Below are 72,089 nucleotides of genomic sequence, written 5' to 3'. Positions count from 1 at the left end.
AATAAATAAGAACGGAACAAAAAAACTTCTTTTTCCAGCACATGTTCAGACCAGTGTCTCAAATATGATTGTCTCTGGCTCTCTTCCCTTTCCACAGCTAAAGGAGATTTATGCTTTACTTCTTACAAGCTAATCACTTAATTAATATCTAGCTCTTCCTGACAAATTTGCTATTCATCAAAGCTATAAATTTTGGTTTCTTTATTTCTTTCATCTGTTTTAGACATACAAGGTCTATGGGGAATATCTGTTTCTCATCAAGGAACATCTCCATCAATTCTATAGATTCAGATAACTCAGCTCCTACATTCAGGTTTCAATTCCATGAAAACTTCTAACATTAGTAATATATAAAACTGTCAAATACACTCATTTTTGGCATACACTTATTTTTCTAAATGCCATTAGTAAACCCTAAAACTCCATACTGCCTTTATTATGCTGGGTTTAGTGTACCTGACAAAAGATTATGAGTTGAGTAGTAAAAAAAAAATCCCACATTCATTCTTTCAGTGATTAGATTTTCAATAGAAATGGTACCCTTGGGGCCCCTGGCTGGCTCAGTCAGTAGGGTGTGAGACTCTTGATCTCAAGTTTGTAAGTTTGAGCTCCACATTTGGGTGTAGAGATAAGGAAGGAAGGAAGGAAGGGAGGAAGGGAGGGAGGGAGGGAGGAAGGGAGGGAGGGATGGAGAGAGGGAGGTAACCACACTCTTGCACCCTGTTTCAAGTATGTGTCCTAACGGCCTTGGTTGGTAATAGGCACAGGCCTCCAATATCTGATTGAGTCTGGTTGTATTATTTGTGGTTTTTTCTATAGTGCCCTCTTTAATAACTTGATCTAAAGAATATGCAGCCGTAGCTCACAATATTTCCCATCTTTTCTAATTCTTATACCAACTTTCTAGACTTGGTCTTTCTGTCCTTCTCTGGAGAGAACAGAAATAATTTATTTTATATTTGGAGCAATTAATAAGCACTTACAGAAACACCTTTGAATTGTCCCACAGAAAGAAGGGTAGCACCTGACTAGGTAGTCCGCCAAGTTAATTATTTCTATGGTTTCAAAAATGTTCTCAGCATTTCCAAGACTATCAGTGTAAGTGAACACTCATTCTATCTCCATATCACAAAATGGAAAACTTTCAAAGGAATGCTGTGCTGTTGGACATACAGATTGATAGGTTTATTTTGTTTCTTATCATATTTATGGCACATACTTAAGTCCTTAAGTAGCTTACAAAACAGCAGAGTGCTCTAGCAGTCCTAGTAATCTACTGCTATTGAGCAAATTGCAGAGCTTTCAAAAGTAAAAGAATTTAAACACTGTGGATTCAGATTCAAATCCAGAATTCAAGCCCCCATGGAAGCCAAATTCACTGCTGCTGTGATGAAACTGTGTGCTGGGTGACCATATGGATGAAACAAACCAAGGTCTCTGTCTAAATTTCATGCATTTTGTTACAGATGTGGTTGGTGTACAGATACCCCAAGGCAGGATGCCCCAAGATGGGCCACTCTGACATCAAGATTATTCTGATTATCTGAGCTCTGATTATTTCTGAGCTGAAAACAATTGAGATCCTAGGTTCAAGGATCCTAGGTTCAAGAGACATTTTTGCCTCTCTTTTACTATATAGTAGAATCTAAATTATTTCCAGAATAAGAGTTATTAAGAGATAAATTAATAAACTCAGATGAGAAATTTCATCTGAGTGACCCATCTGTCTGACAAGGCAAACCTCTGATTGCCAGATATTTGCTCTTCTTATTGCCCTGTGAAGTGCATTCCTTTCCTCTGAAGTCCCATACCCCTACTTCTTTCTCCTTAGGTCAGGATGACATATATACCTCATTTTGCCTGGCTGTCTTTGGAATTGCCATGTCTGTGTGGATTCCCCATACGTACCCTATTAAATTTGATTTCCTCCTGTCTTTTGTCAATTTGATTCTTAGTTCAACCAGAAGGACGACAGGGATTCTTACTCCCCAAAACCAGCAAAACACCAGAATTAAGGAGAAGCTTCCAGAGCCAATGAAAGAGCTTGTGAATAAAGAATAAAAGTTTTTGTTTCTAAGGCAAAAAAAAAAAAAAAATCAACTTGAGCCTACACTTATCTCAAGAAAATTTGCAATAAGCTTTAACATATATATTAAGCAAAAACAGCTTAACAGATACTCCAGAATTAGTTTCTCATTAGAGCACATTGAGGGGTGCTCGGTCTCTCCAAAAGTCTCCTCCACAAGGCCTCTGAAGATTTCCCCAATTTATGTCTATTATGATGTTCATTTTCCCATGTTTCTAATAAAATCATGACCATAAACATGAAGGCAATGTTGAAGAGAACAAATTTCCTTTCTTCCCTCCTAGGTTCTTTGTCTGGCCAACTAGTTAAATAGACATAAAAGAGGTTCACAGGAGAAAAAAATTTAATTACATATATCCTGGAGCCCCACAATGATACAAGACTGAACGGCAGTCATGCAGGTGAGGCTTACAAACCATCATGAGCTAAGAAAAAGGGGATATGGACCTAAGACTTCAAACGGAAGGAAGACAAGTAACAGGAATATAGAAGAGCAAATGCTTGGTAAACAAAAGTTTGCCAGGCCATGCATATAAGTCTTTTTGTTGTAAAAAGTTATCTCTGGTTATAGCTTTCTTTCTGGTATGAAAATAAGGAAGAGGTAAAAAGCTTTCCCTGAGTCTGTTGGGTCTTGATCAGCTTCAGCTCAAAATAATCCACAGGCCAAAATGGCACATTTTGAGGTGGCATATTTTTCTCCCCTTCCATAACAACTTTGACTAGAATTCTAATACAATTATAGCATAGGAGGTGTAATTATATATATTACTTTATCGTGACCTGATTGGTCAATGTAAACAACTTGGAAAGCTTAATACTTTACAAATACAGTTTTTGGGGATGACTTCTTTAAAAAGAAATCAAGCCCTGGGGCGCCTGGCTGGCTCAGTCAGCTGAGCATCCAACTTCCGTTCAGTTCATGATCTCACAGTTCATGGGTTCAAGCCCCACCTTAGGCTCTGTGCTGACGGCTCAGAGCCTGAAGCCTGCTGTGAATTCTGTGTCTCTCTGTCCCTCCTCCACTCATGATCTCTGTCTCACTCTCAAAATAAATACATTTTTAAACCATTTAAAATAAATAAATAAAAAGAAATTAAGCCCCAAAGCAAGGGTGACACCTCCATTTACTACTTTTGTTTCCACAAGAAACTAAGATTCAGTTTCATGTACAGGAATGTAAAGAAACTTTTCCCGGGGTCCCTGGGTGGCTCAGTCATTTGAGCATCTGACTCTTGCTTTTGGCTCAGGTCATGACCTAACAGTTTGTGGGACTGAGCGCCATGTTGGGCTTCTGTGTTGGCAGTGCAGAGAGCCTGCTTGGGATTCTATCTCTCCCTCTCTCTGCCCCTCCCCTCTCCCTCTCTTTCTCTCAAAATAAATAAATAAACTTTAGAAAACAAATTTTTTTATTTTTATTGTTTTAAATAGTTTATTGTCAAGTTGGTTTCCATATAATACCCAGTGCTCATCCCCACAAGTGCCCTTCTCCATGCCCATCACCCCCCTTCTGCTCACCCCACCCCATCAGCCCTCAGTTTGTTCTCTGCATTCAAGAGTCTCTCATGGTTTGCATCCCTCCCTCTCCCCCACTATTTTCACCCTTCTCCGCCCCCATGGTCTTCCATTAAGTTCCTCCTAATCCACCTATATGTGCAAAAATATGGTAGCTGTCCTCTGCCTGACTTATTTTGTTCAGCCTAACACCCTCAAGGTCCATCCATGTTGCTACACATGGCCAGATTTCATTGTTTCTCGTTGCCATGTAGTATTCCATCGTATAGATAAACCACATCTTCTTGACCCATTCGTCCGTTGATGGACACTTAGGCTCTTTATGTTTTGGCTATTGTTGAAAGTGGTGCTATGAACATTGGGGTACATGTGCCCTTATGCATCAGCACTCCTGTATCCCTTAGGAAAATTCCTAGCAGTGCTATTGCTGGGTCCTAGGGGAGTTCTATTGTTAATTTTTTGAGGAATCTCCACACTTAGAAAACAAATTTTTGAAAGTAATTAGTTATGAAGTGTTCAGAAGTTCTAACTCTGAGTAAACCGAAGTATATTATGATGAAAACAAAGTAGGCTGTGAGCTCCCAAAATCCAGCTGCATGCAAAGGAGTAAAGTAAGTACGTCTGAAAAGGAAGGAGGTGTTCAGCAGATCTGCTGAAGACAGGAAAAGGCCGAACATACACTAGGTTCAGGAAAAATCATATATAAGCAGCAAATGGGTACTAGGCAGAAGAGTATACACAATATTTTTCTTTTCCTTTATGTTCATTTATTTTTGAGAGAGAGAGAGAGAGAGTCAGAGTATGAGGAGGGTAGTGGCAGAGAGAGGGAGACACAGAATTTGAAGCAGGCTCCAGGCTCCAAGCTGTCACCACAGAGCCCAACACAGGGCTCGAACTCATGAACCATGAGATCATGACCTGAGCCACCCAGGTGCCCCAAGTATACACAATTTTTATTCATAGTAGATCAGGCTACAAACCTACTTCCTTCTCTAGTCATTCCGCAGTCATTCCTTCTTCGCTCTTCTTGCCCCAGCCTGGCTTTTTGCAGCAAGTACTGGCCAAATTCACTGAGAATTCTGTTGTATTACACTGTCCTCTAGTGGTTTCAAACAGTTCTTGTCTTCCTTTACTAAGGGCAGTTTTTATCACAGGGCCACACAAATATATGGTGTTTAAAAAATATCTGTTAAACGGACTGGAATGAATGGCAGAGACCCTACTATGACCATGGCTAGACAACCTAGTTCAGCTTCCATGAGAGAATGGGTACCCAGATATTTTAGGCTCAAGTTCCTTACATTATCTTTGACTTTCCTTGAAAGTGGATAAGCAGTGTAGTTTGCCTTTGCCTCTCATTCAGGGTCAAGGACATCCAGTGTAACCTTTTTGGGTAGTATGGCCTGGGAAAGCAAAATTTCAAAAAATGATAACTTCACATCCTCTACTGATCAGAACAACTACAAACAGTTGAAGTGTTAGAAGGTGGTCTCTGTTCCAGAACATTGTGACCGCAAGGCATTTCAAGTAAGCCTTCCCATCTCAGTCATGTCTGATATGGAAACAGCTCACTTACTAAATAAGGAAACTATGTAAGTTAATGGCTGATTAATCTTTGTTTTGTCTTGGTCTGGTATATTGTGTGTTGGGTTTTGACTTTTTGTTTTTACTTTATGTCGAATTCAACAAGTGTTTATTGTTTCTGCTATATGCAAGGCATGCTGATAATTCTGGGGGTGGGGTAGGGCAGTGGAAGTGTAAATGGGACATACCCTTGCCCTCAAAGTGCTTACAGTGAAGGGACAAACCAGAGTTCACAGATGCTATACAAGTGGTGTTTCAAAGTGCCCCAAGAGAGGGGAGCCTGGCTGGCTCAGTCGATAGAGGACATGACTCTTGATCTTGAGGTTCTGAGTTAAAGCCCCACGTTGGGTATATAGATTACTTAAAAATAAATAAAATCTTGGGGTTTGTGGGTGGCTCCGATGGTTAAGCGTCCAGCTCTTTTTTTTTTAATTTTTAAAAATGTTTATTTATTTTTAAGAGTAAGAGAGAAACAGAGTTTGAGTAGGGGAGGGGCAGAGAAAGAGGAAGAAAGAGAATCTAAAACAGGCTCCAGGCTCTGAGATATCAGCACAGAGCCCAACATGGGGCTTGAACCCAGGAACCATGAGATCATGACCCGAGCCAAAGTCGGACGCTCACCGACTGAGTCACCCAGGTGCCCCATTTTAGGTTTTCCTTAATTGCTTTCAACATGTTTCACAGTTTTCAAAAAACATATTTTATACTCCCTTGGTTAAATTGATTCCTAAGCATTTTATTTTTTTAATGCTATTGTAAGTGGAATTGTTGAATTGTCTTCCTAATTTCATTTTTGGATTATTCATTACAAACGTATACAAATGGGACATGGGTGGCTCAGTCAGTTAAGTGTTTGACTTCAGCTCAGGTCAGGATCTCACTGTTCTTGATATGAAGCCCTGTGCCAGGCTCTGCACCGACATCACAGAGCTTTCTTGGGATTCTCTCTCTCCCTCCTTCTCTGCCCCTCCCCTACTCCTGCGCACACACGTATGCTTTATCTCTCTCTCTCAAAATAAATAAATAAACTTTAAAAAATGCATAGAAATGAAATTTATTTTTGAATATTGATCTTGTATCCTGTAGCCTTACTCAACTTGTTGATTTCTACCAATTTTTTTTGTGGATTCCTCCTATTTTCTGTATGTAAGATCATGTTATCTGTAAATAGAGATATTTTTACTTTTCTTCCCAGTCTGAATACCTGTTTTCCCACACCTCTCATGAGAGTGTACTATGAATTTTTGTAATTAAATGATAAGTAAAATTTGGGGGGCGGGGGAAGATGTGACAAGAACTATGAAGGGACTAAGATTTTACCGTGCTTGCAAACTCACAATTTGCCTGCCACAGTTTCCTGGAAGCCAGCACAAGTCTGACCAAGACTCCTGGATGAGAGACAAAGGACTCTGTTAACCATGCAGGTAACATGAACCTCATGTTTGCCTAGTGCACATCTTGCCTCCCCCACCTTCCAATTCCATTAAAAACTTAGGTTATTGCTAAGCCTGCAGTGAGATTTTAGTAAACTCCAGCCTTTTTTAAAGAGTCTGCTAGCAAACCTCCCTAACCTTTGTCGTAGAGTGCATCTTTTCTTTTTTTATCCTGATCAGCAATAAATCTTCCCTCTGCCCCAAAAGGAGTTATTATCTCTATCTTCCAAGGCTGTTTGCTATACAAACATCCTTGAAAACATAGTCCATAGCAAAGGCTGTCAAAGCCTCTGCTGAAAAGACATGCAGAAACACACAAGACCTATACAGAATTGTCTTTCAGCAAGATTCTTTTCCATTTGTTTTCCCCCAAGGTTGTGCTGCTACCAGCTGAGTTTCTTGTCAGTCTGAGAAGAAGGATAATCCTGTAGTTTCCTCCACTCTGGAATATAACTGGTACTGGCACATAGTAGGCCCTCATTAAATATTTCCTTTTTTACTACTGGGTGGATGAATGGATAAATGGAAGGATGAATTCCTGAAACACATGTGACATAATTACAATGAAACTCCAAGATCCACAATAAAATTCTGGATCTGCTAGTTGAAAATGTGCACATATGAACTATATCTTGCCTTCTCCTCATCTGCATCCTTCTCATCATTCCTGTAGATAGTGTTTTTCATTCTTAACTGCCCACATTTAATGTCTGCTAAAAACATTACACAGAGTCCCCAACTGCTAAGAACTCAAATCCTTAAAACAGTGCACTACTTCCCTGTATAGCTTTGCAATTGTAGTGTGAAGCCCGATATGTCTGACAATTCCAGAGCACTCAGAACCCCAATCTTCTTCCTGCCTGGCCAGGACAGATATGGAATTACTGAACATTGTATTACTTTCCTTTTCTGATATCAAATAGGGGATAAAAATATGTTTGGCATGAGATAAAATCCTTTTGTGAGTTTGGGGAAGCTTTCTCCACTAAGGTACAACATAGTAGGAGTTTATATTTAATGGCGTTGTACTGCTTCTTGGTCTGAAATAAAAAGCACTTAACAAAATCAATGTGCAGCGTCTTGTTAGTCAAGGTTTGGTACCCTCTCATCTGTACTGTTCAGTGTTCTTAACTGCAAACCACCACCTCCACTCTGACTAGTTCGTACAGGAATGTAAGGAATATTGGGTCATTCACAGAACCTTTGGAGGACCAGAGAGCCAGGCTCTGCCACTAGGCAACCAGAAGCAATGTCCAAGCACACCATGGGGGCCACTCTGCCACCAACACCACAGTCACTGGTACTTGGCACCAGTAACCTCTAGGAATGGACACCAGAAGTTCTGCCATCGATATTTTCAAAGTACTAGATGCCTCCTCCAGGGAAGAAAAGAAGTGTCCCCACTGCTGCTTTCTCAGCTAAAGTCAATCACACTTGAATATGTCCGACTGTGAGACCCAGGTCATATACCAGAATCCTAGCTTCAAGGAAGTCTAGGCTATGAGTTTTCTGGTTTCAACCTTGGGACTGTAGAACACAGCCATGTGGAAAATGGCCAAAACATGTGTAACCTTATAGTGGATACTGTCAGTAAGGCTTTTGTCCGTATCCCCTTGGATCTCTTTCCCATTATTACATGTGCGAGGAGCATTCCTAACAACCAGTACCTTCCTCTGTTGTCAGAGAACTGCTCCCAAAATATCCCAATTCCTTTGTGTTATGGTCTGAATGTTTGTGTTCCCCCAAGATTCATATGTTGAAATGCTAACCCCCAAGGTGATGATATTAAGAGCTGGGTCTTAGGGAGGTTATTAGGTCACTAATGCCTTTATTTAAAAAAAAACAAACAAACACATAGATGGGGCACCTGGGTGGCTGTTGGTTGAGTGTCCGATTTGGGCTCAGATGATTCATGGGTGTAAGCACCACATTGGGCTCTCTGCTGTCAACGTGGAGCCCACATCAGATCCTCTGTTCCCCTCTCTCTCTGCACTTCCCCCACTCATGCACGCACTCTCTCTCTCTCAAATAAAAAATAAACATTTCAATAAATAAATGAATAAATAAATAAAAACAAACAGAAAGCTAGCTCACCTCTTCTACCATGTGAGGACACAGCAAAAAAGGTAACACCAGGAAGCAGATCGTCACTAGATATTAACACTACTAGCACCTTGATCTTGGATTTCTCAGCCTCCATACCTGGGAGAAATAAATATGTGTTGTTTATAAACCACCCAGTTTATAGTATTTTTGTTATAGCAGCCCAGATGTACTAAGACAGCTTGCCCCCATTTGAACCCTCTGAGGTGTGATCCTCACAGTGTTCAAGCTCCTCGGGGGAACTTTTCCTGATAGCACATCCTTACTTGCTTTCTTTCCTGTTCTCCTTCCCACTCTCCTGATTTTCTTGGGAACATTTACTAATAAATCACTTTTATTCAAATTCTTACCTCAGAGTTTGCTTCTGGTAAATGCAACAAGTACCTGAAAGTGGACCTAGAATATGGTAAGCACTCAGCCAATGTTCATTGGAAGGAAGCTGGTGTTAAGTTGCCACTGAGGACAATGTCCACCATATTCTTTAATCATCATTCCTGGAAGTGGCTTATGAAACAGGCGCTCCTCATCTGGTTCACTTACTACGTTGGAGTCAGTTGTCACTCATGCAGTCAGGAAGAAAGGAGCAAAACAGCTGACACTGAAGTGCACTTTGCTCATCTAGGAGGTAGTCTTGCCTTGCTAGTTATATAATAATTGACAATTTACTTAACCCTTTTTGAGTTTAACTCTGTAGCATAAAATAATGCCAACCTTGAAAGGACCTAAAAATTGAATGATGGGTATCTGGGTGGTTCAGTCTGTTAAGCCTCTGACTCTTGATTTAGGCTCAGGTCATTATCTCATGGTTTGTGAGTTTGAGCCCTCCATCAGCACTCTCAGGAGAGAGCCACCTTGGGATTCTATCTTTCTCTCTCTCTCTACTCCTCCCCTGCCCATGCTGGTGGATGCTCTCTCTCTTCCCCTCTCTCAAAAGTAAATAAATAAATAAACTTTAAAAAATAATAACAAATAAAAATAAATAAAAATTAAATAGGAGATTTCCTGTGGCACCTGGGTAGCTCAGTCGGTTGAGTGTCCAACTTCAGCTCAGGTCATGGTCTCATGGTTCGTGGGTTCGAGCCCCGCATTGAGCTCTGTGCTGTCAGCTAGCTCAGAGCTTGGAGCCTGCTTCAGATTCTGTATCTCCCTCTATCTCTGACCCTTCCCTGATCATGTTGTCTCTCTCTCTCTCTCTTTCTCAGAAATAAATAAAACATTACCAAAAAAAATTTTTATTAAAAATAAATAAATAAATAAATAGGAGATTTCCTGGTTCTTAGTAGAGCCACTCCAAAAAGTTAGTTCCCTTTCCTGCTCTTTCCAGCTAACTGAAAGTTAAATTGAAAGAAAATGTTTCATCTCCATATTTGTCAATGTGTACAAATGAGTCAAATATAGATTAAAAAATAAAAGCTGAGGGGCGCCTGGGTGGTCAGTCGGTTAAGTGTCTGAATTTGGCTCAGGCCATGATCTCTTGGTTCATGAGTTCAAGTCCCACATCAGGCTCTGGGCTCACAGCTCAGAGCCTGGAGCCTGCTTTGGATTCTGTGTCTCCCTCGGTCTGTCTCTCTGCCCCTCCTGCACTTGTGCTCTAACTCTCTCTCTCTCTCTCTCAAAAATAAATTAAACAAACTAACAAATAAATAAATAAAATCTGGGTGGGAGAAGTTTCAACCATCCCAGGCTACCATGAGTTGGCTGTGCCAAAGATGAGATGGTCTACATGATCAGGAGATTGGTTACATACAAGAAGACTGAGAAAATAAGTCAATATATTGAGGATAATGGGAGCCATATTTCTCATTCTCAGGGAAGAGAGGTAGAAATATAAAGGGAAAGTCTAGGATAAAACATCTATGGTTGGATTGTAATTGGAGGTATCAATCTGAATTCCTGATTGATTCAAGTTTGTTTTAAGAGTAATGGAAAGGGCACCTGGGTGGCTTAGTTGGTGAAGCATCTGACTTCAGCTCAGGTCATGATCTCACAGTTCATGAGTTTGAGCCCTACATCAAGCTCTCTGCTGTTAGCACATAGCCTGCTTTGGATCCTCTGTCCCCTCTCTCTCTGACCCTCCCCTGCCCTCTCTCTCCTCTCTCAAAAATAAACATTAAAAAAAAATTTTTTTAAGAGTAACAGGAAGCTACTGGAAGACTACAGGGTGAAGTCCGAGGTGTAGGCAGTTCATCATAAGATTTGCACTAGGAAAATATTACTATACTGTGGCAAAATGTGCACAACAGATTGGAAAAGGTAAAGAGTGAACTTGCAAAACAAATAAGGGATTACTGTGGCACTTTGGTTAAGCGTTTGCCTTCAGCTCAGGTGACGATCTCACGGTCTGTGAGTTTGAGCCCTACATTGGGCTCTGCACTGACAGCTCAGAGCCTGGCGCCTGCCTCAGATCCAGATTCTGTTGTCTCCCTCTCCTCTCTCTCTCTCCCTCTCCTGTGCGCTCTCTCTCTCTCTCTCTCTCAAAAGTAAATAAACATTTAAAAAAAATTTTTTTATATTGAAAGGGGTTACTAATGTGGCTGAAACAAAAGTTAATGGTAGCCTTGATGAAATACAGCCAGATCAACACTAAACCACCCTACACACCAGAACACTGATTTGAGGATTAACACAACAATTGGCACAACTTGAACCACAAATTTAGCAGGTGTGCACGTAAAGAGGTGAACTGCAGGAGAGAGAAACCGCAGAGGGCAGGAAGCTGTTTTTTCTTGTGGAGAGAGAAGAGACAGGGGGAGACTGTGGGGAAAAGCACCCTTCGCAAAAGCAGCTGGAGAGAAAGTGGAAAAGTAGGAACAGCCACAGGGACTGAACTAAAAAGGGAGAAAGGAGAAAGGAGAGGGTTTAAATTCCATTAAGACTCTATAAACAGGGGGAGTGCAGAGTCTAAAAGTCCGCAGCTCCATACCTGGCAGTGATCTGGTGGGAAGGGTGAATTCCCAGGAGCAGAGTGGGGTCCGGAGCATCCTCGGGCCACATGGAGAGAGGAGGTTCCCCTGATGGGAGGACACTTGGTAGAGGCTGTGCAGGTCCCCACAGGGCAAGGTCTCAGCAGATCCCAAAGAACAACCACCTTTGCAGATGCTGGAACAAGGTCGTTAAGGGTGAAACCTGGTGCCAGACATGTGTTGTGATTTTCCATAATCCCTGAAACGCTGCCGCTATATGATTGCATGAACTTTCTCTGGAGCGGGCGGGCACCCAGTTGCAGTCTCTGGGCATGGGCAGCAGCACTGTCCTGCGAATGGTCCTGGGTGCAGCAGACACCCAGCCATTGCTCGGTGAGACCCTCCCACAGAGGGGCAGAACTGGTCAAAGCCGCATCTGAGATAAAGCTCAGGAGGGAGGCGGCGTCGGGCAAGCTGACAGCTTGGTCGCGGACAGTGTAAAAGCGGGTAGTGGAGCGAAGTCGGAGACAAAGGACAGGTTCGCAATTTCTGATGGGGAGAACAGAGTTCAGGCACTGGAGACTGTGTAGCTGTGCGGCGCCTTTTTCACCGCTCCCGCGCATGCGCATACACACCCACAAGCGCCACAACCGCCCCTCCCAGTAAGTTAAGTAGCGCCATCTTGTGTAGAACAGAGCTATTACACTAAGCCCCTCCCAACTAGGCCAACCTGGCTCTTCAGCAACACAAGTCTCTCCGCCTACTTAGTTTAGGGACTATAAAGTGCTTAATATTTTGACTTCTAGGGGGAAACAATGTAATTTCAATTATATTTCAGTCTGTTCACTGGTCCATTTATTCAATTTTCTTTTTTTCTTTTTCATTTCTTTTCTTTTTCTTGAATACAGAAAGAGAAAAAATTTATTTTTATTTTCAATTTTTATTAAAAACAGTTTTCTTTAATTTTTTCTATTATATTTTTTACTTATTTGTAAATTATTCCAATTCTATTTTACTTACATCATTTCATTTTATTCTTTTTTTTTTAATGTTTTATTTATTTCTAGGAGAGAGAGAGACAGCGTGAGCAGGGGAGGGTCAGAGAGAGAGGGAGTCACAGACTGAAACAGGCTCCAGGCTCTGAGCTGGCAGTCAGCACAGAGCCCGACGCGGGGCTCGAACCCACGAACCGCGAGATCATGACCTAAGCGAAAGTTGGACGCTTAACCGACTAAGCCACCCAGGCGCCCCACATTTTATTCTATTTCATTGTATTCATTTTTTTCAAATTTGCAAACGTTTTTTCCTTTTTGTTTTTCTTTTTCCCTTTTTTCTCTGATCTATCAAGCTCCTTTCAACACCCAGACCAAAACACACCTAGGATCTAGCATTATTTATTTGATTTTGTGTGTGTGTGTGTGTTATTTTTCATTTTAACTTGTTTGACCTTATTAATTCATTTCCTTCCTTCAAAATGATGAAACAAAGGAATTTACCCCAAAAGAAAGAGCAGGAAGAAATGACAGCCAGGGATTTAATCACACAGATACAAGCAAGATGTCTAAACCAGAGTTTAGAATCACAATAATAAGAATGCTAGCTGAGGACAAAAATATATTAGAATCCCTTTCTGCGGAAATAAAAGAAGTAAAAGCTAGTCAGGATGAAATAAAAAATGCTGTAACTGAGCTGCAATCGCAGATGGATGCCATGATGGCAAGGATGGGTAAGGCAGAGCAACAAATCATTGATATGGAGGACAAGTTTATGGAGAATAATGAAGTAGGGAAAAAAGGGGAGAATAGGCAAAAGAGCACAAAATAATTAGAGAACTCAGTGACTCTTTAAAAAGGAATAATATCAGAATCATAGGGGTCCCAGAAGACGAAGGGAGAGAAAAAGAGGTAGAAGAGTTATGTGAGTAAATCATAGCAGAAAACTTTCCAAACCTGGGGAAAGATACAGACATCAAAATCCAGGAAGCACAGAGGACTCCCATTAGATTCAACAAAAACCGACCATCAGCAAGGCATATCATAGTCAAATTCACAAAATACTCAGGCAAGGAAATTATGAAAACAGCAAGGGAAAAAAGTCCTTAACCTACAAGGGAAGACAGATCAGGTTCACAGCAGGCCTATCCACAAAAACTTGGCAGGCCAGAAAGGAGTGGCAGGAGATATTCAATGTGCTGAATCAGAAAAATATGCAGCCAAAAATTCTTTATCCAGCAAGGCTATCATTCAAAATAGGAGAGATTAAAAGTTTCCCAGACAAACAAAAAAGTAAAGGAGTTCATGACCACTAAACCAGCCTTGCAAGAAATTTTAACAGAGACTCTCTGAGGGGAGAAAAGAATACTAATAAATAAATAAATAACCAAGAGCAACGAAGATTAGAAAGGACCAAAGAACACCACCAGAAACTCCACCCTACAAAACACATAATGGCAATAAATTCATATCTTTCAATACTCACTGTAAATGTCAATGGACTAAATGCTCAACCAAAAGACATAGGGTAACAGAAAGGATAAGAAAACAAGATCCATCTATATGTTGTTTGCAAGAGACGCACATTAGACCTAAAGACACCTTCAGATTGAAAGTAAAGGAATGGAGAACCATCTATCATGCTAAGGGTTGACAAAAGAAAGCCGCAGTAGCCATAATTATATCACACAATCTCGACTTTAAAATAAAGACTGGGGGTACCTGGCTGGCTCAGTCAGTTAGGTGTCTGACTTCAGTTCAGGTCATGATCTCACCACTCGTGAGTTCAAGCCCCGCATCAGGCTCTGTACTTGCAGCTCGGAGCCTGGAGCCTGCTTCGGATTCTGTGTCTCCCTCTCTTTCTGCCCTTCACCCACTTGTGCTCTCTCTCAGCCTCAGAAATAAATAAATGTTAAACATTTTTTTAAATAAAATAAAATAAAAACTGTACTGGAGGCAGCCTCATTCTTGGTCTTCTAAAGCACTTTCTTTTGGCTACTATGATTCAGTGTAAGTTATACCTTCTATGATTTGTGCGTTTGCCTCACCTCTTTGACCATGTTTTAATGACCTTTGTATCTCCTTAGCTGCTCAGTAAATATTTGAATGAATCAAAAATAAAATAAAGACTGTAACAAAAGATGAAGAAAGGCATTATATCATAATTAAGGGGTCTATACACCAAGAAGACCCAACAATTGTAAACAATTATGCTCCAAATGTGAAAGAACCCAAATACATAAATCCATTAATCACAAACAAAAAGAAACTCATTGATAATAACAACATAATAGTAGGGGACTTCAAAACCCCACTTACAGCAATGGACAGATCATCTAAACAGAAAATCACCAAGGAAACAGTGGCTTTGAATGACACACTGGACCAGATGGACTTAACAAATATATTCAGAACATTTCATTCTAAAACAATAGAATACACATTCTTCTCCAGTGCACATGGATCATTCTCCAGAAAAGATCACCTACTGGGACACAAATCAGCCCTCAAAAAGTACAAAAAGATGGAGATCATACCGGGCATATTTTCAGACCACAGCGCTATGAAACTCAAAATCAACCACAAGAAAAAATTTGGAAAGGCAACAAATACTTTGAGACTAAAGAACATCCTTCTAAGGAATGAACAGGCTAACCAAGAAGTTAAGAAGGAAATTAAAAAGTACATGGAAGCCAACGAAAATGATAACACCACAGCCTAAAACCTCTGGGATGCAGCAAAGGCAGTCATAAGAAGGAAGTATATAACAATACAGGCCTTCCTAAAGAAGGAAGAAAGGGCTCACATACACAACCTATCCTTACACCTTAAAGAGCTGGAAAAAGAATACAAATAAAACCCCAAACCCAAAGAAGACAGGAAGTGATAAAGATTAGAGCAGAAATCAATGCTATTGAAACCAAAACAAACAAACAATAAGAGTAGAACAGATCAATGAAACAAGGAGCTGGTTCTCTGAAAGAATCAACAAAATTGATAAACTGCTAGCCAGTTTGATCAAAAAGGTAAAGGAAAGGGCCCAAATAAATACAATCAAGAATGAAAGAGGAGAGATCACAACCACAGAGCAGAAACACAAACAATAATAAGAGAATATTATGAGCAATTATATGCCAATAAAATGGGCAATCTGGAAGAAATGGACAAATTCCTAGAAACATATAAACTACCACAACTGAAACAGGAAGAAATAGAAAACTTGAACAAACCCATAACCAATGAAGAAATACAATTAGTAATCAAAAATCTCCCCCAAAACAAGAGTCCAGGGCCAGATGGCTTTCCAGGGGGATTCTACCAAACATTTAAGAAAGAGTTAACACCTATTCTTTGAAGCTCTTCCAAAAAAATAGAAATGGAAGGAAAACTTCCAAATTCATTCTCTGAAGCCATCATTACCTTGATTCCAAAACCAGACAAAGACCCCACGAAAAAGGACAACTACAAACCAACTTCCCTGATGAACATGGATGCAAAAATCCTCAACAAGATATTAGCCAACCAGATCCAACAATACATTAAAAAATTTTATTCACCACAACCAAGTGGGATTTATACTTGGGACTCAGGGCTAGTTCAATATCCACAAAACAATCACTGTGATCTATCACATCAATAAAAGAAAGGACAAGAACCACATGATCCTCTCAATAGATGCAGAGAACCCATTTGACAAAATACTCCTGAAATCATTGCGCACTATATTCTAACTTGGACAGCCTGGAGTTGATGGTGGTGATAGAAATGGAAAATTTTTGACTGATTCAAGAAATATTGAGGAGATAAAAAGTGACATGACTTGGTGATGGATTGACTATAGATCACAAGAAAGAGGAAATGTTCAAAATGATAGCTAAGCTTTTGGTTTGCTAAACTAAGTAAATGATGCCATTCAATGAGGTAGAAAACAGAAGATAATCAGGTTTAAGGAAAATATCATGTGTTGACTTTTAAACGTAAAGAACTTGAGCTTCATTTGTGACAAACATTGTGGGGTTCTGGAAACCAACCAAAGGGAATGTTTCAAGAAGAAGAGAGATCAACTATGTTGACAGCTGTAGAGAGGTGAGGAAATATATAGCTAAAAAAATATCCATGAGAGAGCTCCTTCAGGGTACATATGGGTGGAGAAGCCAGGTTGGAATGGGTTGAGAAGTGATCAGAGGGAAAGAAAATGGAGGCACTTGTCCTTGCCTACACAAAAACACTTGTAGGAAATGTCCTTATGTTGGCCTAAAAGGAAAGTGCCATAATTCTAACCAAATCAGAAATATCAAGTGAATTCAAGCTCACTTGGGATGAAATTAATCTCAGTTTATACCTGTCATGCTACCCAGTTGTCTGAGCTCCAAAAGAATGAAACTTGCTCTAAAAAAGCACAATAGTCACTCATTACTACGATCATTCTGATTGGAAAATAAGAATTCTACAAAAATTGCTACAGAAAAGTCACTTTAGCTTTTTTTAAATGAATTTCTTTTTTTAAGTGTTTATTTTTGAGAGAGAGAGAGAGCACCCACCTACAGGAGGGTTAGAAGGAGAGGGAGGCAGAGGATCTGATGCAATTCGGCCACCCAGGCACCTCTGGAGTCACTTTAGCTTTTAAAGTCATGCATTCCAAGGGGTGCCTGGGTGGCTCAATCAGTTAAGCATCCGACTTTGGCTCAGGTCATGATCTCGCAGTTCTTGATTTTGAGCCCCAAGTTGAGCTCTGTGTTGACAGCTCAGGGCCTGGAGCCTGGTTGGATTCTGTGTCTCCCTCTCTCTGCCCCTCACTTGCTCGGGCTCTCTCTCTCTCTCTCTCTCAAAAATTTAAAAAAAGTTTAAAACCAATATTTTAAAGTCATGCATTCCTCTGTGTTCTCTACACATGGGCTGTGTCATCCCATAATGCTTTCCTCCCATATCCAAAACCTTATCCAAGCTTCATATCAAGTTTTTTTTTTTTTTTTTTTATCAGTGAGTCTTTTCTGGTTATAGTCATATCACATCTTATTTGGGAATCCTTAGCATTTGTGCCTGTAACCTTCACTGTGGTGAATCAGGCCTTGGTCACAAATCGCTAAATATTTTCACAATAGATTATGAAGCCCCAGCAGGCACAGGCAGTGATGTCTCAATCTTTTATATGTTACTAAGACTCTTTTTGTATACTCAAATTAAGTAGAGTATTGTAAACTGCTCCATTTCTATCTCCCAACCCGGTCCACAAATTTCCCTGTAATAAATAACAGCTAATATTCATGGATCACTGTGTACCATTCAAAATGTTCTAGGCATTTTCACATAACATATAATCTTCCCAGAAACTCTATGATATATATATTTCGATCCCTATTTTACAAATAAGAAAATTGAGGTACAGAAAGGCCAAGTGACACAATTAATGAAGTGACACAGTTGCAGTTGAAACAGACACGAAAGCTCACCTTCCTAAATTTTTAGCAACAGAAAAATAACCCTAATAAGGCCTGGTCCTCTCCATCCGAGTTTTAATCACGTGCCAGGATTAAGTAGCATAGTTTGCAGTCGGGTTTTAAAAGATACTGTATTCTAAAAAAAAAAAAAAAGATACTGTATTCTATTTAATCACACATCGTACATTTTCTATGCCTTCTTATGCGATGCTACAAGAACAGGCTGTATTCTTGACGTATTCTCTGACGGCCCAGAGGTGGCGCTGCAGGGACAGGTAAGCGCGCGGGCAGCCTCGATACGAGGGGCTGACCCCGAGAAATGATGCGATGTCACCCGTGGTAGGCGGTGCCTAAGGAAGGGCAAGAGAAAGCGAGTGCTCCGTTGTGCGCAGGTGCGGGGCTGGGCACTCCCCCGGGAGTGAGGGCTGCTGGGCCCGATGACGTGGCCTGGCAACGTCCGCTCCGGTGCGCCTTGGGGTAGCCCGGCGCCGCCGGAACTGCCCGCGGCCTAGTCCCGACGCGCGTGTGCCAGTGAGCTGGAGCCCGGGACGGCGGCGGCGGCGGCGGCGGCCTGGCCTGGGGGGACCCGAAGGGGCTCGCTATCATGGGGGAGTGACGCGCCTGCGCCCGCTGTTCCGCGGCAGCGGCGAGACATGAGGAAACTCCGCGGCGGGGGCAGCGGCGGCGGCTCCTGAGCCCCGGGATGGAGGAGAAATACGGCGGGGACGTGCTAGCCGGCCCCAGCGGCGGCAGTGGCCTCGGGCCGGTGGACGTGCCCAGCGCTCGGTGAGTGACCCACCCGGCTCGCGCCCCGGCGCGGCTTTCCCACTCGCGGACCCAGACTGCAGCCGCCCCCCGGACGCGCGCGGGCACCCGCGTCCCTCCGGTGCCGCTGACAGCCCGGAACTCCCTCTGCCCAGCGCGCGCGCCCCGCAGCCGTCCGTCCGTCCTGTCCCCCTGCTCCCGCGCCCGTGGCTTTCATTGGCTCCCCCGTTGCCCGCTGCAGAATGAATGCTCTAAAACCCGGGGCCGTTCTGCTGGAGTTCTGGTCTGTTCAAGGCAGACCGTAACCTTCGCACTGCCTCCCGGTTCACGGGCGAGGTTTTTCTGGTCTGTGACAGACATTTCTGTTGGCTCTTTCTCCCAGAAACAGTAGTTCAGTGACTACTTAACCTTTCTGACGTCTCCCTGCGTAAGTTAGGGGAAGGTGTCACCATCTTCAGGCGAAGAAACCAAAGTACAAACGGATGCACTTCGATATTCAGGTTAACCCCGTACTTCAAAAATCCAGCCCGGCATCTAGTTTTATCTTTCTTGTTTTATTTTTTTTTTATTATTAAATGAGAAATGTGTGTTAATAAGCACCAAAAAAAGAAAAACCCCACAAACACTACAAAAATTTATAGATGAAAAGCGAAAATTCCTCTTTATCAGCCTGCACCCTCTGTGTTCCCTCTACCCTCCGGAGGTAAATAGAGTAAGCACTTGAGAGTGTCTCTTTGATTTGTCTGAAGTTCTGAAGGAGTGTCAAAAACGCATAGAATTTAGCCCAACAGTTTTGTTGGAATTGGTATTTAGTGTCTTAATTTTTAATGAGGTTCTGTTTTTTTCTTACTCCTTTTGAGATTTAAAGATTGTTTTGATAAATTCTTTGGAACTATAGAAATAGCATTGCTAACAGCTCTTTTTAGTGGAAAGGAAAGAACACATAAAAGGCTGGAACAGAACTTTAATCAATTGCATTTTTGTAATAAAAGTTTAATTTTCTAATCTCTTGTAAATAACAGCATCACATATTATTGACTGAACCATGACAGGGAAGACAGGGAAATGCAATAGGCAATTCTGATCTGGAATTTGGTAGTAGAGGGAGGAAATTGTAAAGGACAGTAATAGGTCTATTGACAAAATTGGACTATGGGTGATAAAGTATCATAACGATGTTGAATTTTCTGAAGTTGATAACTTTCCTGATTTTATAAGGAAGTAGCCATGTTCTTAGGAAATCCAACTCTTCAGGGGTAAAAATGTGTTATAAGTCACTTACTGTTAAGTGGTTGGGGGAAAAAATGCCAGTATTTAAGGAGAGAGAGATAATAAGACAAATGGAACAGTAACAATGAGGAAATCCAGGTAAAGGGTATGGTGTACAATTCTTGCCATTTTTCTGTAAAGTAGTAATTATTTTTATTAAACAAATAGTTTAAAGCTATTATTTATTCAACAGATTACTATCTTAGATGTAGTAAACAGTCTTTTGATATCCTATTACTTGCTTAGCAGAACTGCCTTTCTTTTGTAGTTCATTAGAAAAATTGAACCCAGGAGTGATTGCATTTTTAATAGATTCCCAGTTGCAACAATTTTCCTTTGTATAGACTAATAAATACTAGTTATAATCTGCAGCAAAAACTAGTCCATAAATCCTTTAATTGTGCATATTTTTATGCTCCAATTCACAATTTAAAACAATTGTTTAAAATCTTTATTTTTGGCTTCTATAAGTACTCTTTGCAGGAAACAGGGTGACCGTCCACGTTTGTTGAACACCTGTGTCTGATGTGCTTTGAGTATAGCATCTCATTTAATCCTTACTACGGTGCTTTACATTACATAATAGTATCCGTGTTTCACAGATCAAGAAACTGATATATAGAAAAAAGTTTATTTTCCCAAGGTCACAGAACTAATAACTGAACTAGGAATCAGTTATTTTACACCCCATGCATCACACACACTGATTTTGGTTTTTGTTTACTGGAGAACCATGAGCTGTTGCGGTGGGCAAATACCAAGAAGCACATTTAAATCCAAACCCAAATTTCAGTAATTACAGGTTTAGAGAACCAGAGATTTTTGTAATCCTTTATATAAAAGACCAGTCATATATTTGATGGAATTAGTTAATGGAATATAATGATTGATAACTTGGGTAGGTCAAATGTATCTCCCAGAGTTGCCCAGAGAGTGGCTCAAGGGCCACTACCACTGTTGAAGAGCCTCCCTCTCCTCACTCCCACATCTTTCCTTCTTAGTAAATGAAGCTGTTCAATGTTTCCCTGCATAATATGAATTACTTATTAGTATATGGTTATTTGGCCTTAGCTAGTATTTTATCTCTAGGCCAACAGGAAGATTTCATTGAGACTTTAAAAATCAGAGCCCAGGGCGCCTGGGTGCCTTAGTCAGTTGAGCGTCCAACTCTTGATTTTGGCTCCGATCATGATCTCACAGTTCATGGGTTCATGCCCTGCCTGCGTCTAACAGTGCAGAACCTGCTTGCAATTCTCTCTCTCCCCCTCTCTGTCTGCTCCTCCCCTACAGTTGCACACACACTCTCTCAAAGTAAGTAAATAAAATCAGAGAGTCCAGCTTTTAACTAAATGTTAAAATAATTTTCCTAGTTTAAAAATGGTAGCAAAAATGTTCAACATGTATTATACAGAAAGTCACATAGCAATATCAAAATATGTTTACAACTGTGAATATGTCAATATATAATATATGCATGTGTCCATACATGGAAATGGAAAGGACAAGGCTTGGAAGGATGACCAGTTAGTCAGCTATGAGGAGGAAATTAGGAATAATTTTATCTAAAATTTTAGGGGTGCCTGGATGACTCGGTTGAGTGTCCGACTTTGGCTCAGGTCATAATCTCACAGTCTGTGGGTTACAGCCCTGCGTCAGGCATCGGGCTCTGTGCTGACAGCTCAGAGCCTGGAGCCTGCTTCAGTTTCTGTGTCTCCCTCTCTCTCTCTGCCCCACCCCCACTCGCTCTCTGTCTCAAAGTAAAATAAAGACATAATTTTTTTAAATTTTAATAACAAACAGTTTGTCAGAAATTACTTTTATAATCTATGTATCTTAAAAATTAAAAAGGGAATAAAGAAAATTAGCGTCATAATAAGGGGAACCTGAGTAGCTCAGTCGGCTAAGCATCTGACTTTGATTTTGGCTCAGGTGATGGTCTCTCCATTGTGAGATCAAGCCCTGTGCTTGTGCCTGCTTAAGATTCTCTTTCCGAATAAAAATCCTGCCATTTGCAGCAACTTGGATGGAACTGGAGGGTATTATGCTAAGTGAAATAAGTCAATCAGAGAAAGACAGATACCATATGTTTTCACTCATATGTGGATCTAGAGAAACTTAACAAAAGACCATGGGGGAAGGGACGGGGGGAAAATAATAATAGTTACAAACAGAGAGGGAGAGAAACAAACCATAAGAGACTCTTAAATACAGAGAACAAACTGAGGGTTGATGAGGGGTGGAGGAGAGGGGAAAATGGATGATGGGCATTGAGGATGGCACTTGTTGGGATGAGCACTGGGTGTTGTATGTAAGGCAATTTGACAGTAAATTACGTTTTTTAAAAAAGATTTTGTCTTTCCCTCCACCTCTTTGTCCACCTCTTCCCCTATCAAAAAAGTTAATTTTTTTTAAAAGATCATAATATGGGACACCTGGGTGACTTGGTTAAGAGTCCAACTTTGACTCAGGTCATGATCTCACAGTGTTGTGAGTTCAAGCCCCACGTTAGGTTCTGTGCTAACGGCTCAGAACCTGGAGCCTGCTTGGGATTCTCTGTCTCCCTCTCTCTCTACCCCTCCCCTGCTCATGCTCTCTCTGTCTCTCAAAAATTAACATAAAAAAATAATAAAAAAGATCATAATAGTAACAAATTATCAACTATTTTACTTAATGTTCCTTCAGCCTAAATCTTGCTTTTGAAGTACCAAATTTGTGTATTTTAAAGTTTTAATACTTTTTTTTAATGTTTATTTTTGAGTGATGGAAACAACACGATCTCATAGTTCATGAGTTTGAACCCTGCATCAGGGTCCTCTATCCTTCTCTGTCTCTGCCCTTCCCCTGCTCACACTTTTTTTTTCTTTCTCTCTCTGTCAAAAATAAATAAAAACATTAAAAATAGCTTAAAAATAATTTCCCATATTGCCCCATCTTGGTAAAAAAAAGTATATTAATATAACTTATCTTTTCCTTAATGACTTCTGGTCATTATGATTCATCTGGTTAACTGAGCTTAAATACAGTTATTTATTCGAAGGTTTAATCCTATTATTAGTATTTTACAAATGCAGCTGTCTGGTTTGAAATACCCTTTCCCTTTTCTTCCATTGTAATTCCTACTTAATCTCTAATACACAGTTACACATCTCAAACTCTGAAGACAGACCTTTGCTTCCCAAGTTACAGTTAGATGCTTCTACATCAATTTTTTTAAAACTCCCATTACTTATTTGGGTCACATACATAAATGCTTGCTTGCTTGGCTGACTTCCGTAGGCCTCAGACTCCTTGAGGGCAGGGTATCTGTAAAGAGTCACAGATAGTAACTAGAAATATGTTGAGTTGTAAGTAATCAAACTAAAAGACCTTTAAACAAATAGGCATATATTCTTCTCACATAAAAGAAACCAAGGTTGCAGGTATTTGTTCATCACTTCAGTGATACCATCTAGGACTCAGATTCTTTGGCTTTGCTTTCTGCCATCCTAAGTTTATTGGCTTTCATATTCAGGCTTGTTCAAAGATTCTTTTAGACACTTTTTAGATAATGTTAACTTTCTGATAACATTTTTTAGATAAAGGTCCTCCCTTGAAGGTAGAAAGAAGACAGAAGCATTTGCAGCTGAGTCTTGCCCTTTTATCAGGAAGAGGGAAGGCTATACTTGAAGCCACCCTGTAGGTCTTCCCTCAAGCCTCATATGGCATCTGGCATATAGTACGTGTGCAAACAATATTTGAAGAATGGCTAACTAACCCCGTGAAGAATGTGAGAGCCCCATGGCTCTTCGCTGACATTGAGAATTCCCAGACTGGTGATTTTTAATGTACGTCTGTCTGTTTTTCCTGGTCTTTGTTTTTTCCCTCCCTATCTCAACATTGTTCTTCTTTGTGTCCTTGTTTTTATCTTGTTGCCTTAGTATCATACCTAATTAAGAGGTTAAAGAGTAAAGCACTTGAGGTTTCTGGTGTCCCACTGTACTTGATTTCATTCTTTTCTTCCATTCCGAGTCCATCTGATAGTTCAGATTGCCACAAGCATGGACTGCCACTTAATGTACTATATTTTTGCACTGTATATGTTACTGAATGAGATAGTACTGTAACACACAAGTATAGTTGTAGAATTAGCATTCTTTTTCTTGGTGAACACTTACTGAGCCCGATGTGGTTCTCTTGTTTTGAACTAATAAATGGCGGATTTCTATCCCAACTTTTATTTTCATTGGTTAGTTTTGAATTGCTACCTGACCAGAATATTTACTTAGCCTTAATATAGATAATATGTTCAGCATACTCAAGTCTATATGACTTTTTTCCTCCAGCTTAAATGAGCCAACATATAAATTAATCTTAGAGTTTTTTTTTTTTATGTTTTTATTTTATTTTGAGAGAGAAAGAGAGTGTGAGCAGGGGAAGAGCAGAAAGAAAAAGAGACACAGAATCTGAAATAGGCTCTAGGCTCTGAGCTGTCAGCACAGAGCCCAACGCGGGGCTCGAACCCATAGATTGTGAGATCATGACCTGAGCCGAAGTCAGAAGCTCAACCGACTGAGCCACCCAGGTGCCCCTGTTAATCTTACATTTTAATGTGCACTTTGTCTTTCATATTTAAAGATGATTTTGAGACGCCTGGGTGGCTTGGTTGGTTAAGCATCCAACTTTGCCTTAGATCATGATCTCTCAGTTCATGGCTTCGAGCCCCACATCAGGCTCTGTGCTGACAGCTCAGAGCCTGGAGCCTCCTTNCTCAGTTCATGGCTTCGAGCCCCACATCAGGCTCTGTGCTGACAGCTCAGAGCCTGTAGCCTCCTTTGGATTCTGTATCTCCCTTTCTATCTGCCCCTCCGTCCCCTCTCAAAAATAAATAAGCAATTAAAATTTTTTTGAAATAAAGATGACTTTACTGTTTGTGTAGGCCACTATGAGTATATAACTGAAAGATGATTTTACTGTTTGTGGGCCACTCTGAATATATAATAATTGTAATATATAATATAAATTATTATGAATGTATAATTGAGATGGGAACTCTCAAAGCCTTTGGATGAACTTTTATTTTCTGTGTGTCTTATTTAAAAGAGCATACCTGGCACCTGGCCAGCTCAGTAAGTAGAGCATGTGACTCTTGATCTCCATCCATATCATGAGTTCAAGCCTCATGTTGGGCATGGAGCCTACTTAAAATAAAAGATAAAGGGATGCTTAGATGGCTCAGTCAGTTAGGCGACAGACTCTTAATTTCCGCTCAGGTCATGATCTCCCAGTTCATGGGTTTGAGCCCCCTGTCAGGCTCTGGGCTGACATTGTGAAGCCTCCTTGGGATTCTCTCTCTCTCTCTACCCCTCCCTTGCTTGTGCACTCAAAATAAATAAATGTTTAAAAAATTAAAAATAAGAAAGCAAACAAGCAAGCAAGCAACCATACTTAAGAGACATAGGCTTGACCCTAGTGAACTTTGTGGGCTTTAATCTGTGACAGAGAGGAATTGAGCTAGAGAATCTCTAAGGTGTTAGCATTCAATTTTTTCTAGCACATGGACATTTACTTTCATACCTGGACAATTTCTAGACATTTGGTTGATTTCCCTTGTTGAACTGTGTGTTTTTAGCTAGTCTGCAGACAGTCCAAAAACAAAATACACTTGGGGTGCCTGGGTGTCTCAGTCATTTGAGCTTCCGACTCTTGATTTTGGCTCAGGTCTTTATCCCATGGTCGTGGGATGGAGCCCCATGTAGGGTTCACGCTCAGAGTGAAGCCTGGGTAAGATTCTCATCCTCTCTCTCTCCCCCTCTCTCCCCTCCCTCCTCCCCCTCCTTCTCTTTCCCTCTCTTTTTGTCTTTCTCTTTCTCTCCTACTGTAGCCCTCCCATGCTTCGGTTCATGTGCTCTCTCTCTTTCTTAAAACAGGAAAAAAAAAAAAAGCAAAAACAAAATACATTTGATTTTAAAGGTATAAGTTTGCATTTTCCACAAATGTGTAAACCTATGTAACTTTCAGCATAATGAAGCTGTAGGGCATTTTTTTTATCATGTCAGGATATCGATCTTCTGTGGGGTTTTTAAAAAATTTTTTTGATGTTTGTTTATTTTTGAGAGAGATGGAGACAGAGAATGAATGGCTCCAGGCTCTGAGCTGTCAGCACAAACTCACAAACCATGAGATCATGACCTGAGCAGAAGTCAGACGGCTTAGGCTTAACTGACTGAGCTACCCATCGCATCCTGATTGATATTTTAAACAAATTTTTAAGGAAGTCTGTACTGACCAACAAATTGGTTAACTAGGAACTTCTTTAAAATGCTTTAAGATGTGACTTAAATTATTTGACAATAATATTTTTATTAGTTTTTGGGTGATTAATTTTCACATAGTTAAAATCCCCAGTTTACACTTTATATAAAAGGACCCCCAGATTATGTTCATGATAAGAAAAACCACTTTGTTTCAGTTTTTCTTTTTAACTTAGTGTGATACTATCTGGACTAAAACAGAAAATGAGTCATCCTTGATGGTGAAGATGCTGAGATTCATTCTTTTAAGGACTAAAATTTGTTTTAGTAATTCGATCAAAATCTTCCTAAAATCTGTATTTTCCTGCCTTCTTAATCAGATTACTGTTTCTTTAGTATAGTTTAGCTCTTTCTTGTTAATTCACTGCCATGGCACTTGATTATTCACATTCATCAATTTTTATACTGCCCTATATACATTGATACCCCATTGATGTCACCTTGTTTTAACTCTGTTTGAGTGACTTAGTTTTCTTTTAAAATTCTATGTTTGCTTTTTGTATTTTTTCTTCCAGTAGTAGAGACTTCTCATCCCTGCCAGTGTGCTGGCCTTAGACATCCCTTACACCTACTTTTTAATGTACTAACACCTGTCTTATGTAAATTTAAAAAGTGATTCTCCTGAGTACTTACACAAGATTTCCCATTAGGGTGAGGGAAAAAATATTAAGAAATTTCTCAACTTTTTATTTATTTTTTATTTCTAATTTGTGTATGTTTTGAATGTATATAACATCAGTTCAGTAGTACACAGTTACAGTGTACAGATAGATAAGGGGTTTAATTCAAAGAATAATGGTTTTTATTCAAAGAAAACTACTAGGCTAGAAAACTGAAGTTTACAGGGTCAAGCCCCCAAGTCAGGCTCCTCACTGACAGCACAGACTTTGCTTGGAATTCTCTTTCTCTCCCTCTTTCTCTGCCCCTTCCTCTTCCCTCTATCAAAATAAATAAATAAACATTAAAAAGAACAATCTGCAAGTATATATAACAAAACATTAATAGTAGTTATGTAGATGGAAAGGTGTTTGCTTTTTCTTTTTAATGAATATCTGAGGTTTTTATAACAATCCCTATTACTTGTATAATAAGAAAAGAACAGATTACAGAGTTCCTTGTGATTTTAATGGTACTGAAACTTGTTTCTGCTTTTATTTTTCAGATTAACAAAATATATTGTGTTACTATGTTTGACTAAATTTTTGAAGGCTGTGGGACTTTTTGAATCATATGATCTCCTAAAAGCAGTTCACATTGTTCAGTTCATTTTTATATTAAAACTTGGGTGAGTGTGTATGGTTCTTTTTTCCATATGTTTTTTTATTTGAAATTCCTGTTTTAACTGAGTATCTTTAAGAAATTTTAGATACATATTTTGTGCTATTTATCCCTCCTCACAAATGTATGATAATTTTATGATAATTTTGTATAAAAAATAGAATACCTAAGGTTAGAGGTACAAAGAAAAAATTTTTAAATGATTATTGCCAAAACTAGACTTGTACCGTACTTTGCATTAATAAGGTTTTTGCAGATTTCTTTTAATGTCCAGCTTAATAGAAGATTGCTAAATTCTCATATCTGTTTCAGCATTAAATCTGTTGCAGGATCTCTTATCAGTTAACCTCTGAAGAGCTCCACTGTATATCCCTGAGAGCATGAAAATGAAAAGAGCAGATAATTTCTTAGAATTTTTATAAAAATAGTTTTGATGCCACAGTCTCTCTAAAAGTCTCCAGACCACACCATTGGTTTAGTTCAGCCTTCCAGCAGGCATAGGATTTACCTGAGACTTGTCTTGGCATGTGTGTTCCTTATTTTCTAAGTTAATCTGTCCTGGGCTTTGTTCATTATATGTTCCCTTCACACTACAGGTCCTCATGTAATATAAATTTACATTACTCAGCGTTTGCAAAAAATTCTCTCTAAATAAAGTTTCTCTAGACCTTAAGATTGATAGTGACCACTTTCTGTTAATAAGAGCCTATTAAAGACTCCTGGGAGTTAATTTTAGTAACTACGGAAAGTGATTCTTGACTAGGAAATTTTAAGTAAGCAGGTGTATGCATTTTATATAACCATTTTGGGAATGTGAAACCTAAGTACATATAATTAGTACTTTCTTCATTTCTTTTATTTCAAGATTTGTTACTAAGTTTTGGAGAAGATAGAAAAAAAATTCTTTTTTTTTTTTGTTATTTCAAAGTATGAAAAAACATTGAGACTCCTTTTCTTTTGTGACTTGTGAACTGGTTCTGAAGGCAATTAAAAAATAAGAGTTCCCCAGATGTTGCAGTGAAAGCCTTATTGGAATAAATATTCTTCTCCAGTACAGTATTTTAGAGGGTAATATACCCTTCAAGTTCTAGTATATTAGTTTAAGATAAGTATCTTAACATTACATCTTGTATATAAGATAGGCTAATATCAATATATTAATGTTTCAATATCCACAGGACTGCGTTTTTTATGGTTTTGTTTCAAAAGCCATTTTCTTCTGGGAAAAGTATTACCAAACACCAGGTGAGTTTTTTGCACAATTCTTTTTTCCTTGCAGCTTCTTAGTTAGTGGGCCAAGAGATAGTGCCCTTTCCTTGATCAGGGTTAAAAAATTATTTACATACACAGCAGAACATTTCCAGAGTTAACTTGGTTTTGATCTACCTTTCAGTATTGAGGCTTTAAGAGTAAACTGGAGGGGCTCCTGGGTGGCTCAGTCGGTTGGGTGTCTGACTTCGGCTCAGGTCATGATCTCATGTTTCATGGGTTCAAGCCCCGCGTCGGGCTCTGTGCTGACAGCTCAGAGCCTGGAGCCTGCTTCAGATTCTGTGTCTCCTCTGTCTGCCCCTCCCCCACTTGTGCTCTGTCTCTCTGTTTCTAAAATAAACACTTAAAAATTAAAAAAAATAAATAAATATTTAAAGAAATCCGGAAGAGGGTAGAAAAATGTTAAGATATAAGTAATTTTTTTTTAATGCAGAATCTATTCTGAAAGATTTACAAAAAGACATGGAGACATACCCAAGAACCTAGTACAAATGTCCTGAGGAGGCACATGAATCATAGGGGTTAAGAATGAGGCCTCTGGAGGGAGACAGATTCATATTCTGCCTGTCCAAGTGAATTAATTTCTCTCTACCTTAATTTTTTCACCTGTAAAATGGAGTTAATAATACCATTGTAATGAAGCTATGAGAAATAAATGAATTAATACATACAAAGTTCTTGAAATAGTGCATGGCATATAGTGACTTTGCATTAAGTATTAGCTGTTACCCTCATCTTCATTATTATTTTCTGTTGATCCCTGAGGTTCAGGGTACACACCAGAAATGTCCGACATTTTGCATGGTCACCTCACATTATCACCTCTTTGGACAGTATAGTTATACTAAAAACAAAACAAAACAAAACAAAACTAGGTATTTGTTTTATGCCACAACTTAGAAAACTGTGCCGTGATTTTTTTATTAAAATGACAAACTTAGGTTCCTCTATTTTAGAGACCTTGCATGTTTTAAAAATGGGATTAATATTTTAAACCCCATCATAACTTTTTTCTCTCTTTTCAAGTAATTAAAACTCTTAATATCTCTGGAAAAGAATTTAATGACTAAAACATTACATGTTCCTAGCAAACTAGTGAGAAACTAATGGGGGAAAAAAACAGAAATTTATACTCTAGAGAACAAGATTTCAAGATCTAACAAAAGATAAGAATATAGAAAATGGAAAACAGACTACTGTCTTACAAATCTAGATTTAGTCAAGACATCTTGACGGTTTCTATTTAATTTCAAAACATAATTATTTAGCCTTTAAAATATTTAGATGTTACCATTATTTTCTTTCCCTATGTGTTTCATTTAAGATTTTGAGATCTGGGGCACCTTAGCGGCTCAGTTGGTTAAGCCTCCGACTTCAGCTCAGGTCATGATCTCATAGTTCATGAATTTGAGTCCCACATCGGGCTCTGTCCTGACAGCTGAAGAAACACATTCTGTATCTGCCTCTCTGCCCCTGCTTATGCTCTGTCTCTCTCTCAAAAATAAATAAACATTAAAAAATTTTTAAGGTTTTGAGTTAATAGCAAAATATATGACTAAAATTTTTAACTTTTTGTTTCTATTTATAGTGGATCAAAATATTTAAACATGCAGTTGCTGGGTGTATCATTTCACTCTTATGGTTTTTCGGCCTCACTCTTTGTGGACCACTAAGGTAAAAGTGCATATTTTGAATGTTTATATTTCTTAATTTCGAATATTAGTTTTATTCCATTATATTTACTGTCAAATGTGTAAGTTATGTGCAAATGCTTCTATCACTTCTGTAGCATTGGATATAACTCAACATATAGAAGGAGAGAGAGAGGGAGCGAGGGAGAGAACTTATTGAATTTGCGGTCTAACTTTTGGTGAACACCGTTAATGTATTGTTCGTGATATGGATATTTTACTAGTTAAGAATCTGGTTTCAGGGGCGCATGGGTTGCTCAGTCGGTTAGGCATTCGACTTTGGCTCAGGTCATGATCTCATAGCTCGTGAGTTCGAGCCCTGCATTGGGCTCTGTGCTGACAGCTCAGAGCTTGTAGCTTGCTTCAGATTCTGTTTTTCCGTCTCTGTCCCTCCCCTGCTTGTACTCTCTCTCTGTCTCTCAGAAATAAACATTAAAAAATTTTTAAGAAGACTCTAGTTTCAGAAAATTTTTAGCATAGGTGGCTTTTTATCATCCCTTGGTGATCCCTTTTAGCAACTGATTTTTAGAAACTAAAAGGTCTGAAGTGGATATAAAATCAACCAGTAGGAGAGCAAAATCTTCAAAATACTTTTTTGGGGTGCCTGGGTGGCTCAGTCAGTTAAGCGTCTGACTTTGGCTCAGGTCATGACCTCAAAGTTTGTGGATTTGAGCCCTATGTCGGGCTCTATGCTGATAGCTCAGAGCCTGGAGCCTGCTTCAGATTCTGTATCTCCCTCTTCTCTGACCTTCCCCTGCTCATGCTGTCTCTCTCTCTCTCAGAAATAAAAAACATTTAAAAATATTTTTAAATACTTTTTTTTCTGCACAACTCTGAAATATCCTATTACCAACAGAAAATGCTAAAAAATATGGTCATAAAAAAGTGTCTTGGGAACAGTGTGTCAATCATCAGGTTAAAGATGAGGGAACTTTTCATATTCCCCTAGATCTATAGGGAGCAATCTTTTTGTGTAATGGACAAGTTTGGAGTAGGGGATGCTTAAGGGCCAGTTAATAGAAATTGTAACATGTACAACTGTGCATAAAATTCTTCTAATGCTTCTCTGTATCTAAAGGGTTTTACTCGTTGATTAAAAGTATAAGAAAGAAAAAGTACCTGGCCATTGATGGCAGGCGGGGAGATGGGGGTGTGTGGCGGCAGAGGAATAGGATGATGAGAGGTAAGGAATAAAATTAAGGATACTTTAAAGAATCTCACTCAGAATAATGGGGTAGACAGAGTAGAAAATGATAGGTGGGAAATGCTTTATGAAAATCCTTTCCCCTCTTTTAGCCAATAGAATAGCTTCTGGGTTTGAGTCCCTTTAGCTTGTTTACCCTGTACTTTGTCAGATGCAGAGTATGCATAAATTTCTTTTCGATGAATGCTTTGTTCTGTATGTTATTAAATTACATGTCCCCCCTATCTTTAGGATAGGGAAAGAAAGGGAGAAAATTGTTGAAATTCTTACTTGACTCCCTATTTAGTCCTCTACTTTCTTTTTTTTTTTTAATTTTTTTTAATGTTTTATTTATTTCTAGGAGAGAGAGAGAGAGACAGCGTAAGCAGGGGAGGGTCAGAGAGAGAGGGAGTCACAGACTGAAACAGGCTCCAGGCTCTGAGCTGGCAGTCAGCACAGAGCCCGACGCGGGGCTCGAACCCACGAACCGCGAGATCATGACCTAAGCGAAAGTCGGACGCTTAACCAACTAAGCCACCCAGGCGCCCCTAGTCCTCTACTTTCTACCCTTAAAATCCCTCACTGCCAGCTCCTGTGCCAACACCTCCCCTGTTATTCTTTTATTAAAACCATCATGCAGGGTGGCTGGCTAGCTCAGTCGGTAGAGCATGCAACTCATTATCTCAAAGTGGTGAGTTCAGGGGCGCCTGGGTGGCTCAGTCGGTTAAGCGTCCGACTTCGGCTCAGGTCATGATCTCACGGTTTGTGAGTTCGAGCCCCGCATCAGGCTCTGTGCTGACAGCTAGCTCACAGCCTGGAGCCTGTTTCAGATTCTGTGTCTCTCTCTCTCTCTCTGACCCTCCCCTGCTCATGCTCGCTCGCTCGCTCTCTCTCTCTTTCTCTCTCTCTCTGAAATAAATTTTTTTTTAAACATGAAAAAAATGTTATTAAAAACAAAGTGGTGAGTTCAAACCTCGTGTTGGGCATGCAGCCTACGTAAGATTTAAAAAAAAAAAACAAAGCATCATGCGATTTCTTGATTAGAAAAACTTTGTGGGGTTATGCCTGGATGACTCAGACTGTTGAGCTTCTGACTCTTGATTTCAGCTCAGGTCATGATCCCAGGGTTATGGAATTAAGCCCTGCATTGGGCTCCATGTTCAATATGGAGCCTGCTTAGGATTCTTTCTCTCTCTCCCTCTGTGCCTCTCCCTCATGCACATGTATACACACACACACACACACACACACACACATTCTCTCTCTCAAAAAAGACCTCTTTAGTGTTCCATAGCCTGTTTTATTTTAGGTTAGTATTACTCTTTTGATATATTTATTTTCTTAAGTTGTATCTCATAATTATTAATAGAATTAAAGTTAGCACTGCTGTGTTCTGTATTACAGATTTTTGAGTAAAGAGAAAAAATGAGAATTTTTGAAAGAGCAGCTGAATATCTTACTATTTAGGTCCTATAGTCCTGTTTTGGCTGGTGATAGTTTTTCAAGGTTTTAAAATATTTCATACAGATAAGAGAGTAAATATAAGTAAATACATTTAATAATAAAGTGAACATTGATGTATCCAACATCAAGTCCCCAAAATAAAATCTTACCAATACGTGGGGGCACCTGGTCAGCTCAGTCAGTTAGGGTCCTAACTTTTGATTTTGACTCAGGTCATGATCTCAGTTGTGGGATCAAGCCCCGCATGGGGCTCCTCACTCAATGTCAGGCCTCCATAAGATTCTCTCTCTCCCCCTTTCGCTGCCCCTCCCCTACTCTGCATGCTCATTTGCACACACTCTCTCAAAAAAATATATATATATACACACACACACATATATTATATATGGGGCTCCTGGGTGGCTCAGTCGGTTAAGCATCTGACTCTTGATTTCAGCTTGGGTCATGATCTCACAGTTTGTAAATTTGAGCCCTGTATCAGGCTCTGTGCTGATAGTTCTGAGCCTGCTTGATACTCTCTGTCTCCCTCTCTCTCTGTCCCTTGCCTGCTTTCACTCTCTCTATCCCAAAATAAACTTAAAAAAATAAATACATACATACCTTGTCATTACCTTTGAATTCCAGTGCTTCCCTCGTGATTGTGTCCCCATCTCCCCCTACCCTTGGGTGCAATCAGCATCTTAACTTTTGTTTTTCATTTTTGTGGTTTCCTTTATAGTTTTTTCACATATGTACCTAAGCCTTTTTTTTAAATGTTTAATTGAGGGTGGTTTTTTTTTTAATGTTTCTTTATTTTTGAGAACAAGAGACAGCACAAGCAGGTGAGGGGCAGAGAGGGGGCGACACAGAATCCAAACCAGGCTCCACAGAGCCCAATGCTGAGCTTTGAGCACAGCCCAATGCGGGGCTTGAATTCACAAACCGCAAGATCATGACCTGAGCTGAAGTCGGATGTTTAACCTACTGAGCCACCCAGGCACCCCTAATTGTGTTCTTTTAATGTTTACAAGTTTTTTACTTTATATACCTAGAATGACTTTGTATGTTCTACAGTATACTTTTTCCATTTAAATTTCTGTTTGAGACTTGCCCATCTCTATGTGTATATCTATATATGTAGTTCATTTTTATGGCAGTTTTAAAAAATATGATTCACATATCTTAAGATTCATTCTTTTTTTTCTTAGTCCATTTGGGCTACTATAACAAAAATAAAGACATTATTTACAAAGACTGGGTAGCTTTTAAACAATACAAATTTATTTCTCACAGTTCTGGAGATTGGCAAGTCTAAGATCAGGGTGAGGCAGACTCACTGTCTGGTGAGGCACTGCTTCCTGGCTTCTCTCTAACCTCACATGGCAGAAGGGGCAGACAGAGTGCACTATTGTCTTTTATATGAGGGCTTTAATCCCACTCACGAGGAGATTCACACTGAGGATTTGGTTCAACTTATGAAATTAGGGAGGAGGCAAACATGCAGTCTGTAACACAGTTAAAGTGTACTATTCACCACTTCTTAATATATTCATATAATTTTATTCATTTATCTTTGTACAATAGTCCATTGAATAGATAGACTCTAATTTACATTATTTATTTTCTTTATCAGTGTCATTTAGGTTGAGGCTGCCTTCTAAGTGTTTCCTGGTACACGTACACAAGAAATTGTTATGATATAATCATACTACTAGTATTGTTGGGTAGATAATGCCAAAAGGTAGCAAATTCTAAAGCAGTTTATTTCTCTCCGTGTTTTATGAAATTAGGGGGAAGTACTTAACTTTCTCTTACTCTTCTTAAATTCATGCTTCTTGGTAAAGATCAGGTATATTTTATGAATGATCATGTTTTTGTATTCATCTAGGACTTTGCTGCTATTTGAACACAGTGATATTGTTGTCTTCTCACTACTCAGTGTTTTGTTCACTAGTTCTGGAGGAGGACCAGCAAAGGTACAATTTCCTGTTACTAGTTACTTGAAAATTGAAAATATATATGTAAGGTATTAACCAAAGCAATTACATAATATCTTCTAGCATTTAAAAGAATGCAGGGACGGGGCCACCATATAACTCAGTCGGTTAAGTGGCTGACTCTTAATTTCAGCTCAGGTCTTGATCTTACAGTTGGTGAGTTCGAGCCCACACTGGGCTCCTCACTGATAGCTCAAAGTCTACTTGGGAGTCTCTCTCTTCCTCTCTTCCTGCCCCTCCCCCATGCTCACCCTCACTCTTTCTGTTTCTCAAAAATAAAGAATTTGGGCTTTTTCTACTAATTTTAACTTTTTCTTACAAACTTTTTTTTTTACTCTTTATTCTGAAATCATCACATATTCCTAGAAAGTTGCAAAAATAGCACAAAGAGTGCCCTTCTCTCAGTTTCAGTGGTAACTTCTTACCCAACTAAAACATGCTATGGAAACCAGGAAATTGACATTGGTATAACCCATAGACCTTATTAAGATGCAGAACTGATTGATCACCACAAAAATCTCCCATCATGCTGTACCCAAGCCTCTCACCTACCTTATTCTTTTTTTTTTTAATTAATTTTGAAAGAGAAAGAGCAAGGGAGGGGCAGAGACAGAGAGGGAGAGAGAAGCAGACTCTGAGCTGTCAGTGCAGAGCCCAACCCGGTGCTCAGACTCACAAACCATGAGATCATGACTTGAGCTGAAATCAAGCGTCAGCTGCTTAACCAGCTGAGCCACCCCAGGCGCCCCTCGCACACCTCATTTTTATCCTTATTCATCATTTTTGGAAAACACCTAAGAACTTGTTATAAAGTCTGATGAGCATTTTGCCAACTAGACAGCCTTATTTATCTTTGTTTCTTTTTTTTTTTTTTTTTGAGAGTGAGTGCACATATGAGTGGGGAAGGGTTCGAGGGCTTAGAAGAGAATCTTAAAACAAGCCATACACTCAGTGCAGAGACGGACTCGGGGCTCAGTCTCACGACCTGAGCTGAAATCGAGAGTTGGACATTTAACTTACTGAGCTACCTAGGAACCCCAGCAGCCTTACTTATCTTAAGTAACTTAAGAATTATTCTTTTTTGCTAAATCATTAATCTGTAATTCCAAATTCTTAAAACTACAGTTTTTATGTTATATCAAATTAAATGCTTTCCTATGGATGGTACGTTGTCCCAGTTACAGGGGAAAGGAGAAATAAAGATAAATAAGGTGTAGTAGTCTGTGTGCTAAAAAGGAGCTGTTTCAAGCTAAGTAATGGAGGCAGACAAATAAAATTAAGTGAACAAAATAACATGCCAAGGAGAGCAGAGATTTCAAATAGGATCATTAATATTAAAGCATATGCCACTATTCTTTTTTTTGTCAATGTTTATTCTATTTATTTTGAGAGAGAGTGTGAGCAGGTGAGGGGCAGAGATAGAGGAGGAGAGATAGAATCCCAGGCAGGCTCCATGCCATCAGCGCAGAGCTGATGTGGGGCTAGAACTCAAGAACCTTGAGAGCATGACCTCATCTGAAATCAAGAGTCAGTTGCTTAACCAACTGATCCACCCAGGTGCCCCTATATGCCGCTCTTTAATTCATCCCACTCATGTAGCTCTCCATAGTAAATGTCAAGTGAAGAGTTTTGTGGACAAAAATAAGTACATAATAAAATAATCTAAATGCAGTGTTAAAATATAAAATAAGAATAACATAAATATGTAACAAAATAATATAAAATACATATATAATATATAAATGCAGTATAGATATATAAAATAATACAAATACAGACATGTATAATATATAAAATATAAATATATGTAATATAAATTATGAGCAGAGAACTTTCTGAACATAAAAGCAGTGGGAAAAATCACAATGGGAAAACTCGGTACATTTGACTTATGATTAGAAGCTTCTGTGTAACAGAAGTCATGATGCAGACAACAAACTAACAATAACAAAAATTACAAGTAAAAGTTTTACATTTCTTTTAAAATCTAAATCACCCAAGTAAGTTAAGAAAAATGGTTAAGATTCTCAGTAAAAATGATCGGGCGCCTGGGTGGCTCAGTTGGTTGAGCGTCCGACTTCAGCTCAGGTCATGATCTCACGGTTCGTGTGTTCGAGCCCCGCATCGGGCTCTGTGCTGACAACCAGCTCAAAGCCTGGAGCCTGTTTCGGATTCTGTGTCTCCCTGTCTCTCTGACCCTCCCCTGCTCATGCTGTGTGTGTGTGTGTGTGTGTGTGTGTGTGTGTGTGTGTCTCTCTCTCTCTCTCAGAAAGAAATAAAACATTTTTTTAAAAATTAAAAAAAAAAAAAAGATTCTCAGTAAAAATGAGCCAAGGGCAGCAAAAGACAACTCTCAAATACAGCTCACTTTAGGAGCACCTGAGTACCTCAGTTGGTTGAGCATCCTACTCTTGATTTCAGCTACTGTCATGATCTCACAGTCTTATGATGTGAGATTGAGCCTCACATCAGGTTCTGTGCTGATAGTATAGAGCCTGCTTGAGATTCTTCCCCCCCCCCCCTCTCTGTCTCTCTCTTTCTCTTTCTTCCCCCCCCCCCCCCGCTTATTCTCTCTCTTTCTCTCTCTGTCTCTCTCTCTCTCTCACATACACACACACAGACACACAAAGTGTTTTTTAAGAAAGAAATAAAAATGACTTTAAGACAAAAATTTTGCTGCACTAAAACCCAGAATGGTGGTATAAATCATATAGGTCCTCTCATTAGTGTCTGTTATGAATCTGGCATCTATCCAGGAAACAGCAGGGTTTTTTTCTTAGCTATGACTGAAGCACTACAAAATTTCAGTTGCCCTCATTGACAGAAGATTAAATTAGATTCTCCATAGCTGGGTATTGTTGATATTCTCATATCCTAGTTTAATGAAAATTATGAAGTTTAAAGTCATGTGGTTTATGTATACTGACTTTTGTCAAAATACCCACCACACTAACAATTTATCAAGTATAGTGGTGATCACATTAATGAATAGGACTCTCACTTTAAATTTTAACTTTTATTTAATGAACATATATAGAAATATACTTATAAATTTATAAATACAGAATGCATGATAATGCTATTTAAATGGCTTTTATACCCAAAATTCTGAAATATTTGTATAAAATATGCAGTTATGTTGTTTCTATGACTTTTTTTGTTGAAATCCTTTCCCTGGAATAAGAACATAAACTTTGAAAATTTATCAGCTTTTAAATGCTCTGCACCTTTACTGGATACGAGAAATGACTTTGCTAATTTTCTTAATGTGCCTTCTTAGTTCTGTTTCCATAGAAGAGTCATAACTAGAACATTGATATTATTATCAATAATTAACTGTAAATTAACTCTTTTCTATTAATTGCATATTGTAGAATAAAATAAGTTCATACTTATAATTCTGTAGCTTCTTGAGCCTTTCAACCAAAAGCAAAGAAACATTTAGGGATATTAATTCTGCAAACATTAATGGTTTGTGTATGGTAACATGCCTAGTCCTGTGAACAAGGAGACAGTTGAAGTTGTCATTATTATGTGCCTCAAATGCCCTTAAAATATCATGCAAAATTTGTTGTAGCTCTTTACTTTTTTATCCTTTATTACTGCTTATTTATGCTGTTAATGTCAGATGTTATTTTTTCTTCAAATATTTATTTGAAAAAATTTTTTTTAGCATTTGTATAGTCATGGTCTTAAAAATCAGCTCTTAAAATAGCCATCCTTAGTAATATTTTCTTCATTTTCAGACAAGAGGGGCTGCTTTTTTCATTATTGCTGTGATCTGCCTATTGCTTTTTGACAATGATGATCTCATGGCTAAAATGGCTGAACATCGTATCCTTTTGCAATAGATTGGAATTATAGTCTTACAGAAAATAGAAGACTGGCGGAATGGGCCAAGGAGGATTGAATTAGACTGATCAATTAGTCATGAATGAAACTTCCATGCGTTAATGTAGGTATTCAAATTGAGTAAATTTATTCTGAATTAGATATCGTATGGCGTCTTAGTATATTCTACAGAGACACTGAAAGAATATTTTAGAATGTCCTGGTGCTTAAAAAAAAAAGATGATTTGCCAGTCAGCAAAAATCAATCTGTCGGCTCCCTTGTAACAAATTTAACAATTTAAATACTTGATTTAGAAGTCAGTTGCAATTATTACACGTGAACTTTTTTTTGAAATTTTGAAAAATCTTTGGCATCTTCTTGCTGGAAAGAAAAAGATGAAATTCCTTAACCTAGTAATCACTCTCTTGCTCGAAACTTAATTTCCAGTTCAGCTTCTACTCTTAATATAACCCCAACTTTCCCATCAAATGAGTATACTCCTTCTCCTCTACAGATAGACATGCCTTGTGCTTTCCTGTCCGCCCCCCTTTGCCTACTCCATTTAGCAGAACTCAAAACCAGTTTTCATTCTTCTTTCTGGTTACTGAGACTCTCCTATAGCCTGTTACTTAAATAACCATTTACTTTCTTACACTGAAAGAGGGTCGCATAACATTGCAAAACGCCAGGTGGCTTGTGACGTGGCTCCACCCCGCCAAACCTTTCTGCTTGCTACTAAGCTTATGTGGTCAGTGATCTTAGAACTAGATTTAGTTGGGGCGCCTGGGTGGCTTAGTCGGTTAAGCGTCCGACTTTCGCTCAGGTCATGATCTCATAGTTCATGGGTTTGAGCCCCACGTCAGGCTCTGTGCTGACTGCCAGCTCAGAGCCTGGAGTCTGTTTCAGAGTCTGTATCTCCCTCTCTCTCTGCCCGTCCCCTGGTCACGCTGTCTCTCTCTCTCCTAGAAATAAATAAAAATATTAAAAAAAAAAAAAAAAAAAAGAAAGAGATTTAGAAGTGATTTGACCTGTTGTTCTGAAAGAGCAACCTTAATTCCTTGGTAGAAGTGGTCCACATAGGTTCCTTGGTCTTGTCCCTTTGCCCCACTTAGAGTATGCATGCTATTTATACTTGTGGAAGTTAACTACTAAAATTTAACAACTATATCTCAAGCACTATTATAATTGTTTGGAGACTACAGAAATACAAGCCATTCCAATTTATAAATTATATCCCAAAATTAAATGTTTGTTTTGTTTTTAAGGGCAATATATTGTTACAGGTAGTCAAGTTTGGGATTCCCAAACTAGTCTCTAGTCAACCCAAAATAATGTAGCTAAAATTTTAGGAGGACTTAAGGATTCTAAGAGTTAATATTTGGGATTTTTTTCCTTTACTGCAACTCACTTAGCTGAAGGACATCATGACAGTGCTCTAACTCACATGCTTTACACAGCCATTGCCTTCTTAGGTGTGGCAGATCACAAGGTATGTTCTTTTCTTTGTTCCTAACATAATCAAGAGATTTTGAAAAGTTACTTCAACTGTAATTTTAAAAGTATGTTTAAAATAAGTTATTAGTAATTTACAGTCATCCCTGACATTTAAGTATTCAGTAATTTAGTATACGGAAAAAACATAATAATTCCATTTCGTCAGATATTATGTATTTAAGGATTGTGTGAACTGTGTGTTTCTAATGAAACTTATGTCATTTTATTCATAGGGTGGAGTATTACTGCTAGTACTGGCTTTGTGTTGTAAAGTTGGTTTTCATGCAGCTTCCAGAAAACTCTCTTTAGATGTTGGTGGAGCCAAACGCCTTCAAGCTTTATCCCATCTTATTTCTGTGTTTCTCTTATGCCCGTGGGTCATTGTTCTTTCTGTGACAACTGAGGTAAGAGTAGGAATGTATTGGTAATAAGTAAAATGAATTGCTGCTACTTATAAAATTGTTCATTTCAGTAAATTGTATTTTATTTCACTTTGAGCTTGCAAGTGTCTTAAATTATGCGTTTTTTGATAGTTTTTGAAAAAGTTTGAAATCAATTTTATTGTTTATAGAAAATACAAATCAAGTACTATTACATTTACATATCCCTCCCATTCCTGTGGCCCAAAGGAATCAGTTAAAGACATAATTTAATGGGTACCTTGGTGACTCAGTTAAGCATCCGACTCTTGATATCAGATCAGGTCATGGTCCCAGGGTCGTGGAATTAAGCCCCATGTTGGACTCCATGGTGAAAGGGGAGCCTGCTTGGGATTTTCTCTCCCTTTCTTTTTCTGCCCGTCTCCCACTCACAAATGTGCACGTGATCTCTCTCTCTCTCTCTCAAACAAACATTTTTAAAAAAGAAAATAAAAAAACCCACAGTGCCTCGGTGGCTCCGTCAGGTGAGCGTCTGACTCTTGATTTCAGCTCAGGTCATGATCTCACGGCTTTGTGAATTCAAGCCCAGTGTTGGGCTGTGCATTGACCCTGTGGAGCCTCCTTAGTATTCTTTCTCCCTCTCTCTCTCACTCTCTATCTCTCTCTCTTCCCCTCCTCCCCCTTTCCCCCTCTCTCTCTCTCTTTCTCCCCTTCCCCAGCTAACACTCTCTGTATCTCTCTCAAAGTAAATAAACTTAAAAACTTATTTTTAAAAAAGATACAATTTAATACCTACCATGTGTTACTTATACACAAGGATTGTGGGTCACTTAGTATTTATAAAATTATTAAACCATAGTGCTTTTATTTTTTAATAATCTGGGGACTACTAGGAAAATGCAATAATATGTTATAGCTCTTCTATTTTGGCATTTTATGAGTCATATTTAATCAGAATATTTGTTTATATTTAAAGGGATTAACTAAAACATAAGATGTGAACTCTATACCTGTGCAGTATGATGATTTCTTTTTTCTTCTTTGTTTAATTTCTAGAGTAAAGTCGAGTCTTGGTTTTCTCTCATTATGCCTTTCACAACAGTTATCTTTTTTGTCATGATCCTGGATTTCTATGTTGATTCTGTTTGTTCAGTCAAAATGGAAGTTTCCAAATGTGCCCGCTATGGATCCTTTCCCATTTTCATTAGTGCTTTACTTTTTGGAAATTTTTGGACACATCCAATAACAGACCAGCTTCGAGCTATGAACAAAGCAGCACACCAGGAAAGCACTGAACACGTCCTGTCTGGAGGAGTGGTAGTGAGCGCTATATTCTTCATTTTGTGTGAGCATTTTTCCCCTTAGGAAATTTCATCTTATGGATTCTGGTGTTCAAATCATTTATTTAATTTGGGAATTTGTTAACTGCTTGCGTTTAGTGCTGACGGGTACTGTGTTGGTTTGGTAGCTTAAGCTTTTAAAACGCTTTTGTAATGTTCGTGGGTTTTTTTTTTTTTTCCCTTTTTAGCTGCCAACATCTTATCATCCCCTTCTAAGAGAGGACAGAAAGGCACTCTAATTGGATATTCTCCTGAAGGAACACCTCTTTATAATTTCATGGGTGATGCTTTTCAGCACAGCTCCCAATCGATCCCTAGGTTTATTAAGGAATCACTAAAACAAATTCTTGAGGAGAATGACTCTAGGCAGATCTTTTACTTCTTGTGCTTGAATCTGGTAAGATTTTTAAACATTAGTAACATACCGTAAAGATTTTTTTAAGATTAAAAAGCTTATTCTTTTAATTTTGATATTTTTGATATAAAATTATATGAAATTTCTGGGACTAAAATTAGTAATTACCAAAATTTTTTATAATCGGGCTAAAATTATATTTTCTCTAAGTAATAAGATTACAGGAGCATATTCAGACTACTTATACAAATAACTTTTGAGGCATTTTAGATGCATCAGTTTAGTGTGCTATTTCAAATCAGTAAATATACTATCCTGTAAAGATTTTTATCTACTTCTTACAGGATCTCACAACAGACCAGAGTGAACATTTTATAGCCTAGTTTACTGAGTTCTACAGTCATATAAATGAAACTGTCTCCTTTTAAATGATTTATAAGATGAACGTATCTGATTTAACTTAGTATCTTAACAGTTTATATGAAATGAAATAAAATGGGAGTTATATCATCAAGTAATGTTTGTGTAATAAAGGGTTAAAATTCTTGTGATTGTGTTCTGATAAATCTGTTGAAACAGTATTTCCCAACACATTCCTCCCCTATTTTTCTTTAAACATATTTTAGCTTTTTACCTTTGTGGAATTATTCTATGGAGTGTTGACCAATAGTCTGGGTCTGATCTCAGATGGATTTCACATGCTCTTTGACTGCTCTGCTCTGGTCATGGGGCTTTTTGCTGCCCTGATGAGTAGATGGAAGGCAACTCGGATTTTCTCCTATGGGTAGGTACATTGACCATCAAGGTGATGTAACAAAATGAAAAAATCCTCAGGGCAAATTCCATCTTAGGTAATAAAATTTTAAAAGACAGATGGGCCAAAAATACAAATAATTTTGGTACAAAGTAGAATCTGTGTGTTGGAACAGAGGTACAGAGTCCATCAAGGGCTTAAAGGAGAGAGAAGTAACTTCTTGCTAAGAAATCAGGAATGGCTTTGTGTAAGAGGGAACATTGAAGAAGGACTTTGATAAATGTTTAAAATTGCAACAAACTTATATACAGAAGGACTCTTCCAGCATTGGTGTGCTGTTTAAAATCTTTTTTATAAATTTTTTTTTAATGTTCATTTATTTCTGAGAGAAAGATAGATACAGTGTGAGCGGGGGTGGGGGTGGGGGGGGTCAGAGAGAGAGGGAGACACAGAATCTGAAACAGGCTCCAGGCTCTGAGCTGTCAGCATAGAGCCCGATGTGGGGCTCGAACCCACGAACCGTGAGATCATGACCTGAGCCAAAGTTGGACGCTTAACCGACTGAGCCACCCAGCCACCCCTGTTTAAAATCTTGATACTTTCTAATCTTACTATTTATGTACATAGTTGAAAATCTGTGCTTATATCCTCTTTTGTAACATAATCATGTTTATGCTTTAAAAGTATTTGTCATTTTTGTTTCTAAAAATATTTTCTACATTTTTAGGTATGGCCGAATAGAAATTCTCTCTGGATTTATTAATGGACTTTTTCTAATGGTAATAGCTTTTTTTGTGTTTATGGAGTCAGTGGCTAGATTAATTGATCCTCCGGAATTAGACACACACATGTTAACAGTAAGTCTTTTTATTTTCCTGTTTGATTTTCTACTCATAATCCCTATAGCTTTTTCCATGCTAAAGTTTAACTACCTGTAATTGTTGATCTAGGAAGATTTTTATAATTTAAATTATATTTATTTTTATAATTTAAATTAACATAACCTGCTGTCCCTATATTTACATTTACACTACTGACTCTTAGAAATTAATCCTTTACTCTCATATTTTAGCAATCAGAGTTTTAGATGACATTCTAAAACATAACCAATATCTTTCTGACTTATTAAATGTGTTTGTATAAATATGTACTTTTATTTTTTTATGTTTACTTATTTATTTTGAAAGAGGTGAGCATGAACGGGGGAGGGGCAAAGAGAGGGGAAGAAAGAATTGCAAGCAGACTCTGTCAGAGCAGAGCCTGATGTGCAGCTCAGTCTCACAAACTGAGATCATGACCTGAACCAAAATCAGAAGTCAGACACTTAGAAGTCACCCAGGCTTTTAAATACCTGAGGAAATTTGCAAAATGTTAGAGAGCAAGTCAAAAAAATTGTCATTTTAAAGGCTTTATTTTATAGATTATATCACTACTATAGCAATGTTTAATGTTCTCCCTTATCTCCATACCTTTACATGTACTTTCCCTTGTAACTGGCATGCCCTTCCCACACCTCTCCCTTTCAGCCTTCCTCAAGACTTTGCTTTTATGTTTCCTCAAGTGAGAGATTTTCCTTTAACCCCTGTCTTTCTTCCTCAGAGTTTCTTAGATTTCCCTTTCTCGGTATTCCCGTTATACCTTGCTTGTTTTTGTTTGTTCGTGTGTTTGTTTTTAAAGCAATACTGAGTTAACTCCTTTGTCATTCTTCCACAGTTAAAGATGTAAGTGAATTGTCTTGGAGACCTAAATTGTTTATCATTAAGTCTTAAATTCTAACACCTGACTTGTAGCCGGAAATGAACAATTGTTGAATAACTAAAAGCAGTTATGAGTCTGGTTGGTGGAAGCATATATTAGTAAAATGCTTTGGATTACAGTTTGGAAATATATTTTGAACTTTAAATGCTCATGTCCTTTGACCTTAATATTTATTATAGAAATATTTGCAGGTGTGTAAAAGTGCATGCTTCATTGTTCTGTTGTTCACTATGGCAAAAAAATATCGATAAAAACACTAGTTAATTAAAAAAAAAAAAGCTGTTGTTTATAGAATACTATGTAGCCAGTAAAAAGAATGAGGTACATCTATATATGCAGGCATGAAAACTATTTGTAAACTGTACCAAGTGAAAAAATTTCCAAAGCAGTATTATAATATGATGCTATTACTGGTTTAAAAAGGGGCTGATGAGGGACGCGTGAGTGACTCAGTCAGTTAAGCTTCCAACTTCAGCCCAGGTCATGAACTCACAGTTTGTGGGTTTGAGCCTCACATTGGGCTCTGTGCTGACAGCTTGCTCAGAGCCTGGAGCCTGTCTTCGGATTCTGTGTCTCCCTCTCTCTCTGACCCTCCCATGCTCATGCTGTCTCTGTCTCTCTCAAAAATAAATAAAACATTTAAGGGGGGGCTGATTTATGTGTTTTAGTATGTGCATAGAGTGTACACCATTCTCCTAGGAACTAACTCTTAGGATTAGAATTGTAAGGGGGCTTATGCTTTTTACATTGTTTTTTTCTGATGAAACTTATACAGATGAAATATTTATCATTAGAGGACAAGTATTTGAGATGATAGGAGTCTCTTTATGCACTATTTGATTTAATGCAAAATTCAATAACCATCTTCAAGCTCATAGAGTTAACTAAAATTTTGAAGTCCGACAGAGAAATGGTGTGAGCTACAATAAGGAATACATCGTTTCCATACATGTTTACTAAAGTAAATCTCTTCTCTTACAACCTTTGGAAATTGATTAGAATTATTATATTTTTACATATTCTTTTTATAAATCAAATTAATTTCTCTGAAGGAGAAATTATAGACATACATAAATTAAATACACTCTTAATTATTACCCAAAATCATTTTGTAAGGATAATCAAGGTAAGTAACTTTATTGATCCTTTAGGATGTTGTTGTGGCGTTATTAAATCACGACAATGCCATTTTATCTTTGCTTTTCCATTATACTTTTTTTTTTTTTTTTACTTTGGCAAATTGTACTGTTTTTAAGACACAATAAGACTGTATGTATTTGGAATCTATGAGTTAGTAAATTATAATCATTGCCTTACAAACTGAAATTTACCTAGTAATATAAATGAGATTTCAGCTACAGTGTATACTTAAGCAGTGCTTTTGAACGCCATTTAAATAAACAAAACAAATCTTTAGCATAATTTATTCATAAACCATGAACCAAGTACATATTATTCTTAATCACTTGGTTAATTAAAGCAAGTTCAAATCCCTCTTCTTGCCAAAACTTTAGTATTTGGAAGTTAAAATGCTTCCTCTAAACTACTCAAAAAATCTGCTTTAGAAAATTTTTGGATTCCCCTCCAAAAAATAAATAAGTAAAACTATATAAATAAATAAAAATTTGGGCACCTGGGTGGCTCAGTCGGTTAAGCGTCCGACTTCACCTCAGGTCATGATCTCATGGTTCGTGGGTTCAAGGCCCACATCAGGCTCTGTGCTGACAGCTAGCTCAGAGCCTGGAGCCTGTTTCAGATTCTGTGTCTCCCTCTCTCTCTGACCCTCCCCTGCTCGTGCTGTCTCTCTCTCTCTCAGAAATAAATAAAAACACTTAAAAAATTTTTTTAATAAAAAAATAAAAATTTTGGATTTCCTTATTGAACTTTGTGAGGTTTTAGTATAAATACTTTTTAAACCATAAACAGAAAAACATTTAGATCTATAACTTTTAAATAACAAATTTATTGTTTAAACTACAAATTAAAGGTTTTCTTTTCTCCTTTTACTAGCCAGTCTCAGTTGGAGGGCTGATAGTAAACCTTATTGGTATCTGTGCCTTTAGCCATGCCCATAACCATAACCATGGAGCTTCTCAGGGAAGCTGTCATTCATCTGATCACAGCCATTCCCACCATATGCATGGACACAGTGACCATGGGCATGGTCACAGCCACGGATCTGCAGGCAGAGGCATGAATGCTAACATGAGGGGTGAGTCCTTGCCAAATATTGTCCTACCTTTCAAATGTGTTCTGAATTGGCACTGTCTTACTTGTATTAAGTATTAGCCTTCCGGTACAGTTTTATTTTGTAAATTAGTCTCTGGCTTAAAAAAAAGAATCATCTGCTGTAGAAAATGCTCTCATTTGTTCATAAATGTCAGTTTTCAAACAGATTATTATAGAATCCTTTTCATGTGACATTTTCATAAATATTATTTGGAAGGGGAACACTGAGTGTGTCATTATAAACTTTCACTACAGAGGAACCAGGAAATTTTTATTGTATTATAATAATATATGAGAGAAGTTATTTATCACTTACTGTGTTGTATTATATATTCTGATTGTTTAATGTAAGTAATTTGGGTAATGTCAAAACTTGGCTCGTGTGATTTCTAGGAAAACCACACCATCATAAAACTTACCACTGTCTTTTACACTTGCCTACATTTTTCCCTTTACCACTATACTGTGAATTCTTTGAGAGCAGTGACCATGCTTTTGGGGGGTTTTTTAAGTACCATCCACAAGCAGAATTCCTGGTGTATAGTAGATACCCGACAATGTTTATAAAATGGATAAAAGAACTAAATTAGATGTGCTTTAATATTTAATGTCTTCATGTATTTTACTTGCAGGTGTATTTCTACATGTTTTGGCAGACACACTTGGCAGTATTGGCGTGATTGTATCCACAGTTCTTATAGAGCAGTTTGGATGGTTCATTGCTGATCCCCTCTGTTCTCTTTTTATTGCTGTATTAATATTTCTTAGTGTTGTTCCACTGATTAAAGATGCCTGTCAGGTTCTACTTTTGAGACTGCCACCAGAATATGAAAAAGAACTACATGTTGCTTTAGAAAAGGTATCGTATCTAATTTCCTCACTATATCTTTTCCTTTTATTTTATTATTATTTTTTAATTTATTTTATTGTTGAGAAAGAGCATGTGCACATGTGCAAACGGGGGAGGGGCAGAGAGAGGGACACAGAGGATGCACTGACAGCAGAGAGTCCCATGTGGGGCTCAAACTCACAAATGGTGAGATCATGACCTGAACTGAAAACGAACACTTAACCAACTGAGTCACCCTGGTGCCCTTATTTTTTCCTTTTAAAATAGAATTTGAAGGGGTGTGATCAGAGCAGGGAGCCTGAGAAATGGCTCTTCTGTTTACAACACACCCAATAGGAATCTGGGTTCATTGTGAAAAGGAGCACAAAATTTGTGGTTTTCCTATGAACAGCTACCCTACATGTGTGTGTGTGTCTGTGTGTGTGTCTGTGTCTGTGTAAATAAATAAAATGGCATTTGAAATTGAGTAAGTTGACCCCACTAGGAATGTGCAAACTATGAATGAAGAAAAGACAGTTTTATTTAAAGGACATAAAAATAGGAACTGAATAAATGGAGAGAATTTTCTTGGATGTGAAACAGTATTGTAAAGATGTTGTGTTTTTTTTTATTTAAATCTCAATGCAGTTGCCTTTTGTTGGGATTTTTGGGGTTTTTTTCCTTTGTTTTTGTTTTGAGGGAGAATAGTTAATCCAATATTACTTGGAAGCTTATTTGGAAGAGTTAATGCTTGAGAATAACAAAAAATATATATATTACAGAATTAACTAATAGGATCCTGTTTGGTGATTATAAAGTTACAGAAGTAACCAACACAAGTTAGTTTTGTTCTTGTACAACACTAAACACATGAATCAATGTTTTAAAAATTGGTTGTCCAGAAACAGACCCAGGAATTTATAGAATTCAGTATGTAGCAAAGCTAGCATTTTAGATCAGTGGGGAGAAAGGGTGGGCCTAATTAAAATTTCCATTTGGCGGAATAGAAAAAGCTATATCTCTTTACCACCAAATATCAAAACATATTTACAATATACTAAATATGTAAAAGATAAAAAATAATAAAACTACTACAGTAAAATAGAAGAATGCTTTTAGAGCCACAGAGGTAGAGAAAGCCTTTTTAATAAGTTTGAATTGAAACCAGAAGCCAAAAAGCAGAAAAAAGTCTACAGATTGGAGCAGTTGAAAATTATTTATTGGCAAAAGACTTCATTAAAAATAAGAAATACAGAAGGCAGACAAGAAAATATTTGCGGCACATATAAGCAGCCAGAGACTTATCCATAATTTTAAATCAAGAGACTCTTGAGGCACATGGGTGGCTCAGTCGGTTGAGTGCTGACTTTGGCTCAGGTCATGATCTCGCAGTTCGTGAGTTTGAGCCCCACATCAGGTTCTGTGCTGACAGCTCAGAACCTGCAGCCTGCTTCAGATTCTGTGTCTATCTCTGCCCCTCCCCTACTCATGCTTGTTCGCTTGTTTGCTCGCTCTCAAAAATTAAAAAAACATTTTTTTTAAATAAAGTCTTGTAAGAAAATGGACTAGGAATATAAACTGGCAGTTCACAGAAAAAACAAATACAGAAGAAATTTTCTTCAGCTTGTGGTTTGCCATGTGATATTTTTTTTAAATTAAGCCTCACCCATTGTGGATCTCAAACTCACTCAAGGTAAGAGTCACGTGCTTTACCCACTGAGCCAACCAGGCACCCTTGCCATATCATTAAATCAGGGTCTGCTGATGAAAAGTTGGCATCTTGAATATTGAAGGAATAGCATCTTAACCCACTTGTTTTCATAAATAAAATTAGTAGTTCCTTCAGGGGCGCCTGGGTGGCTTAGTCGGTTAAGCGTCCGACTTTCGCTTAGGTCATGATCTCGCGGTTCGTGGGTTCGAGCCCCGCTTCGGGCTCTGTGCTGTCTGCCTGCTCAGAGCCTGGAGCCTGTTTCAGTCTGTGACTCCCTCTCTCTCTGACCCTCCCCTGCTCACGCTGTCTCTCTCTCTCTCTCTCCTAGAAATAAATAAAAAATATTTAAAAAAAAAAAAAAAAATTAGTAGTTCCTTCAGCTCATTATTAGTGAATACTACATTCTTCTAAAAGGGAAAAAAAGTTTTATTTCGAAAATATGTATGTTCATTATGAGAAAACTTCAAAGTATAGAACAGTCCACACACAAAAAATCACATTATATTCTGCCACCTAGAAAGAAACTTCTTTTTAATTTATCTTATTTTAGTAATCTCTGCCACCAACGTAGAGCTCAAACTCATGATCAGGAGTTGCATATTTTAGGGGCACCTGGGTGGCTAAATTGGTTAAGCGTCTGACTCCCAGTTTAAGCTCAATGATCTTGTATTTCATGAGTTCCAGCCCCATATCTGGCTCTAAGCTGACAGCACGGAGCCTGTTTGGGCTTCTCTCTCCCTCTCTCTCTTCCCACTTGCGCTGTCTCTGTCTCTCTCAAAATAAGCAAATAAACTTACAAAAAGAGTTGCACGCTCTACCACCTGACCCAGCCAGGCGCACCTGGAAAGAAGCACTCTTAAAAATTGTTTTTCTATATTAAGATATTTTGAAAACTATTTTGTACTACTTTGTAAATTTTTCCCCACTTAATTATGTCATGTTGGTAAATACTCTTAATACATTTTTAATGACAGTGTAGTGTTACCTTATATGTGTTTTTTATTTAACCAGTTCTTCATTACTAAACACAAAGGATATATTTTGAACATGTTTATATACTAAATAATATGTGAATGTATGTATCAACTTGAGGAAACCATTTAGTCCATTGAATGTATCCCAAAGTTTAGAATAGGCAAAGTATGTCTTCAGGAGGGGCAAATGGGTATGCAACTATTGAATGTAAAGACACCTAAAACCATCATTCACTTCCCATTCAGAGCTGTCTCTCTTGGCATCAATCTCATTTGGAAATATTTTACTTCAAGTGAGTTGTCCCTTTCTTTTCTCACTTTTTTGCTCTCCTTATTATCTTTTTTCTTCTTAAGAGAGGGAGAAAGCACACACAAGTGAGCAGGGGAGAGGCAGAGAGAAAGGGAGAGAGAGAATCCCAAGCAGGTTCCACACTTGTCAGCACGGAACCTGACATGGGGGTCAGTCCCACGAACTGTGAGATCATGACCTACACCGAAACCAAGACCAGAAAGATTGCTTTCTGTTAAATAAATTAGGCTTTAAGTCCATTTACATCACCTCTCCTTTTATTTGACAGATACAGAAAATTGAAGGATTAATATCATACCGAGACCCTCATTTTTGGCGTCATTCAGCCAGTGTTGTGGCAGGAACAGTTCATATACAGGTGACATCTGATGTGCTGGAACAAAGAATCGTACAGCAGGTGATCATCTTTTGTTTTTAGTTTCAGTTAATTCATGCATAAATTTGCACACATAAATTGCACTGTTCAGTAATCATTTGACTGTTGAAAAACATCAATCTTTCAGCTGTCCAAGGATAATACAACTTGTTTTTTACATCTGGATTTGTTTTTCTATTCAAAAACTGGTTAAAATTAAGTTTTAGTATTTAGTATTTAGTATTTAGAGGACAAGCTTAAGGTAATATTAAAAAAATCACTTGTGATCCACCTTGGTTCCCAGTAGGTTATCCAGAAATGAATTATTATAAATAAAGCTCTAGATTAATAATAATCGCAATAAAGGAAGCAAGGTATATGCTATGGTTGGAGGCAAGGATCAAAAAAGTTCCTGTATTCCTTTTCTAAACATACCAAATTAGAAACAAAAGGTGTTTTCCTTTTCAACTTGGAATGTCAGGTCAGTATTTTATGGTTCTTCTAAAAGAATATATTTAACATTTTACCAGGTAAATAATAAACATTACTTTGAGGATTATCTTTTTTTTTTTTTAATGTTTATTTATATTTGAGAGAGAGAAAGAGCATGAGCAGGGGATGGGCAGAGAGAGAGACGAGACAGAATATGAAGCAGGCTCCAGGTTCTGAGCTGTCCGCACAGAGCCTGAAGTGGGGCTCGATCTGACAAGCTCTGAGATCATGACCTGAGCTGAAGTTGGATGCTTAACTTACTGAGCCACCCCGGGGCCCCGAGGATTAGCTTTGACTGTGTGGCTATGAAAAAATGTCCTATCAGTTATTTAAGACATATGTACTAAATGCATTAATCTAAATGCTTTACAATGTATGGGTTTTTATAACAGGTTACAGGAATACTTAAAGATGCTGGAGTAAACAATTTAACAATTCAAGTGGAAAAAGAGGCATACTTTCAACACATGTCTGGCCTAAGTACTGGATTTCATGATGTTCTAGCTATGACAAAACAAATGGAGTCCATGAAATACTACAAAGATGGTACTTACATCATGTGAGATAACTCAAGAATTACCTCTGGGGTATGGACAATGAAGATTAAATTACTTGGTATTTATAATATTGCCAGAAGGAAGAAAATTGCACATAATTGTACAGAAACATTTTGCTGTATTTAAGAAAAATTTTAAAGCTCCCTACTATTGGATCAAGGAATCTTTCATAAAGGAAATTTAAATACAGAATGAAGCATTAATTATACAAGTAAAATAATTACTTGAATTATGTGTATAACAGGAATCTTGAAATTTGAACATGGTGTGTCACATCATCTTTGAAAATGCACATATAATGATGGATTCTAGTGAAGACCAAAATTACTTCTGTGTGTTTACTTTCTGTCAGAAAGCATCTCCATTGTAAATAATGTATTTACATGTTTATTACAAAGACCCAAATGAAAAATTTTTAGTCAATTTTTTGAATAGCCCTAGGATAAAATAGGAATAAAAGTTCTATATTTATGGATTTTCTGTATATAAAACTGGTTTCTAATTATAACTTAAATCCATTAAGTAAAAGCTGTGTTGCCACTTTAAATGTAAACTAAATTATTTGGGAGAAGACAACCACTGAAATGAGACACGCAGTGAGAATAGGGAATTATAACATTATTGATGTATTACAAAACCAACCACTCTGTAAAATAAATTTTTTTACTTTTGGTAATATTTGCAAATGAATAATTACTTTATTAGGGTAAAAAATTTTACTAAGTTGTGTGCATATTATTCGATCACTTGTCTTCTTCCTCTGTAGTAGTTCCATTTCTTGTAACGCATCTGCCATTCCAAGTTGCTTATCAAGCTAGTATCCACACAGTGCAAGGGTTGCCATCTTTTCATTTAGCTCCATATTTTGTGGAATAGCCAGTTGAGAGAATCATAAATCATTGTCAACTCATATTTGAATTTTCTGCCTTTAGACTAATGTAATTTTTTTTAAGTTCTGGAACATGTAGATCTATAAGAAATATCAAAGAAAGGTAATTATTTTAAAGTTTAGTAAGTAAATCTTGTCCATAAGTGCTTGGGCACCATGACATCAAAATACTTAACCCTGTAACTACTTTCTGTAGCAGTATCTAATATATATTTTTTCATTTCCAATTTAAAATGAATGTATAGTCTGAAAAGACTGTATGGTAAATATATAATAATATATACAGTTTTATGAACACCAAAGAATGTTCAAAAGACACTTTTGAATACCTATTTATAAGCAGGTGAATATTTTCATTCTTATAATAGGAATTTTGATAAGTAGGATGAATTAATTTTAGTATGGGTACTATTTTCTTACTATACCATAATGGCAAACATGTATTGTAAATCATATTTTTTATCTTACCAATTTTAATATGTGAGAGGTTCTAGAAATTTGTTATAAGTTATTTTGATATTCTTTGTCTTCTCTTTACACATTTTCTGGTCCAAAATCTTCAATACATATTAAAAATTTTGAGTGGTGGGAAAATAGTCGCATATTGATGTTTTAATGCAATTTTTGGTTTGTTAAAAAATTTTTAAATAGATTAGGTACAATAAATATTGCACCATTATCAAAATTGTCATTTCCCTTTGGAGGCATATAAACAGCAGGAAAATTAAATTACCGTGATAAGAGGTAAGGTGAGACAGAGGACGGGCTCATAAAACCTTGTGACTTGAAGTAATCAGCTTCTCTGGGTATCTTTTTTTTTTCCTTGTACATAAAATCAGAATATAATCTCAAATTCATAGGGTTATGAGGAGCAAAAGGAATAATGTATGAACAAATAATAATGTAAGGAAAAATTTTTCTTAATGAATTGAAAGTTGAAAATGGCTAAATAAAGTTGAGGATTTGTTATTTTAAACCTGCCTTTAAAGGTAGCTTTCATTAACTTGTCTATTATTTTTCTATTAAAGTCAGCATCCCAAGAGATTAACTACATGTTAAATGTATCAATAAGTTCAAAATAATACCCCACGCAGTAGCCTGTTTAACACTTTATTTGCACCAAGAAGGATGGTTATGGTTGTTACCACACCTATTAATTTCTTTCCCCTTCTCTTTCTTCCAGCCATTGTTTTTCCCTTATTACCAATTTGGGAGCTTGTGATTTCCACTTAGAATTAACTTTACATCTGTTATAATTAGATTTATTGTTTCTTTTACATAATAATTGATAAAACTTTTGGGGGTCCTGGGTGGCTCAGTCTGTGGAGTGTCTGACTTCAGCTCAGGTTATGATCTCGCCTTACCAGAGTTCAAGCCCAGCATCAGCCTTTCTGCTCTAATCACAGAGCCCACTTTAGATTCTCTGTCTCCTTCTCTCTCTACCCCTCCCCTGCTCACACTCTCAGTCTCAAAAATAAAATAAACCCGGATACCTGGGTGACTCGGTTATAACGTGGCCAACTTTGGCTCAGGTCATGATCTCACAGTTGTGGGTTTGAGTCCCACCTTCGGGCTCTGTGCTGACAGCTCAGAGCCTGGAGCCTGTTTTGGATTCTGTCTCCCTCTCTCTATCTGCCCCTTCCTCACTCCTGCTCTCTCTGTCTCTCTCTCAAGATTAAACAAACATTAAAAATTCTTTAAAAAGAGTAAAATAAACATTTAAAAAATAATTTAAAAAATCGATCAAACTTTAAATTTTTCTAATTGTAATAGAAATGAAGCTATACATAATTAAATATATGTAACATACAATTGATTTTACTTTAAATTTAGATAATAAGTCTTCCCCTAAACTATTAATGCAGAAATGTTTGTTTTTACTAGTTAATGGTCACATGGTTCAAAATTAAAGAGTTAATGGCAGAAAGCCTCACACCCCTGTCGTTCAGTTACACAGCTCTCCTCTCTAGAAATTACCACACTTAGGCTCCTTGATGTCTCAGTTGTTTAAGCATCTGACTCTTGGTTTCAGTTTAGGTCATAATCTCACAGTGCTTGAGTTCAAGCCCAGCATTAGGCTCTGTGCTGACAGCGCAGCGGTGCAGAGCCTTCTTCGGAGTCTGTCTCCCTCCTGTTCCCCTCCCCTGCTAGTGCTCTCTCTCTCGCTTTCTCGCTCTCTCGCTCTCTCTCAAAAATAAACAAACATTAAAAAAAAAAAAAAGAAATCACCACACTTTTTAGTTTCTAATACATTAAATGGCATCCCCACTTTTTCCTTAGCTGCTTAGCAACCCTACTGATGCATTTTTTTAAGATTGGTTCAAATGTTTTGCTGTTACACACTGTGGATGTGAGTAGCTTTGCACAAATATTTTGCATATATAAGTATGTAGAATGTATTCCAACCCTTTGAGTTCAAAGTCAGAGGGTTTAGAGCATTTGTAAACTTGAAAAATATTGCTAAATTGTACTCCATAGAGAATCTAAGAGCTTACCCTTCCATCAGCAAAGTTAGAGGTCTTAAAATATTTTAAGACAGGGGTGCCTGGCTGACTCAGTTTGTAGGGCATGTGACTCTTGACCTCAGGGTGGTGAATTTGAGCCCCATGTTGGGCACAGAAATAGAGAAATAAGTGTGTTGGGCACAGAGATAGATAAATAGATAGATGATAGATAGATAGATAGATAGATAGATAGATAGATAGATAGATAGATAGATCTTACCTAATAAAAATACTAAGAACTTTAAGCCATACATTTCTTACAGCCTTAATTCATATACATGTTAAATATGCAGATTATCTACAGATGCTAAACTGAATTCAATTATAAAACCACAAATGTTCATTTTTTAGAGTGATCTTTCATAAGGAAAATTTTCTAGTAAATTATAATCCAATTTGAAGTCAAACATACAGTGGTGCCTGAGTGGTTCCATCCGTAAAGCGTCCGACTTCTGCTCAGGTCATAATCTTGCAGTTCAATTTGTGAGCTCGAGCCCCATGTCAGGCTCTGTCCTGACAGTTCAGAGCCTGGAGCTTCCTTCATTTCTGTGTCTCCCTCTCTGTGCCCCTCCCCACCTTGCACTCTGTCATTCTCTCTCTCTTTCTCTCAAATAAACATTAAAAAATTTTTTTAAATAAATAAAGTCAAACATACATCTCCCCTATGACCCAACAATTCTGTTCCTGGGTATTTAGCCAACTTACCCAAGAAATGGAAAGGTGTGTCCACAAAGAGACTTGGAGAAGAATGTACGTAGTCATGATATCCAAAAACCAGAAACAACCCAAATATCCATCAACAAGAAGATGGATAAATAAATTGAGGTCTATTCATAATGGAACACTACTAATCAGTTAAAAAATTACTTACAAAAATACAGGTAAATCTCAAAAACATTGTGTCAAAAGAAGCCAAACTCAAAAGAGTTCATACTTTATGATTACATGTATATGAAATCCAAAAATAAAGACTGTAGTGATAAGGCACAGAAAATGGTTTGTATTTTCTATTGCTGTCATAACAAATTACCACAAACTTAGATGCTTAACACAAACTATCTTAACAGTGTATAGGTCAGCAAACTAGTATGGTTCTCATTGGGCTAAAGTCAAGGTGCTGAAGGGCTGTTTCTTTCTGGAAGCTCTGGGAGAATCTATTTCCTTGCTCATTCAGATTGTTGGTGAATCAATGCTTGTGGTTGTAGGACTGAGGTCCCTGTTTCTTATTTGGTGTTCCCAGCTTCTGGAGGCCACCTGAATTCCTTGGCTTCCTCCATCTTCAAAGCCAGCACCATGGGTTATGTGCTCCTCACCTTAAATCTCCTGTTTCGGGGCGCCTGGGTGGCTTAGTCGGTTAAACGTCCGACTTTCGCTTAGGTCATGATCTCGCAGTTCGTGGGTTCGAGCCCCGCGTTGGGCTCTGTGCTGACTGCCGGCTCAGAGCCTGGAGACTGTTTCAGTCTGTGACTCCCTCTCTCTCTGACCCTCGCCTGCTCACGCTGTCTCTCTCTCTCTCCTAGAAATAAATAAAAAATATTTTTAAAAAAATCTCTCCTGTTATGTGGAAACTAATTTGACAATAAACTATTTGTAAAAAAAAAAAATCTCTCCTGTTTCCTCTTCTGTTCTATCTTTCTCTGACCTACTTTTCTGCCTTTCTCTTCTACTTTTAAGGACTCATGGGGTGCCTGGGTGGCTCAGTCGGTTAAGCATCCAACTTTGGCTCAGGTCATGATCTCACCATTCCCAAGTTTGAGCCCCACATCAGGCTCTGTGCTGACAGCTCAGAGCCTGGAGGAGTCTGTTTCAGATTCTGTGTCTCCCTCTCTGTCTTTTCCCTCCCCTGCTTGTGTTCTGTCTCATGAAAATGAATAAACATTAAAAAAAAAAAAAAGACTTGTGGTTATACCAAGCCCATTGAGGTAATCCAAAATAATCTCCCTATCTCAAGGTCTTCAAAGTCCTTTTTACCATGTAACATAGTCAAAGGTATGTTCATTTAGTCTCAGGTTGTAGGCATTAGAGCAAGGAAGTTTCTTTAATTTTTTTTTTTTTTTTTTTTGAGAGAGCGAATGAGCATGAGTGGGGGAGGGGCAGAGGAAAAGGGAGAGAGAGTCTTAAGCAGCCTCCGTGCCCAGCACAAAGCCCAACACCAGTCTGGATCTCACAACCATAAGATCCTAACCTGAGCTGAAACTAAGAGTCAGATGGTTAACTGACTCAACCACCCAGGCACCCCAGCAAGGACATCTTAAAGGGGAGTAGCTTATCATTCTGCCTTGGGGAGATGGAATTTATTGAAAAAGGGGCATCTTTTTGAAGTAATGGAAATGTTCTGTATTTAGGTCTAACACAGGTGTATATAATTGTCAAAGTCTTTTGATTATAACTTCTATATTATTGCACTTTCTTAAGTGTTCTTATAATTTGCTAGTGAGTATTTAGAAACTACTATATGCTAGGCACTGTATAAACAATTTACATAATCACCTGCATTTTTTTTCTCCTAGTACTCTGGTGTTATCATACATTAAGTTTGCTTTAACCGTTCTAGTTCAATAATACAGTATGGTGGAGAAGATTTTTTTCAGGTACATACTGTTCCACTTTATTGCAATTTTCTACTTGAATTTAAAGACCAAGGAGGTTTCCCCCTGCAACAAAGTACAGTGCACAGCTCCATCAATATCAATATTCATATAGTTATGGGAAGCCCCATCTAAGAAAATAATAAAATTCAATGGTTTATGGTTTTTTAAACATTTAGTAAATGTATTCATACTCAACAAAAATATATGGGAGCTCTTTTTACCAAGACACTGCTATAGGGATAAAGTCATCAGTGAAATAAAGTCCTGCCCTAATGGAGCTTACTTTCTAATGGAGGAGATAGGCTAATAATATGTGAAAAAATAGTTTGTGATAGTCAAGAAAAGCAATAACGTATTGATCCCTTATGTATCAGATGAGCAATGTTCCAGGCAATAAATATATAATTATCCCACTTTATTGAGGAGGAAACTAAGGCTGAAAAAAAGGTTAATTTGGCTTGCCACAAATCATACACCTAATGAGTGGTAGTGTCAACTTTTCAAACCAGGCACTCTGGCTTCAGGACTGACACTCAGCTGAAGAACAATACAAGGAGAGAGAGAGTAACATGGCGCTGGAGAATGGCCAAAGAGAGTCTCTGTGGAAGAAGACCTGAGAACCTGGTTAAGTAAGGAGGCAAACAGTATGTAGAATTCTAGACTGTATTCTATCAATACCCACTTTTCTAGACTGAGCATCAGATGCAAGGCATCTGGGGCAGGAGGTGCTTAATGTGCTAGAAGAATAGCAGGAAAACCAATGTGAGAGCAAATCAGGCAGGTGGTGTGAGCACATGGAAAGCCTGTGGAGGGCTATGAGGAAGGGACTGATCAGGCTGATAGGTCTCAAAAGGATCAGTGTGGGAGAGTGACAGTGTAATCTTGGGGAGAGCTGGGATTTTGCCCAAGCCCCAGAGAGCGAGGATGGTGACTCTATGTGACATGTCCATTGCCTCTTATTTGTAAGTTTACTATTTAAGGTAAAAAAAAAATCGGTTAGAAACACTTCCTTCAACATACTTGTTACAGCAAGAGAAGGTAAAATGAAAATAACTGTAATTCAAGATTTGGAGAGATTTGGTGCCATAAGGGAGTGGCAAAGTTCAGATTATGGAGAGGTTACTTTTAGCTGAAGGAGATAGCATTTGACAGACCTAAAGAACTGGTGGAAATAAGATGGCAAGGAGCTTAATTCTACCAAAGTGAACTGTGTAAACCCATTAGTAGTTCTAGTTTTGCAAATCATGGCTTTCAAATATGAAATTTGTAGGCCTGTGATTAGATTTAAAGAGCAGGGCATCGAGGGAACTTCAATACCAGATTACAAATTAACCGTAGACCTTTAGGTATGGAGGTTAATTCCTTCCATATGGAGGTTAATTGTCTAGCCCTGTGAAAAACATTAGCTATATGGTACATACTTTTTTTTTTAATGTTTTATTTATTTCTGAGAGAGAGAGACAGCGTGAGCAGGGGAGGGTCAGAGAGAGAGGGAGACACAGAATCTGAAGCAGGCTCCAGGCTCTGAGCTAGCAGTCAGCACAGAGCCCAACGCGGGGCTCAAACCCTCGAACCACGAGATCATGACCTGAGCCAAAGTCGGACGCTTAACTGACTGAGCCAACTAGGTGCCCTGTGGTACATACTTTTCAAGTGGAGTGTCGCATTTGGGGTTACTTTGATTTTCCACAGAAGCAAGATAGGAATGCCTAATCTGAAAGGCTGCACGTGGATACAGTGGACTGGACACTGGCCTAGGAATCACCACAGCTGTAATCTAAGGGCTGGTCACTGGTTCTCAGATGTAAAATGATGGGGTTAGAATCCAGTGAACATAAGATGATCCCTTTCAGTCCTATGAAATTAAGGCAGTAATTCTATTTGCTTTTTATTTTCTTTAAGGTTTATTTATTTACTTTGGAAAGAGAGAATGCCGGCAGGGGAGGAGCATAGAGAGAGGGAGAGAGATGATCCGAAGCAGGCTCCACACTGTCGGCACAGAGCCTGACACAGGGCTTGAACTCATGAACCCTGAGATCATGACCTGAGCCCAAATCAAGAGTCGAACACTTGACCTACTGAGGCACCCAGGTGCCCAAAGGCAACAGTTCTGTTTTTACATAATTTTTTTTAATGTTTATTTTTGAGAGAGAAAAAAACATCGATCGTGAGCAGCATGGGGTGAGGGGGTGGGAGAAGGGCAGAGATGGCCAAGACACAGAATCTGAAGCAGGCTCCTGAGGGGTCAGCACAGAGCCCAATGAATGCAGGGCTCGAACTCACAAGCTGTGAGATCATGACCTGAGCCAAAATGGGTCGCTTAATCAACTGAGCCACTCAGGCGCCTTGAGGCAATTGTCCTCAATGAATGTACGGGAATTTGTTAAAGGCACCTACCTATGTAGACGAAAGATGCATTAATGGCCTAATATGTATAAAGCAGGGTGGATGACACAAAGAGGTCTGATAGGGCCTCTGTCCTTACAAGAAAGGAATGGTTACTGAGCATATAAAAATAAGTGAACGTGGGGTGGCTGGGTGGCTTAGTCGATTAAGCATCAACTCTTGGTTTCAGCTCAAGTCATGATTTCTCGGTTAGTGAGTTTGAGCTCTGCTGACAGTGCAGAGCCTGCTTGAGAGTCTCTGTCCCGTTCTGCCCCTCTCCTGTCCATGCTCTCTCTCTCTCTCAAAATAAATAAATAAACTTTAAAATAGCTATATAGATATATATACATATACACTTGTATATGTATATGTATGAACGAGAATGAAGAGATACACATTGAGAGAAAGATGAAGGAAACATCACTCAAGAGTTCAGAAGAGGAAGAAAACTCTCCTGGGCGATTAGAAAAACCTCTATGAAGGAGAGAGCATACATTGTTAATAGTCAGGAAAAATCAGTGGAATTCACGATGATTTTGAGCTTGACTTGTCCTCCTCCTGGCCACAAGACAAACCGGCTTAAACTCCGAGCTTCAGCTTCCTCAAGAGCATCACAGAGTTCTTGCAGGATCAGTGGCACCTTTATCTGCTCCCACCTATGACTCCACCAAACAGCTGATTGGAGAGCACCATCACAAGACCTAACTTGTGCTGTAAAACTTCTGTTCTGGACTGTCCTCCATGTTACTTAACAGCAGTCTCAGAGCCTCAGGCTCCACAGCCTTATAGACTACTCACTTCACAAAGACTGACTACTGTGCAGAGTAAGTCAGATCACACAGGCAGTGGACTGGAGAGGAGAAGCTTGACTTCAGTCTCCAGGACTAGCATAGGCACTCTCTCATTCTCCATCACACCTCTTTTGCCCTTTCTCTTTTTCATCCCCTTTTATCTGCCTCAGCCTTCCTGGCATCACTTAACTCAGCACAGTAATTAAAGTCACACAAGGACTAAAATTAGGCTTTGGAGGCTTCTGGCTGACTCACTGGAGGAGTGTGTGACCCCTGATCTCAGGGTCGTGGATTTGAGCCCCATGTTGGGCATAGCGATTACTAAAAAAAAGCCATAAACTTTAATATTTCTCATGTTTATTTATTTTTGAGAGGGCCAAAGACAGAGCTCAAGCAGGGGAGAGGCAGAGAGAGAGGGAGAAAGAATCTGAAGCAGGCTCCAGCCTCTGAGCCGTCAGCACAGAGCTGGATGCGGGGCTCAAACCCACCAACTGTGAGATTGTGACCTGAGCTGTAAGCAAGAGTAGGACACTCAACCAACTGAACCACCTAGGCGCCCCCAAAAAACAGAAACTTTAAGTGGGATAAGGGCACACGGGTGGCTCAATCGGTTGAGGGTCTGACTTGATTTCAGATCAAGTCATGATCTCATAGTTCATGGGTTCAAGCCTCAAGGCACTGGGCTCTGTGCTGACAGTGTGGAGTTTGCTTGGGATTGGCCCTCTCTCTCTGCCCCTCGCCTGCTCGAGCACATTCTCTCTCTCTCTCTCTCTCTCTCTCTCTCTCTCTCTCTCTCTGTTTCTCTCTCTCTTATTTCAAAATAAATACACATTAAAAAAATAATAAAATAAAATAGGATGTTTAGTTGTGATATACTTCACCTCAGGGGACATAACTTATTCCCAGACCAGTGTCTGAAAACAAAACAAAAACCACCACCACAACAAAAGCAAGTTCCCTTATTATGATGCTGATGCTATGATTAATCACAACAAAAAGAGCCTCCACACTGAGAAGTGTTCTGCATGAAAGCCAGTTCAAGAAAAATTTGAATACATATAGACCACATCCTAAATATAACATAAATGATTTTTCACTACATTCTCATGTACCATATTTTTTTTTCCATGTACCAGTTCTTCTTTTACACTCTTACCTCTGTAAACCAATTTGCATGTTCCTCATGCCCATATACAGACACACAACTGGCGGGGTTTGGGGGGGAGGGCAGTCTAAGAAGAGGTATCTTGAAGCTTCTTGCTCTCTCAGTACAGTATTCTGTTATTCTTTTATGTAAGATTCAAAGATTCTTAAAGTTGAAAGAGTGGATAGCATGACAAGATAATAGGGAGGCATCCTTCTTTGCTAGAGACCTGGAATCAACCATGCCTGAAGCTAAGTACTCCCTGGACTTTTCTCTTTTGAGAGCCAGTCATTTTTCTTTGTTATTTAAGCCTATTGCAGTTGGATGCTTATCACCAGCAACAAAAGGTCCTTATAATAGAATTTTTTAATTTATTTTAAAAATTTTTAACATTTATTTATTATTGACAGACAGTGAGAGACAGAGCACGAGCAGGGGAGGGGCAGAGAGAAAGGTAGACACAGAATCTGAAGCAGGCTCCAGGCTCTGAGCTAGCTGTCAGCACAGAGCCTGAAGCGGGGCTCAAACTCACAAACCGCGAGATGATGACCTGAGCCGAAGTCGGACTTAACCGACTGAGCCACCCAGGTGCCCCCCTTATAATAGAATTTTGATGCTTATAATAGAATTTTGATGCTAATGCACTCTTGGCCTCTTCTGCTGAAGTCCCTCCCACCCATGCAGATGCAAAAGGGAAGAAAATAAGAGGCTGATGAGGGAAGGAAACCCAATCTAATACAATCATATTGTAATAATTTATCTTCACAGCTTCAGGAATGTGCACCTTAAAGGCAGGTGTCTCTAGGATCAGTGTATGAAACAGTTAAAACCTAAAAAAAAGTATTTATTGGTTGAACAAGCTTGGTTTATTCATACTTTAGGGGGGAAAGGATTTAAAGTTTCTTTTATTTATTTTTTTTTAAACTTATTTATTTTGAGAGAAAGAACAAGTGAGCAAGGGAAGGGCCAAGAAAGGGGGAGAGAGAGGATCCCAAGCAGGGTCCTTGCTGCCAACATAGAGTCTGATGTGAGGCTCAAAGTCACGAACCATGGCATCATGACCTGAGCTGAGATCAAAAGTCGGAAGATCTGTTACACTGAGAGAGCCATTCTTTTCTCAAGTCAGAGGCATAAGCCCTGGAAGAACTAATGTCAACGATCTTGCTTTGTCTTGGTGAACAGAATGTAACTTTAGAAAGAGAATCAACCTGTCTCTCTTTAAAAGCCTAAAAGGATTCAGATCCCCATGTTTTTCTAGGTATGTGTCAGGAATTTGTTAAATGCTAGGATGCCTTAGCCAAGAAGATTGAACTGTTTGACTACTTCCAGGATTACTATAGTCAATTAACCTCTGCAGAGAATAATTACAATACAGCCTCCATAGAGATAGGCGCTTCTATTCTCAAAATGAGTTGTCTGAGAATTTTTCAAAAAGTAGAACAGTAAGTACAACCATTATTCATATTTGCATTTTGCAGCAGTTCATGTTGTAGACAAATTATATTAAATACTCTTATGGATAAAACAAAACAAAAAAAGTCAGATGTTCAACCCACTGAGCCACCCAGGAGCCCCTTAAAGGTTCTTTAAAAATCTTTATGGGGCACCTGGATGGCTCAGTCGGTTGAGCATCTGACTTCAGCTCAGGTCATGATCTCATGGTTCCTTGGTTTGAGCCCCGAGTTGGGCTCTGTGCTGACAGCTAGCTCAGAGCCTGGAGGATGCTTCAGATGCTGTGTCTCCCTCTTTCTCCGACCCTCCCCTGCTCACTCTCTCTCTCTCTCTCAGAAATAAATAAAACATTAAAAAATTTTTTTTATACTCTTGGAGCTCCTGGGTGGCTCAGTCAATTAAGAGTCAGACTCCTGATCTCCGCTTAGGTCATGATCTCATGGTTCATGGGATCAGGCCCCGCATCCTACTGTATGCTACTTGGGATTCTTTCTCCGACCCTTCGCCCCCTGCCCCCCTCTCAAATAAATAAAAATTTTTTATTAAAATAAAATATTTGTACTCATATGTGCACAGAATATTTTTAAAGGATACCCAAGAATCTTTTAATACATTTTCCTCTGTAGAGGAATACTTACTCTTTTTTATTATATAACCTTCTTAACTGTTGTGACATGTAGCATCCAAAACCTTTAAAAAAAAAAAAAGGCAAAACTGCTATCAGCAGTTCAAGGGACACTGGTAAGAGTTTGCTAAGTATACACTAGCTCTACCAATGGGACAGTCAGTGTCCCACTGAAGAAGTTACTTCATGATGTTTATATGTGTCCTCAGTCTCCCTTCTCACTCCTATTTCCCTCTCCATCTTAGTGCAAATATCCCTGATTTTCAGTCAACATAACCACTCCCTGTCTTTAACTTACTCTTATTTCAGTTACATTTATGTATGGTTTTAAAAAGTCGGGGGGGGGGGGAGATGGGCATGGAGGAGGGGACTTGTGGGGGTGAGCACTGGGTGTTATATGGAAACCAATTTGACAATAAACTATTTGTAAAAATAATAATAATAATAATAATTTTAAAAAGATTAAAAAATTTTAAAAAAGTCAAATCGTTCTTTAAAATTTATACCAGGGGCGCCTGTGCAGCTCAGTCGATTAAGTGTCCCACTCTTGATCTCTGCTCAGGTCATGATCTCATGATTCATTGGATCGAGCCCAGAGTTAGGCTCTGTGTTGACAGCTCGGAACCTGCTTGCGATTCTGCATCTGCCTCTCTCTCTCTCTCCCCCTCCCCTGCTTGCATGCACACTTGCTCTCAAAATAAATAACTTTTAAAAACGTTAAAAAATGTTTTGAATAAAATTTATAACAAAACCTGCATACCCTTGTCCCCCATTCCTGCTCTCTGAAAGGAACCATTTTCTTATTTTTTTAAAGTTTATCTATTTATTTTGAGAGAGAGCATGTGTGCATGAGTGGGGGAGGGGCAGAGACAAAGAGAGAGAGAAAGAAACTCATGTTCTGCACAGTCAGCTTGGAACCCGACTTGGGGCTCTAACTCACAAACCATGAGATGATGACCTGAGCTGAAACTGAGAGCCAGCCGCTTACCCAACTGAGCCACCCAGGTGCCCCAGGAACCATTTTTTCGTCTTAACCTGTACAATTTGTCATTTACAGTCATAATCTTCATAATGTCCTTACACTGCTATTTTGGGGATACACAGTTTTAAAAATTACCCACTAGCTCCTTTCAATGGAAGATGAAGGTTTAACTCTTGTATAACACTACCACCATACATGCACACTCATACATATCCCTCTCTCTTTCCTGACCATCCCAAATAGTTGAATGATAATTTTTGGTTAAGTCTGTATTCAGTGTTCCCATTATTGTGAGCATATGATTTACCATAGTGCCTACCATATTATGATTACATATCCATCTTTTAATGACATCTAGTTTGTCCCAGATTTATTTATTTATTTTTACATTTATTTATTTTTGAGAGACAGAGTGAAACAGAGCATGAGCAGGGGAGGGGCAGAGAGAGAAGGAGACACAGAATCCGAAGCAGGCTCCAGGCTCCTAGCAAGCATTCAACACAGAGCCTGATGTGGGCCTCGAACCCACAAACTGTGAGATCATGACCTGAGCTAGAGTTGGACACTTAACCGACTGAGCCACCCAGGTGTCCCAAGTTTGTTCCAGATTTAATACTGCCTTGTTTATTTCCATTTGCCTAGTTTTCTTGTGCAGTTATCACTAATCTATCCCCAGCTCTACCAAAAGTGTAAATCTCTGCTCAGTACATTCAAATGCAACAAGTAATAAATCAATTTCATCTTTTTTGCTTGGAGATGTCCCATTTAGAGCCCACTGTTCTTGCTCTACTCCACTGTGCCCTAATTGATCTCTAGGCCTACTGGAAAGAGCCAACCTGGCATGATCTAATTCTTGGGATTTTTGTTAGCCTTTCTGCTGTGTTAGAAATACTGCACTTTAGGTCCCACATCTAACTTTTAAAATTTTCATCCTTGTTTTGGAAGACTATGCCCTCCAATAATTTCCTAAGAAAGGGTACATGGGAGATATATATGTGTTTATGAATTTACTTATATTTGTTTCTTTATTGTTTATTTATTTATTTTGAGAGAGAGAGAGAGGGAGAGAGAGAGAGAAAGAGAATCCCAAGCATGCTTCACACTCTGATAATGACCTGAGCAAAAATCAAGAGTCAGACGGTTAACTGATTGAGCCATGCAGGCATCCCTGGGAGATAATTTTTTAGCTGTTGTAAATCTGAAAATGCCTTTATTCTACCTCTAGATTGTTTGATGGTTTGGCTGAATACAGAAATTATAAATCGAAAATCATTTTCCCTCAGAATCTTCTAGCTTTTAACATTGCTGTTGAAAGTCTAATTCCAGGAGTGCCTGAGTGGCTCAGTCAGCTAAATATCTGACTTCAGCTTAGGTCATGATCTCATGGTTCCTGAGTTCAGGCCTGGAGCCTGCTTCAGATTCTGTCTCCCTCTCTCTCTGCCCCTCCCCAACTCGCGCTCTGTCTCTCAAAAATGAATAAACATTAAAAAAAAAAACCTCTAATTCCATTCTAATCCTGGACCACTTTGTATATGGTATTTGATTTTGTTTCCTTTTATGTTCTTCCCTTTATTCTTAATGTTATATGCCAGCACAGTGTGTCATGGAATCAGTCTTTAGTACATTTATTTTGCAGAGTGCTCAGATTTGAATTTATGAAACTCATGTTCTTTGGTCCTGGCAAGTTTTCTTGTAATGTTTATTTAACAGTGTCCTCTCTGAATTTTCTCCGGTTTATTTTTCTTACTCTAATAATTGTTGTCCATTAGACCTTGTAGAATGATCCTCTACTTTTCTTATCTTTTCTATAGTCTATCCATCTCTTTGTCTTTTTATCCTTTTTTTGGGGGGGGGGTAATTTCTGTGACTTTTTCTTTCAAACCAATTGCTTTTTTAATTTTTGCTGTCAAATTTTTTAATGTTTTTTTAGTTTCTTTTTTTGAGAGATACAGTGTGAGCAGGGGAGGGACAGAGAGAGAGGGAGAGACAAAATCCGAAGACAGGTTCCAGGCTGTGAGCTAGTTATCAGCACAGAGCCCAACACGGGGCTCAAACCCACAAACTGTGAGATAACTACCTGAGCCAAAGTTGGATGCTCAATAGACTGAGCTACCCAGGCTCCCCTGTTTGTTTATTTTTAAAAAATTTTTCAGTGTTTATTTTTGAGAGAGAAACAGAGAGACAGAGTGTAAGCAGGGGAGAGACACAGAGAGGGAGACACAGAAGCAGAAGCAGGCTCCAGGTTCTGAGCCATCAGCACAGAGCCCAACACAGGGCTTGAACCCACGAGCTGTGAGATCATGACCTGAGCTGAAGTCGGATCCTTTTTTTTTTAAATATTTTTATTTATTTCTAGGAGAGAGAGAGAGACAGCGTGACCAGGGGAGTGTCAGAGAGAGAGGGAGTCACAGGCTGAAACAGGCTCCAGGCTCTGAGCTGGCAGTCAGCACAGTGCCCGACGCGGGGCTCGAACCCACGAACTGCGAGATCATGACCCAAGCGAAAGTCCGACGCTTAACCGACTAAGCCACCCAGGTGCCCCAGTTTGTTTGTTTTTTTAAGTGTTTATTAATTTTTGAGAAAGAAAGAGCACACCAGCACATGTGTGAGTGGGAGAGGGGCAGAGAGAGAGGGGAACAGAGGATCTGAAGTAGGCTCTGTACTGACAGCAAAGAGCCTGATGAAGGTCTCAAACTCACAAACTGTGAGATAATGATTTGAGTCAAAGCTCAATGCTTAACTGACTGAGCCACTCAGGTGTCCCTGGATATTAATAGCTAAGACACTAAAATTGATTAGAAGCTCTATGTCAGTGTGTAAGCGTGTCAAGTAATGAGCATCCCTTTCAGGGTGACCCAGCCATTTCTTTGGGCATCCTAACCATCAGTATTTTTGAGACTTTTCTTTTCTCTTGGGCAGGTCCACTCCCCAGAAAAGCAAGGCCTTATCTCATTTTGGAGGGTATAAGTTCAGCTACCTGCATTTAGGGGACTGAGTGGAAGATAGGAACTGGAGTTCTCACCATTTGGTGCGAAGAATTTTACTTCATCCTCCCTCAACTTGCCTGGCATCTGAATCCAGAGTTCCTTTAATTCTGCCCCTCCAAACATAAACTTCCAGTCATCAGCTGGGACCAGAAAGAGGCTGTGCTCTCGCTGCACTCAGATGTGTAGGAGGGAATCAACTAATTCTGTTTTCAGCTCCACCTACACCACCACTTTTATAGGCTCCTGGTACTTCCCATTCCTGAAACCTGTTGGAGTCTATAGCAAGATTGTTTGCTTTTTTTTTTTTTTTTTAATTTGTGAGAGAGAGAGAGGGAGAGAGAGTAGGGGAGGGTCAGAGGGAGAGGGAGACACAGAATCTGAAACAGGCCCCAGGCTCTGAGCTGGCAGCCAGCACAGCGCCTGATGCGGGGCCCGAACCCACAAGCTGCGAGATCATGACCTGAGCCGAAGTCAGATGCTTAACCCACTTAGCCACCCAGACGCCCCTAAGTTTGCTTCTTGGTTTTCCACCGCTAGCTTTGATTTCAACTTTCTTGGGCTGTCTGGTACTTCCGTTACCACTTTTTGATTTGCTTTCCTGCTTCCTAAATGTTGGCATTATTGTCTCGTCATCCAACCTTGAGAGTTATGCATTTTACTGTCTTCAGGGAGAAACAGAGACTATGTATATTCAGTCTGTCATGTTACACCAATATTCCCTCAGTGAACTATTGCCTTATGTTTTCTGAGACACCACTGGTCTCCAACCTCTCTGATCTTATTGCCTAATTTTCTTAACGGACTTACTCGGACTTACTCTCATTTGGTTCAATCCTTAAATATGGAGCGCTCCAGGGCTTGCTCTTGGCATCTAGGCTTCTTTACATTCCTTCTCTGGACAACCTCCTCTGTGTCAGGATTTAAATACCATCTACAGCCAAAGAAGACTTAAGCTCCCCGCCCTGGGCTCTGCCTAGTGGACCTCTCCTCCCCCATACCTTTAAGCATATCAAATGTAGCAGAATTCTTGATCTCCTACCTACAACCTGCTACCCACTAAAAGCTGCTCATTTCTTAGTCTTTCTGTTTCAGTTACTCAGGTCAAAACCTGGGAGTTATACTTTACTAATTATTATTATTATTATTTAAAGTTTTATTCATTTAAGTAATCACTACATCCAACGTGGGGCTCGAACTCATGATCCCAAAATCAAGAGTCACATGCTTATATGACTGAACCAACCAGGTGCCCCTGGGAGTTACCCTTGATTCCATTTTCTTTCACTCCCAAGTATATGTAAGTCATCAAGACCCAGCAAATCTACCTCCAAATATATCCAGAACCCATTCCTATCTGCCCACTGCTACCATCCAAGCCATCATTTTTTGCCTAGCCTCCTAGGATAGTCTCTCTCTCTTTTTTTTAAATAGATTAAAAAAAAATTTTTTTTTAAGAGAGAGAGAAAGACAGAATGTAGGTGGGGTAAGGTCAGAAAGAGAGGGAGACACAGAATCCAAAACAGGCTCCAGGCTCTGAGATGTCAGCACACAGCCCTACACGGAGCTCAAACTCTCAAGCTCTGAGATCATGACCTAAGCCAAAATCAGAAGTCCAACCAACTGGGCTTCTACATTAGTCTCTTAATGGCTCCTCTTGCTGTTATTTTTCCTTCCTCCTGCTTCTTCCTCCTCCTCCCCACCTATATACATTCTCTCCAGAGTAACTAAGGTAAACTTTTTGAAAGATGGATTATGCCACACTTTGGCTTGAAACTCTCCAAAAGCTTCCACTGCATTTACATAGCCCAGAATCTTTACTTTGGTTTACAAGGGCTTGTGTAATTTTATTCTTTCTAATTTCTTCAATCTCATTTTCACTCTCTCCCCCATACTCTAGCCATATGCTTTTCTGAATATGACAAATTCATTGCTACCCCTCGTATTTACAGGCTATTTTCTCTATCTGGAATGTTCTCCTTCTTGTTATTTAAACCTCAGCTTAACCTATGAATTATGTCACCTTCTCAGATCATCCCTAACTCCCAAGTCCTAGGTAGCTACCAAGTTATTCTATTTATATCACTTTCTTTTCATTCTCTGCCTAGCACTTAGTAGTATCTGACTTTTCTTTTTTCACTTTACTTGTTTACCTGTTTTGTCTCTCTCTCTCTCTCCTACTGGTATATAAGGTTTATGAGAACGAGGATCTTCTCTGTTTTGTTCAGATATATATTCCTAGCACTTAGAACGAGGCCTAGTATGTAGTCAGCCCTATTAACTTGGCCAGAGGAGAGAACACTGAGTTCACTGATAGCTCAGAGCCTGCTTGGGATTCTCTCTCTCTCTCTCTCTCTCTGTCTCTCTCTTGCCCCTCCCCTGCTCATGTGCATGCACGTGTGTGCTCTCTCTCTAAAAATAAACAAACATTTTTAAAAAGTATACCTATGAAATTGATAACCATATTGTGGTTATGTAGGAGAATATCCTTTTTCCTTAGAAAATACACACCAAAGAATTAAGGGATAAAGGGTGGTAAGTATGTATAACTTACCCTAATAGAGTTTATTTGTTAATTTTGAGAGTACAAGCAGGAGAGGGGCAGAGAGAGGAAGAGGGAATCCCAAGCAGGCTCTGCACTGACTCAAACCCTAAGATCATGACCTGAGCCTAAATCAAGAGTTGGAGGCTTAACCAGGTAAGCCCCCAAGTGCCCCATGAAGAAATTTTTTTTTTAATTTTTTTTAATGTTTTATTTCTAGGAGAGAGAGAGAGAGACAGCGTGAGCAGGGGAGGGTCAGAGAGAGAGGGAGTCACAGACTGAAACAGGCTCCAGGCTCTGAGCTGGCAGTCAGCACAGAGCCAGATGCGGGGCTCGAACCCACAAACCGTGAGATCATGACCTAAGCGAAAGTCAGATGCTTAACCGACTAAGCCACCCAGGCGCCGCAGGAAGAAATTTTTTATATACAGTGAGACATAGAGCTATATATAGAAAGACAGAAAAATACATGATAAAGCAAAGGCGGTAATATGTTAAGGATACTTGAATCTGGGCAAAAGGTAGATGTATGTTCTTTTTGTTTGCAAACTTTCCTAAATTTGAAATTATTTTCAAATAAAAAGCTAAAACAAA

General features: G+C 38.7%; 1 protein-coding gene and 1 non-coding gene across 2 annotated transcripts; both read left to right on the top strand.

Moving 5' to 3' along the window:
• Positions 1 to 18,464: 18,464 nt before the first annotated feature.
• SLC30A5 (solute carrier family 30 member 5) lies at positions 18,465 to 54,471 on the top strand. Its single transcript, XM_039256072.1, has 16 exons — positions 18,465 to 18,837; positions 27,538 to 27,660; positions 28,832 to 28,898; positions 30,511 to 30,596; positions 35,128 to 35,215; positions 38,983 to 39,070; positions 40,481 to 40,557; positions 40,796 to 40,966; positions 41,999 to 42,287; positions 42,471 to 42,679; positions 43,264 to 43,421; positions 44,119 to 44,248; positions 47,160 to 47,361; positions 48,011 to 48,237; positions 51,471 to 51,599; positions 52,442 to 54,471. The coding sequence occupies exons 1-16, from the start codon at positions 18,755 to 18,757 to the stop codon at positions 52,610 to 52,612; spliced, it is 2,298 nt and encodes a 765-aa protein (XP_039112003.1). The 5' UTR covers positions 18,465 to 18,754; the 3' UTR covers positions 52,613 to 54,471.
• LOC120247960 lies at positions 48,504 to 48,632 on the top strand. Its single transcript, XR_005532451.1, has one exon. It is a non-coding gene; the product is annotated as a small nucleolar RNA SNORA11 (small nucleolar RNA).
• Positions 54,472 to 72,089: the final 17,618 nt, after the last annotated feature.

The sequence above is a fragment of the Hyaena hyaena genome, unplaced genomic scaffold (assembly GCF_003009895.1).
Source record: "Hyaena hyaena isolate Hyena2069 unplaced genomic scaffold, ASM300989v1 scaffold_558, whole genome shotgun sequence".
Lineage (NCBI taxonomy): Eukaryota > Metazoa > Chordata > Mammalia > Carnivora > Hyaenidae > Hyaena > Hyaena hyaena.
The sequence above is the reverse complement of the archived record's forward strand: the minus strand, read 5'-3'. Positions and strand labels throughout refer to the sequence as shown.

What these genes read in the sequence shown, in the direction of transcription:
- SLC30A5 (XM_039256072.1), top strand. Translation starts at nt 18,755, where the DNA reads ATGGAGGAGAAATACGGCGGGGACGTGCTAGCCGGCCCCAGCGGCGGC. An exon ending in TTCTTTCTGTGACAACTGAG is followed by an intron (nt 40,967 to 41,998) that starts GTAAGAGTAGGA and finishes TTTAATTTCTAG; the next exon opens with AGTAAAGTCGAGTCTTGGTT. An exon ending in ACTCGGATTTTCTCCTATGG is followed by an intron (nt 43,422 to 44,118) that starts GTAGGTACATTG and finishes CTACATTTTTAG; the next exon opens with GTATGGCCGAATAGAAATTC.